This window comes from Lolium rigidum, chromosome 1 (assembly GCF_022539505.1).
Source record: "Lolium rigidum isolate FL_2022 chromosome 1, APGP_CSIRO_Lrig_0.1, whole genome shotgun sequence".
NCBI classification, from domain to species: domain Eukaryota; kingdom Viridiplantae; phylum Streptophyta; class Magnoliopsida; order Poales; family Poaceae; genus Lolium; species Lolium rigidum.
In genome coordinates, this window is record NC_061508.1 from 88,794,047 (window position 1) to 88,858,482 (window position 64,436).

Genomic DNA, 64,436 nt, shown 5'->3' on the forward strand with positions numbered 1-64,436 from the left:
ATGGCCCGAGGGTAAGCCTCCCTTTTTCTTAATTTTCTTTTCTGTTTTTATTTCTCCTTTTGTATATTTTCTATTTTAGCTCATATTTGAATACCATTCTATTTGCGGATATTTGTATTATGCTAATCCATTCAAGATTTAGTATACTGACTATTGTTTCATTATTCAATTTGAATTCACATTTTATGTTAGATTATTTGCATATTTGTGAATTTATTCAAAATAGCAATTAGACATGAGTTGATATTTTCACTTGTTTTGAATTTCCTATTCCATTTAGAAATATAGGAGTTGCCACCTCCTCTCAAGGTATTTTTGAATTTGTTATTATGCCTTAGTTGCTATTTGAAAAAATTATTCACTTACATGTGAGTTTCATGTGAGCAACATTTTATTAAGGTTTTGTAGGTTTTATTATAACCATACCTCAAAGGTGGCACTAGGATTATATTTAATAACACCTTGAATTACTTAGAGTAGGTATTACTGCATTTATGGGTTGGTCTTAATTAAGTAGTTGATCTCCACCATGGTTCTAAACAAATGGTTTAGCACTAGGTTATTCTTGAGTTCCATAATGAAGCATGAGCTTTAATTAGTGATTAATTATAGGGTTCTCATCATGTTCACCTAATGGCAACTGGTTTGAATCTCAATTAGGGTTTAGGTTTTATTTGTGATCACCCAAGTGATACACAAACTAGGATTGAGATTTAATTCTGGATTGTAGAGATGAGATGACACCATATTGTATGTGCTAGGGGTTAATCTCCCCTAACCATGATAAGGTGGTTACTTGCTTAATATTTCATGTGCTTCTCTAATTACTAAGGATTTGGAATTGGTTTTATCTTCTACCAATTCACTTCTATTAGTATTCTCAATTCTACCATACAAGTAACTATATTAGTTATAGTTCTTTTTATAGTTAACTTTGGTCATATGAGGGTATGGTTTCTCACCAAATAAAGTATAGTGTTTAACTCTAAGGTTCTCTTGGGTTCCTTAATTTAGGAAATACAGATATGGTAGGATTCTACTTGTGAGCACCAAGTGGTTCATAAGTAAGGTTGGGATATAAGCCTAGGATTGCTTACTATTGATCTCCCTATAATTTAATATGGTGAATGATATCTACTGATCATATAAGTGTTAGCATTTGGATTATACTCCTATTTCTCCAAAGCAGGGTCATGGATTAGGCATGATCCACTTGTTCTTAATATCCTTACCTCAAGTTCTTAGGGTTTATGATCATTACCCAATTTATAATGATCAAGGTTTGGCTTGCTAAGGTATCTTTGATGAATTTGGTTTCTCACTCCCAAGATCAAGTGTTGTCTTGATCAACTAGATATAGACTTTCTTTTATAGTTTCTTGAATGGGCATGGTTATGGTTGTCTCAATTATCTTGAGTATAACACCATAGCTTGTGCTCTCTTATGTAAGAATGGATTATTCTAGGTTATGGTGTGCTTCTAATACTATTTAAGTAGCTAGGCTAAAGATTCAATTGTCTAACTTAATTGAATTAGTTTCCTCCTTACTTTATCAATTCATGGATATCATCTTATTCCATGTGATATTAGGTTATCTCACCACTCCAAGGGAAATGGTTTACAACCTAATATTTTAGTTCAAAGATTGTCCTTGAGTCTTAAATAGGTAAAGCTAAGAGTGGTATTAATGGTCTCACTCTTTTGGGAATGACTTGAATAACACTCTAGGGTTCCTCTTGAAGATGATGATTTGAGTACTTGGATGTATATCCAAGGTTTAGCTCAAGGTTTGTTATTGCTTCTCTAATAAATACTATAGAACTCTCACCTCTCAAGGTTGGATGTGTAATAACTTGAAATGTAGAAGAATATATACTTCTTGAGTGGATCTTCTTGTTATAATTCCAAAGTTGAAGTGAAATGAATACCATGAGGTTCATGGTAGGATTAAGGATTAGTTTAAGACATGGACAAGATAGATTAGGAATAGTTACTCCTAATTATTGTTACTTGAGTTCCAATTAAATGGATGTTCATATGTTGTGGCAAGGATTATCATATTATAATCTTTTATAAGATCAAGCAATTGATCATTGAGTAAAGTGTTGTTGTGTTGATTATTAGTTTCATTTGATCTAACCCCTTAGATCAAATTATCTCTACCCAAAACAATGTTTTAACAAAGTCACATTGAGGTTTATAGCGCTTGACTTGATGAGCTACTTCAATTCCACCAAGGTAAAGTGAAACTTCGATTCATTGTGATTGTTTTACTTTAAAGCGCGAAAATTTCCCAGATTTTCTATGCATGAATGCAATGCACACATCTGTTTCCTCTATTTTTGTAACCCCATTACCTGGGATATTACAGTCTCTACCCCTTAAACTAAACTTCGTCCTCGAAGTTTGAACTCTCTCACGTTTCGGAGTGTGGATCTGACTTGTGCAGACTAAATCTTTTCTTGAACTCCATGGTGATCTTACTGGATATAATTGAATACATCCCTTGTCCAGATTCTTCCTGGAATCCATTAGTGTTTGACATCAAACAACTATTACTTCCTTTACTTCCATGATTTCCTCCAATATTATAAGCTTGTTTCCTTTCTCATTGAATATTCAATGATTGGGACTTCTTCTTGTCCTGACAGTCTTAATTGAGGACTAATTGGATAACAATCTCCTATTTGATAAAATAGGTCTTTGTTTTTCCCCTTACTACCAAAATTTCAGTAATGGTACTTAATGGGTCCTAACTATGGAATTGGTCGTGATGGTTTATTTCCCTAAGAATGGATTAGACTCATTTAATCCATCCAATCATGGCTTATTATTGATACCTATAACTATTTTGGTTTATTTAGGTTCCATGAAAGGAATCATTCTATTAGTCTTTGGTATTAGTATGTTCAATCTTCTTCGGTCTTTGGCCCTTTTGAACTGTATTTGGTCTATGGTATTTCCTTCATCCAAGTTCATTAATCTTAGTTTACTTGAGCTTCCGTGCTTCTGAGTAAATATTACTCACTTTCTCAAGTTATAGTCCACATCTTACTTCCTCGAGGTATGAACCTCGGCTTCTGGTCTGACATCCTTCTGAAAGTAATGTTCAACAATCTTATGAAAATAAGATCGAACTTCCTCTCAGTTCAGACCTTCTGTTTCTATCTAACATAAAGTATTGAGTCATTGTACATCCAACTCAATCTTTACTCTACCCCTTAGAGTTTACTTATGTTCTTTGACTCCTTTTTATTCCAACCATTGGATTGATGGTTAGAATATTAGTCTAGGTGTAGCTTGTGGTTTGTATTCATCTAAGGTCTTGTGAAGAATCCTTGTGGTGTGTCCACTCGAATTGTGGACATCCAATGTGAATCCTTTGTCTAAATGTTTATAGGTCATTGTTATTTAGTTAACAAAATTTTATTTGTGCACAACTTCTTGTTACAAATAATTAAATCGAGGACTATTTGTAATACCAACTGATACCAGCTGTGGTTATTATACCAAGCGTGGCTATTTGATATCTAAAACTGGATTCTATTATAGGTTCCGATCAATTGAACGAGATATCTTACGCTTTATCTCGCAGATATTGATCCTATATCAATTGTGGTCTTCGATATCAACTATGGTCTTCTTATATCTGCTATGTGTTCATAGGTCATCTTCCTTCATTCAGGGTTTATTTTGCAAGAAAACCACTAGCTGACACCATGAATATAGTATCCTAAGTGATTTCCCATGCATTCCCTCTTCTATGTTGACTAAGGATCTGCTTGAGCTTCACCATAATCACCAGCTTTCTCACATTCATGCTTCTTATGTACTAAAGTACTCCTCTGTTGAGGTAAAGCATGAGTTTAGGTTGTACTTCATTCAGAGTATTGTGGTTGCTTCCCACAAATTTACTCCTTTCTTCTGGTGGACCTTCATCTTGTCCTCAAAATATACAGAATTCGTCACTTCCTCACACGTTTACCATTACCCTCTAGATCTATAGCACCAAGTAAGGACTTGATATAGCAACATGCATTTGCATATCAAAGTCAAACTTCATGTATGGATCTAGTCAAACAATGAAAATTCCAATAAAATCCAAGAAGATTCAGCTTTGTGCTTATAGTACATACCATCATAAGCCTGAATATAATAGTTGAGTAAGACATCTCTAAACATCAGGCTCTGATGTGTAGTATAAAACACCACATAATATAGGTTTATATCGTGATACTTAGCACGAATATAGGGAATTCTACTATTTGTCTCAACCTTTACCTTAATTGCACATTTGCAATGAGATAAACTTGAAACAGAGTGGTCTAGGATAGTTGTGGTTAACCTAATTTTCTTTGGAAATACTAACTTAGCTTCCATTTTGTTGAGGACTACTTCAATGATATGTCTAGTTCTAACATCACTATTCTAGACACATAACTATTGGAATATAGCTCTTATACCTCCAAGTTATTGTATCGTAAGGCTATGGACCTAATGTTCTTGACACAGTTCCCATGGTTTTTGGAACATAATTCTTGCACTATTGTTTAGCACTTGGCTTCTTATTGTACTTCTCCAAAATACTTATAATGTTCTATTCCATCACATAATGACTCTCAGGTGAATCATATATGATTAACAACTCTACCATGTAAGTAATCATATTATTCCTAAAGCTCTTCCTTACTTCCCATGGTTGACTCATCATGGTCTATACTACCTCATATAATTTATATTTTTTTTTTACTTACTATGAGTTGTTTCACATGTCTAGATAATTTTACACTTACTCATTACTTATCTGGGTCTACATTTTCTATTAGGATATCATTATTATCTCCATCACTTGATATTACTCCTATTACAGGTCTGGATAACTTTTACTTAATCATAACATATGTTGGTACACATCTTCCAATAGGATAGCTTCCTTATGGTTGTATCCTCTCTTTGGACTACCATGTATTGTATACCAACTGTGATCTACTCATAATTATTTTAGGGTCTTAAGAGTATGCTACATACTTGAGATTAGCTAGCTAACATTACTTAGGAAATATAGGTAAGAAAGGTTGACTCAAGTGTGTCAGGATTATTCTCAAGTGAATACCCATCTCAAGTCATACAAATATTTGGTTTACCTAAGACAACTCCCTATAGACACTACCAATCCTATAGGTCTCCTTTAAAGGGTTTTAATCCTAAGGTCAAAGCATTTGCTCTGATACCAAGCTGTGGTGACCCGGCATACCACCGCATGGTGTAGTATGCAAGTCCGATATAACACCAATGAAACACCGTTCCACTAGTATTATATCGCTCGAGTGGTACAACAGAAACATATGCGGGTCCAAGGCATGTCTATAGAGTTACAACATCGACTCTGTTACATAAGATCATCACAGCCTCCTACTTTACAATGAGGTAAAACTGCAAATAAACTCCAGAAGAACGACTCGTAGTCTAGCCTTATCACGAACTCTATTTGAAGAGTATTTAACTAGCTACAGAGGCTATGAATAGATTCTAGCTAAATAGGAGCTAAGTTTAGGAAGCTAATTCCTTTCTATTGCTAATCTAGGTTTTCTCCATGGTAGTTGTGGTGTTTGACTCTTTCGGCAGGTTCCTGTTCCCTTGAAGTATTTGTAGACTCCTCGGTCTTCGAGTTGCACGGTAGATCCTCCTTCAATGCCTTCATATCTAAGCAGGGGATTTAAGAGTGGGATGAGTACGAGCGTACTCAACAAGTTCATTATAGGAAAGAGGTGTTTAATGCACTAGCTACGGCATTAGACCAGAAAGTCTAATACCAATGCAGGTTTTCATAACCATTTCTTCAAGAGGTTGCTTTTATTCAGAAGAACTATGTCCGTCAGCCTTCACCGGTTTACTAGAACTTCATGGAGCTCCTTTCCGGCCGCGTTCGCAGTTCCATATCCGGAACAGGGAGTGACGGAGTCACGGTTCTTTACACTCTGCAGAGGTGTGTTGCTTTACCCATAAGAGATCTTAACCTTGGTGCCAACCAGGAATGACCCGTCCACACTTCCTATGGTGTGAGGCCCGGTATAAGGTCTAGCCAATCATGTTCCTCCGCTACCTCGAACACCCACCCGTTGTTGCATGCCCCGACCCACGGGTCCTCGTCGGTCCCATTATTCCCGTAATTTCAGGGTGGACCCCGACCACGACAACGGTTTGGGACTCGTTAACCAAACTCCTTCGCCGGTAGCCGCAACCCATCATAGACCACATTACCGTGGGGAATTAGAAGGGATCCCCACCCACCAATTGTTCCGCAAGCGACAACGTGTCTATGGTAAGCAACGGCTATACCGTGGGGAATTAGAAGGGGCTCCCCACCCACCAATTGCTCCGCAAGATACAACCGTCTACGGTAAGCGAATCCGTTGATGAACGAGAGGTGGAAACACTTTTGACTACTCCGTCCCACTCCGGATCTTATGGTTAACACGGGTATTACGGCACAAGAATCACTTGGCGACATTTGTTGTTTAATCCTAGATGGATATTAACCCTTGCAATGGAACCTCCACCATATCAACACAATCCATGGTTCCATTGCCCACCACATAGTCATATTCATAGTTATGAAAATAGTGGTTTTGTTTTTTATGCAATAGTGATAAATATAGTACTTTGCAAGTAATTTGGTAAAAAATACTCAAGTGACATGAGCAAGTGATGAACTTGCCTTTCTTGACTGCAAGATTATGCAGGCAAGGTCTTCGATACGTAGAACTCCAAATTCTGAAATAGCATCATCGTCCGGTAAGGACGATGTTTAAAAGATTGGCAAGTATGCAATAATGCATAAGTATGAGATGCAATCGCTCTAAACGTGACCTAACCCCGATGATTTAGGTTTAGTGAGTGGTAATGATTAGTTCAGGGTGTGTTGCACTTTTAGAGTGATTTACAAACAAGGTTCTTATTCAGGTTTGTGTTGCTTTAGAATCATAAGCAAGTGGTAAAATGCATAGTAACAATCATACACACTAAGGAATAGTAGTGGTATAATAAGTAAAGAATAGTTATCAAGTTTAAGTCCTATAGTGCATGGTTGATGATTACTTATTATATAATTCAAAAGAATAACTTTTGAAGAACATGTTCTATACTAAAGAACAAGTATGATATCTAGGTTTGTGGGGTTCTATGGTTTTCTATGATTCTAATTGGTTTCTGGAGTAAGTAGTAGATGGAGCACAACAATGTTGGATTCATCAATACCCAGAGCTGGTAAGGCTGAGTTAAGCCTAGGCATCCTAAGCAATTCATTATACAAGGTTGTTGTCAAGGTTGATTTATTTTGCTAATGATAGCTGGCTAGGGTTTATAGGTCCTTATAAGCAGGGTTGGTGATGATTCCTTATTTTCTTCAAAAGAATAACTTTTGAAGAACATACTTCTTAAATAATAAGAGGTATATCAATTAAGGTTGAGGTTACTCTCTATTCCCTTCAAAAGAATAACTTTTGAAGAACATACTTCTTATGTAATAAGAAGTATTACAATTAAGGTTGAGGTTTTGTTTTATTAGCTATTGGATCTCTAAGTAGAGAATGGCTGGTTCCTAAATGGGATGGTTCATAAGTATCTCACACTAGTAGGGTTTAGTGGAACAGGGTTATGTAATGTAAAATAATTGGTATGGTTACTATTAGAGTTCATCACAATGGTGTGATGCTAATCATGGATAGTTAAAGATGGTGGTCTTGGGAATAGGAACTAGAGTTTTACACTTGATTGATCCTACTAGATCAACAAGTTTTATTTAGATGAGAGCATATCAATTAACTAGTGATAGGATTCTTACATTTTATGTGATCATGACAATTCTTTAGTTGCTATTATGGTTCTTTGTTTGAAAGTAAGGTATCATGATCAAATGTTCTAACCTAAGGTTTAGGTTAGAAGCAATTTAGGGTTGACATGTAATAATGGAACTAGGGTGTGATGCATAATTGAATTAGGGTCTTAGGGTTCCACATAAAATTATGAGGTTATCACTTGGGTTTATAATGGAACTAGGGTTTCCTAATTACCCTATAGGTCTATGATTAATAACTTCATGTTAAAGTTGAAGTTATTAATAACTTTGAAATAAAATAATATTGGATTTGTCCTTTTATTATTTTTTAAAGAACTAATAATTAAGGTAATTATTAATTAGGCTTTAAATCCTCCTAATAAGGATTTAATAAATTAATAGAAAAGGAAAATTTATTTTAATGATTTCCTTAATTACTTACTGGTTTTTATTTATTTTATGAAGTTTTCCTAATTATTGAATTTTATTTGAATTTAGAATTAAATAAAAATGCTTAATTAACAAGTATTAAATAATTGAATTTTTATTAAAAATAAAAATTTCATATTATATTTTTATTGGATAGATTTTATTTTTAGGATCATTTTGATATCTCATATGTATTTTTCCGAATTATGATACATTTTCCTAATTATTTGCAAAGTTTCAGCAATTATTGGATTTGAAATAAATCAAAAGAAATACTAAATGTACCCGGCCAGACTACCTGCAGGGACACTGACTTGTGGGCCTGAGCCACGTCAGCTGCCACATGGTGCCGATGTGGCAACCATGGGCTCTGCCGGCGGCCAGTGATCGACGGCGCCGGCGCTAGAGTGTTACCGCGGGGCTGCGCGGGGTTGCGTTGGAACGAGGACGTCGAGGTGAACCTCAAGGTGGTGGCGCCGCTCCGGTATGGTCACCGGAGCGTGCTCGGCGGCGAGAGGCGGCGGCAGTGCTCACGGGATAACCATGCGACGGCACTACGGCAAGTAATCAAGCGAGCTATGCAGGCTATGCGGGTCAGTGGCTCACCAGGAGCACGATGCGCGTGACGGCGAGGCTTGCCGGGGCCTGTGTTGCCGGAATCGTCCGCTCCCGTCGTCGGAGAAGACGATCACGACGGTGGCGCTACGGTCCGATCGGGGTCGATTCCTCGGGCTGGTGGAGCAAGTCGAGTACGGCGGACGCGATGGCATCCACGGCGAAGCTCGGGGAAGCCTCCATCGGCGGCGATGGTCGATGGCTGTACGGGCTAGGGTTTGGAATTGGGGAAAATTGGACAGCGACGGAGAAGAAGACGTCTAGGGTTCGTCCAGAACTTTTATACGGCGCCTGGGCGCGTGCCTCGTCACACCGTCGAGGAAGGAGGAGGCGCCAGCGCGAGGAGAAGAGCTCCACGGCGTCGTGCTGTCCTCCAGCACACGGTGAAGATGAGGACGACGCCCCTCCTCTGTTATTTTGGCGAAAGGGTATCTTGGGCTGGCGTTGGGCTGGTGTTTGGGCCGTTGTGCTGGGCTGTGCTGCAGGCTGCTGCTGGGCTGGTATGGCCCGAGGGTAAGCCTCCCCTTTTTCTTAATTTTCTTTTCTGTTTTTATTTCTCCTTTTGTATATTTTCTATTTTAGCTCATATTTGAATACCATTCTATTTGCAGATATTTGTATTATGCTAATCCATTCAAGATTTAGTATACTGACTATTGTTTCATTATTCAATTTGAATTCACATTTTATGTTAGATTATTTGCATATTTGTGAATTTATTCAAAATAGCAATTAGACATGAGTTGATATTTTCACTTGTTTTGAATTTCCTATTCCATTTAGAAATATAGGAGTTGCCACCTCCTCTCAAGGTATTTTTGAATTTGTTATTATGCCTTAGTTGCTATTTGAAAAAATTATTCACTTACATGTGAGTTTCATGTGAGCAACATTTTATTAAGGTTTTGTAGGTTTTATTATAACCATACCTCAAAGGTGGCACTAGGATTATATTTAATAACACCTTGAATTACTTAGAGTAGGTATTACTGCATTTATGGGTTGGTCTTAATTAAGTAGTTGATCTCCACCATGGTTCTAAACAAATGGTTTAGCACTAGGTTATTCTTGAGTTCCATAATGAAGCATGAGCTTTAATTAGTGATTAATTATAGGGTTCTCATCATGTTCACCTAATGGCAACTGGTTTGAATCTCAATTAGGGTTTAGGTTTTATTTGTGATCACCCAAGTGATACACAAACTAGGATTGAGATTTAATTCTGGATTGTAGAGATGAGATGACACCATATTGTATGTGCTAGGGGTTAATCTCCCTAACCATGATAAGGTGGTTACTTGCTTAATATTTCATGTGCTTCTCTAATTACTAAGGATTTGGAATTGGTTTTATCTTCTACCAATTCACTTCTATTAGTATTCTCAATTCTACCATACAAGTAACTATATTAGTTATAGTTCTTTTTATAGTTAACTTTGGTCATATGAGGGTATGGTTTCTCACCAAATAAAGTATAGTGTTTAACTCTAAGGTTCTCTTGGGTTCCTTAATTTAGGAAATACAGATATGGTAGGATTCTACTTGTGAGCACCAAGTGGTTCATAAGTAAGGTTGGGATATAAGCCTAGGATTGCTTACTATTGATCTCCCTATAATTTAATATGGTGAATGATATCTACTGATCATATAAGTGTTAGCATTTGGATTATACTCCTATTTCTCCAAAGCGGGGTCATGGATTAGGCATGATCCACTTGTTCTTAATATCCTTACCTCAAGTTCTTAGGGTTTATGATCATTACCCAATTTATAATGATCAAGGTTTGGCTTGCTAAGGTATCTTTGATGAATTTGGTTTCTCACTCCCAAGATCAAGTGTTGTCTTGATCAACTAGATATAGACTTTCTTTTATAGTTTCTTGAATGGGCATGGTTATGGTTGTCTCAATTATCTTGAGTATAACACCATAGCTTGTGCTCTCTTATGTAAGAATGGATTATTCTAGGTTATGGTGTGCTTCTAATACTATTTAAGTAGCTAGGCTAAAGATTCAATTGTCTAACTTAATTGAATTAGTTTCCTCCTTACTTTATCAATTCATGGATATCATCTTATTCCATGTGATATTAGGTTATCTCACCACTCCAAGGGAAATGGTTTACAACCTAATATTTTAGTTCAAAGATTGTCCTTGAGTCTTAAATAGGTAAAGCTAAGAGTGGTATTAATGGTCTCACTCTTTTGGGAATGACTTGAATAACACTCTAGGGTTCCTCTTGAAGATGATGATTTGAGTACTTGGATGTATATCCAAGGTTTAGCTCAAGGTTTGTTATTGCTTCTCTAATAAATACTATAGAACTCTCACCTCTCAAGGTTGGATGTGTAATAACTTGAAATGTAGAAGAATATATACTTCTTGAGTGGATCTTCTTGTTATAATTCCAAAGTTGAAGTGAAATGAATACCATGAGGTTCATGGTAGGATTAAGGATTAGTTTAAGACATGGACAAGATAGATTAGGAATAGTTACTCCTAATTATTGTTACTTGAGTTCCAATTAAATGGATGTTCATATGTTGTGGCAAGGATTATCATATTATAATCTTTTATAAGATCAAGCAATTGATCATTGAGTAAAGTGTTGTTGTGTTGATTATTAGTTTCATTTGATCTAACCCCTTAGATCAAATTATCTCTACCCAAAACAATGTTTTAACAAAGTCACATTGAGGTTTATAGCGCTTGACTTGATGAGCTACTTCAATTCCACCAAGGTAAAGTGAAACTTCGATTCATTGTGACTGTTTTACTTTAAAGCGCGAAAATTCCCCAGATTTTCTATGCATGAATGCAATGCACACATCTGTTTCCTCTATTTTTGTAACCCCATTACCTGGGATATTACAGAGGTGCAGCAACATGTGTAGCATTAGCATTACTAGTGGTGGTAATAGTCCAAACTTTAGCTATATTCTTCTCTTTAGCTAGTTTTTCATTTTCTTCTCTATCCCACCTAGCACGCAGTTCAGCCATTAATCTTATATTCTCATTAATTCTAACTTGGATGGCATTTGCTGTAGTAGTAATTTTATCATCTAAATCCTCAGGTTTAGCAGCCATTTTATTAATTAAAGAAGATTGTGATGCGGACATGTATGAAATTCGGTTCTCGGCATTAGCAAGTTTAGTTTGCAACCCCGAGATCTCCCTATTCAGATTTTCAAGTTGATTCCCTATATTCTTCAACAAGGTAGATTGCTCATTCAATGTTTTAGTAAACAACTTATTTTGCTCATATTGTGATTGCATAAAGCTCTTAGTGGATCTTTCAATTTCTAATATCTTCTCTTCATTAGGTGAAACATATCTACCAAGAGAATTACCATTGGCAGGATATGGCCTAGAATCATTGTAATTGTTATTTTTAATGAAATTCATATCAACATATTCTTTTTGAGCAGCCAATGAAGCTAACGGAACATTATTAGGATCAATATTAGTCCTATCATTCACAAGCATAGACATAATAGCATCAACCTTATCACTCAAGGAAGAGGTTTCTTCGACAGAATTTACCTTCTTACCTTGTGGAGCTCTTTCCGTGTGCCATTCGAGTAGTTGATCATCATATTATCAAGAAGCTTTGTTGCTTCACCAAGAGTGATGGACATAAAGGTACCTCCAATGAGCTGAATCCAATAAATTCCGTGAATAAAAATTTAGTCCTGCATAGAAGGTTTGGATGATCATCCAAGTAGTCGATCCATGGGTTGGGCAATTTTTAACCGAGAGATTTCATTCTTTCCCAAGCTTGAGCAACATGTTCAGTATCTAATTGTTTAAAATTCATTATGCTACTCCTCAAAGATATAATTTTAGCAGGGGGATAATATCTACCAATAAAAGCATCCTTGCATTTAGTCCATGAATCAATACTATTCTTAGGCAGAGATAGCAACCAATCTTTAGCTCTTCCTCTTAATGAGAAAGGGAACAATTTTAGTTTAATAATATCACCATCTACATCTTTATACTTTTGCATTTCGCATAGTTCAACAAAATTATTAAGATGGGCAGCAGCATCATCAGAACTAATTCCAGAAAATTGATTGTTCATGACAAGATTCAGTAAAGCGAGGTTTAATTTCAAAGAATTCTCGCTGTAGTAGCAGGTGGAGCAATAGGTGTGCATAAGAAATCATTATTATTTGTGGTTGTGAAGTCACACAACTTAGTATTTTCAGCGTTGGCCATTTTAGCAACGATAAATAAAGCAAACTAGATAAAGTAAATGCAAGTAAACTAATTTTTTTGTGTTTTTGATATAGCAAACAAGATAGCAAATAAAGTAAAACTAGCAACTAATTTTTTTGTATTTTGATATAATGCAGCAAACAAAGTAGTAAATAAAATAAAGCAAGACAAAAACAAAGTAAAGAGATTGAGAAGTGGAGACTCCCCTTGCAGCGTGTCTTGATCTCCCCGGCAACAGCGCCAGAAAATATGCTGGCGTGTAGTTGACGTGGGAGTTAGAAATCTTTGTGGTGTAACTTTTCTTCGTCCCCGGCAACGGCGCCAGAAAATATGCTTGATGGCGTGTATTTCACACGTTCGTTGGGCAACCCCAAGAGGAAGGTATGATGAGCACAGCAGCAAGTTTTCCCTCAGAAAGAAACCAAGGTTTATCGAACCAGGAGGAGCCAAGAAGCACGTTGAAGGTTGATGGCGGCGGGATGTAGTGCGGCGCAACACCAGAGATTCCGGCGCCAACGTGGAACCTGCACAACACAACCAAACTACTTTGCCCCAACGAAACAAGTGAGGTTGTCAATCTCACCGGCTTGCTGTAACAAAGGATTAACCGTATTGTGTGGAAGATGATTGTTTGCAGAGAAAACAGTAAAAACAAGTATTGCGAGTAGATTGTATTTCGAGTAAAGAGAATTGGACCGGGGTCCACGAGTTCACTAGAGGTGTCTCTCCCATAAGACGAACAGCATGTTGGGTGAACAAATTACAGTTGGGCAATTGACAAATAAAGAGAGCATGACAATGCACATACATATCATGATGAGTATAGTGAGATTTAATTGGGCATTACGACAAAGTACATAGACCGCCATCCAACTGCATCTATGCCTAAAAAGTCCACCTTCGGGTTATCATCCGAACCCCTCCAGGTATTAAGTTGCAAACAACAGACAATTGCATTAAGTATGGTGCGTAATGTAATCAACAACTACATCCTTAGACATAGCATCAATGTTTTATCCCTAGTGGCAACGAGCACAACACAACCTTAGAACTTTCTCATCATCTGTCCCGGTGTCAATGCGGGCATGAACCCACTATCGAGCATAAGTACTCCCTCTTGGAGTTAAAAGCATCTACTTGGCCAGAGCATCTACTAATAACGGAGAGCATGCAAGATCATAAACAACACATAAGCATAACTTTGATAATCAACATAACAAGTATTCTCTATTCATCGGATCCCAACAAACGCAACATATAGAATTACATATAGATGATCTTGATCATGATAGGCAGCTCACAAGATCCGACAATGATAGCACAATGGGGAGAAGACAACCATCTAGCTACTGCTATGGACCCATAGTCCAGGGGTAGACTACTCACACATCACACCGGAGGCGACCATGGCGGCGTAGAGTCCTCCGGGAGATGAATCCCCTCTCCCGGCGAGGGTGCCGGAGGCGATCTCCGGGATCCCCCGAGATGGGATCGGCGGCGACGGCGTCTCGGTAATGTTTTCCGTATCGTGGCTCTCGGTGCGGGGGTTTCGTCACGGAGGCTATTTGTAGGCGGAAGGGCAAGTCAAAAGGCGGCACGGGGGGCCCACACCACAGGCCGGCGCGGCCAAGGGGGGGGGCCGCGCCGCCCTAGGGTTTGGCTCCCCCGTGGCCCCTCTTCGTCTCGTCTTCGGTCTTCTGGAAGCTTCGTGAGAAAATAGGCCTCTGGGCTTTTATTTCGTCCAATTCCGAGAATATTTCTTTACTAGGATTTATGAAACCAAAAACAGCAGAAAACGAGCAATCGGCACTTCGGCATCTTGTTAATAGGTTAGTTCCAGAAAATGCACGAATATGATATAAAGTGTGCATAAAACATGTAGATAACATCAATAATGTGGCATGGAACACAAGAAATTATCGATACGTTGGAGACGTATCAGTTATCGACTGCTGAAATGAAAACAAGAGCAAAACTTTTCAGTTTCGACTTCTACTATTATCTCAAGAAATAACATTTTGTTCTTCTTACTGTCAATTACACCCAAACAAGTCTAACATTTCCCCTTTTTTTGAATGATAGATGCATGCAGGCAGGAGGTACTTCGTTCGACAAGTTGAAGTCAAAGAATTTAGAGATTGGTGCCACCTGTGTCATCTTTTTAAAATTTTCCACTATGTTTGCTACCCTGGTTCATATGGACACAAGTTACATACTAGATGTTTCCCTTTTATATATGATGCATCACTACTATATGTGGTTCAGTTTTTTCATCATGCTGAAATTACCATGCCTGAATGCTAGGAATACTATGATGTATCTTGGTGCAATTACAATGCAGTTACCATCTGCTAGAGCCGAGTTCTAGTTCTGGATCTAGTTGATATAAAGTACCAGATGGTATCAAAAACAAATCAAAAGTTCCCTTTGAGGGGAAAAAGGCCAGAGTTTTTTCTGTTCATATGCAGGTGTAGAGAGAAACTAAAAAAAGGAACTACCAGATGGTGTAGCTACAAGATTTTTTGAGCAGCAGATGGAACTGGAAGAAGCAGATTCAAAAGAAGATGGAACTAGATCCAGAACTAGAACCAGATGGAACTCAGCACTCCAGATGATTCAACAGATGACAAACCTTTTGCAAACTATGCTTTTCGTTGGGATCCCACCAGATGTTGTTGGTCCACATGGAGGAGCAGCTACATCAGTTGTCTTCTGCAGAAACAAAGAACTGGGAGGTAGGATGTATTTTGGGGGGGGGGTGAGTTCTTTTCCTGGGGGCAGCAATGGCGGCTGCGTTGAGGATGGGAGGAGGGGAAGAAGATGATGGTGGTGATCTAGGGCAAAAGAAGCTCGGTTTTTGTTTTCTTGCTGGGAGGACCAGCAAAATCACGAGAACGAGGCCGTTTGTTCCCGCGTGTGAGTTACTGAGGGGCCCACATTCTGAATCGGGGAAGATTCGGTCCCCCTTTTCCTTGCTGTTTACAGCTTGTCGGGACTGAACTCGATTTTCCTTAAAACGAGGTTTACCTCAGTGTAATCATTCCCATCTAATTGGGCATCAGTTAAACTAGCGGGATCTGCCAGAACGGCCCATCGGTGTCAGTGCCGCAAATTGTTGCTGGCGTTCTTTAGGTCCCGAGAAACGATGCGATGGACCTCACCTCTTTTTTTCTCCTATACAGTCCTAGTCCGAAACTAACACAACACAACCCCAACCCCAATATCGTGGTTGCTTCTAAACACGTATACGTACATCTTACATCTGTGAGTCTATAATATAGTTTTACTATTTGTTCACGGAGTTTTTTTTTTGAAACAGTAATCATATATATAAAACCGCCAGCAAGCCGCCTCATTAAAAACCTTCCTGTTCCCTTTGGTACCCTGGTAAGGAAAAGAGTGCGTCTGGAACTTGCTAGACCCAAAGTTACACAATTGTTACATCGTTGATCATGCTGCTAAGAAGAAAACTAGGGGGGTCATCATCCCAAATACAAGAAGCTTTAGTGTCAAAACCAAACCTAGCAAGCTCATGAGCAACAGTATTGGTTGGCCTAGGGCAATGTTTAAACGAAACTTCTCCAATAGAAGTTGCCAGGTCCACACAATCAGCAAGTATAGCCGTTTCTTCGCTCCACCATCTATCACCGTGGTTGCAAGCATTAACCGTCTCCATAGAATCAGACTCGGCCTGGATACGATTACACCCAAGTCTGTCTGCAAGAATAAGGCCCTCTTTCATGGCCAACGCTTCAGCCATGGACGCTGTCATCACATGAGGTAGGAAAGTTACAGATGCTGCAATGAACCTTCCCTGATAGTCACGAAGAATAGCCCCAATTGCACCTGTACCAGATTCAGCTATAAAACTAGCATCAACGTTCAGCTTTAGAAAGCGGGGTTCAGGTTTTGTCCACCTTTCCTGCCCGACATTCGAAGATTTTGAGGGTTTAGCAAAATTTGCAGCCATTGATAGGATTGAGAATTTGCAGTTAAACGAAGGGACCTCTTCACCATGTGTTCGTCGCCTTCTAAGCCACCACAGGTACCAACATGAAATACCGATGACCTCCTTGAGACCAAAATAAAAATCGTGAAAAGGAGTGTCTTCGCCCGTGAGAATAAATTCAAGAATTGCAGAACCAGAACGATCAATAATAATAGCTTCTTGAATAATCTCAGAAATACCCAATGACACCCAAAGTTCCGTTGCCGCCAGGTAGACGAAGAGAAGGTGTAGGACATCCTCAGGACCAGTATTGCAAATCGGACAGCCACCCTCAGTACCAATATGATGATTGACCAAAATACTTTTAAGAGGGAGAATACCATGCAAGGCCCAGCAGAGAAATATTTTTGATTTGCTTGGGATTTTCATCTGCCAAAGACATTTCCAAACCGGATTCACTGCCGACCTGCCTGGGAGCGCAAGTTGCCCAGTCGATGGACCGAACTGGTGTTTCCATTGGAGATAGTAACCTGACCGCACAGTGTACATCCCATGTTTTGTATGACCCCAGGCGATGAAATCCTCAAAACCCTGGTTATTAAGGGGAATTTGCAATATCCGTTGCTTGTCAACAGGTTCAAAGAGCTCATCTAGTAGCCTCTCATCCCACCTGCCCGAGATAGGACAGATAAGTTCATTGACCTTTGTATATACAACACCCCTCCTCGCTGAGAAGATCTTCTTTGAAGGACTGTTCGGGATCCAGGGGTCATTCCATATATTTATGTGCTCCCCATTGCCTACACACCATATATATCCTCGCTTAAAAGTAGTTACTCCCGCTACAATACTTTGCCACGTAAAAGAGGAGCCAGCTTTAGGGCCAGCTTTAAGAATATCACCCTTAGGATAGTATTTAACTCGTAATACACGCGCACATAGAGATTCATGATCCTTTATCAATCTCCACACTTGTTTACCAAGCATAGCAAGGTTGAAAGAGTGAAAATCACGAAACCCCATGCCGCCTTCTTTTTTAGGATAGCATAATTTCCACCACGCATACCGGTGCATCTTGTTACTATTTTCATCGTCTCCCACCAGAACTTGGAGATCGCATCCATCATACTTTTGCACACATTTTTGGTATCAAGAACACTGACATGGCATACACCGAAATAGCTTGGGCCACTGATTTTAACAGAATTTCTTTTCCCCAATAGACAAGAGCTTCTCCTTCCACCCATTAATTCTCTGGATAATTCTTTCAACAAAATGCATAAAGTTATCACTTCGATTAGCTCCCACAATGGCTGGGAGACCCAAATATTTATCTGATAGTGCTTCTGTATCAATATGCAAAGTCTCACAAATTTCAGCTCTCACAAGGACATTGGTATTTGGAGAGAAAAAGATACTTGACTTGGGTAAACTCACTAACTGTCCTGAATTGGCACAGTAATCATCCAACACCCGTTGCAAGGAAGTTGCATTATTCATATCAGCTTTCATGAGGATTAGGGAATCGTCAGCAAAAAGGAGATGTGAGACTGATGGTGCATTTCTGCACAACCTTACCCCATCGATACCATGATGTCTACGGGTGCTTCTATTCTTGTAGACAGTGTTGGGCCTCCAAGAGCAGAGGTTTGTAGAACAGCAGCAAGTTTCCCTTAAGTGGATCACCCAAGGTTTATCGAACTCAGGGAGGAAGAGGTCAAAGATATCCCTCTCATGCAACCCTGCAACCACAAAGCAAGAAGTCTCTTGTGTCCCCAACACACCTAATAGGTGCACTAGTTCGGCGAAGAGATAGTGAAATACAGGTGGTATGAATAAATATAAGCAGTAGCAACGGCGCCAGAAAAGTGCTTGCTGGCGTGTGGTTGATGGTGGTAATATTGGAGGAAGTACAGATGCAGTAGAACAGTAAACAAGCAGCGATAGCAGTATTTAGGAACAAGGCCTAGGGATCATACTTTCACTAGTGGACACTCTCAACATTGATCACATAACAGAATAAATAAATAGATGCTAGACTCTACACTCTCTTGTTGGATGATGAACACCACTAACCGTGTAGGATTACACGAACCCTCAATGCCGGAGTTAACAAGCTCCACAATATTCGATATTCATGTTTAAATAACCTCGCAGTGCATGACGGATCAACATAACCAAACCAAGTACTAACATAGCATGCACACCTGTCACCTTCACACTACGAAAGGAGGCATAGATCACATCAATACCATCATAGCAATAGTTAACTTCATAATCTACAAGAGATCACAATCATAGCCTACGCCAAGTACTACACGATGCACACACTCGTCACCATTACACCGTGCGGGAGGAATAAACTACTTTAATAACATCACTAGAGTAGCACACGGATAAATTGTGATACAAAATACATTGCAATCATAAAGAGATATAAATAAGCACTTCACTATGCCATTCATAACGAGTGAATAAGTATTCTGTGAAATATAGCCTAAGAGACCAACACGGTGCACACACTGTCACCTTTACACACGTGGGACAAGGAGTCTCCGAAGATCACATAAGTAAAACCCACTTGACTAGCATAATGACATCTAGATTACAAGCATCATCATATGAATCTCAATCATGTAAGGCAACTCATGAGATTATTGTATTGAAGTACATAGGAGAGAGATTAACCACATAGCTACCGGTACAACCCCGAGCCTCGATGGAGAACTACTCCCTCCTCATGGGAGACATCAGTGTTGATGAAGATGGCGGTGGTGTCGATGGAGGAGCCTTCCGGGGGCACTTCCCCGTCCCGGCGGCGTGCCGGAACGAGACTCCTGTCCCCCGGATCTTGGCTTCGCGATGGCGGCGGCTCCGGAAGATTTTCTCCGGTTTCGTCGAACGTAATAGGGTTTTGCGACGGAGACCTTAAGTAGGCGGAAGGGCAGCCTCGGAGGGGCCTGGTGGGCCCACACACTAGGGGCGCGGCCCCTCTCCGGCCGCGCCAGGGTGTTGTGTGGGGCCCCCAGGGCTTCCCTCTGGCGGCTCTCGGGTGTTCTGGAAGCTTCGTCCAAAAATAGGATGCTCGGCATTGATTTCGTCCGATTCCGAGAATATTTCCTTACTAGGATTTCTGAAACCAAAAACAGCAGAAAACAGGAACTGGCCCTTCGGCATCTCGTCAATAGGTTAGTTCCGGAAAACGCATAATAATGACATATAATGTGTATAAAACATGTAGATATCATCAATAATGTGGCATGGAACATAAGAAATTATCGATACGTCGGAGACGTATCGGCATCCCCAAGCTTAGTTCTCGCTCGTCCCGAGCGAGGTAAACGATAACAAAGATAATTTCTGGAGTGACATGCCATCATAACCTTGATCATACTATTGTAAGCATATGTAATGAATGCAGCGATCAAAACAATGGTAATGACATGAGTAAACAATTAAATCATAAAGCAAAGACTTTTCATGAATAGTACTTAAAGACAAGCATCAATAAGTCTTGCATAAGAGTTAACTCATAAAGCAATAAATCAAAGTAAAGGTATTGAAGCAACACAAAGGAAGATTAAGTTTCAGCGGTTGCTTTCAACTTATAACATGTATATCTCATGGATATTGTCAACATAGAGTAATATAACAAGTGCAATATGTAAGTATGTAGGAATCAATGCACAGTTCACACAAGTGTTTGCTTCTTGAGGTGGAGAGAAATAGGTGAACTGACTCAACATAAAAGTAAAAGAAAGGTCCTTCGCAGAGGAAAGCATTGATTGCTATATTTGTGCTAGAGCTTTGGTTTTGAAAACATAAAGAGAGCATAAAAGTAAAATTTTGAGAGGTGTTTGTTGTTGTCAACGAATGGTAGTGGGCACTCTAACCCCCTTGCCAGACAAACCTTCAAAGAGCGGCTCCCATGAATTATTTTTATTTTTGGGTGGCACTCCTTCCAACCTTTCTTTCACAAACCATGGCTAACCGAATCCTCGGGTGCACTCGCCAACAATCTCATACCATGAAGGAGTGCCTTTTTATTTTAGTTTTATTATGATGACACTCCTCCCCACCTTTGCTTTCTCAAGCCATGGCTAACCGAATCCTTCGGGTGCCGTCCAACAATCACATACCATGGAGGAGTGTCTATTTAGGTTAATTAATTTGGGACTGGGAACCCCATTGCCAGCTCTTTTTGCAAAATTATTGGATAAGCGGATGAAGCCACTAGTCCATTGGTGAAAGTTGCCCAACAAGAATGAAAGATAAACACCACATACTTCCTCATGAGCTATAAAACATTGACACAAATCAGAGGTGATAAATTTTGAATTATTTAAAGGTAGCACTCAAGCAATTTACTTTGGAATGGCGGAGAAATACCATGTAGTAGGTAGGTATGGTGGACACAAATGGCATAGTGGTTGGCTCAAGGATTTTGGATGCATGATAAGTATTCCCTCTCGATACAAGGCTTAGGCTAGCAAGGTTATTTGAAACAAACACAAGGATGAACCGGTGCAGCAAAACTCACATAAAAGACATATTGTAAACATTATAAGACTCTACACCGTCTTCCTTGTTGTTCAAACTCTTTACTAGAAATTATCTAGACCTTAGGGAGACCAATTATGCAAACCAAATTTTAGCAAGCTCTATGTATTTCTTCATTAATAGGTGCAAAGTATATGATGCAAGAGCTTAAACATGAGCACAACAATTGCCAAGTATCAAATTATTCAAGACATTCTACCAATTACTACATGTAGCATTTTCCGTTTCCAACCATATAACAATTAACGAAGCAGTTTCAACCTTCGCCATGAACATTAAAAGATAAGAACACGAGTGTTCATACGAACCAGCGAAGCGTGTCTCTCTCCCACACAAGCATTTATTCAAACAAAAACAAAAACAAAAACAAACAGACGCTCCAAGCAAAGTACATAAGTTGTGACTGAATAAAAATATAGTTTCAAGAGACGAAACCTGATAAGTTGTCGATGAAGAAGGGGATGCCTTGGGCATCCCCAAGCTTAGATGCTTGAGTCTTCTTGAAATATGCAGGGATGAACCATGGGGGCATCCCCAAGCTTAGACTCTTCACTCTTCTTGATCATACTATATCATCCTCCTCTCTTGACCCTTGAAAACTTCCTCCACACCAAACTCGAAACAAACTCTTTAGAGGGTTAGTGCATAATAAAAAATTCACATATTCAGAGGTGATACAATCATTCTTAACACTTCTGGACATTTCTCAAAGCTACTGGAAGGTAATGGAACAAAGAAATCCATCCAACACAGCGAAAGAGGCAATGCGAAATAAAAGGCAGAATCTGTCAAAACAGAACAGTCCGTAAAGACGAATTTTATTGAGGCACCAGACTTGCTCAAATGAAAATGCTCAAACTGAATGAAAGTTGCGTACATATCTGAGGATCACTCACGTAAATTGGCATAATTTTCTGAGTTACCTACAGAGAATTAGGCCCAGATTCGTGACAACAAGAAATCTGTTTCTGCGCAGTAATCCAAATCTAGTATGAACCTTACTATCAAAGACTTACTTGGCACAACAATGCAACAAAACTAAGATAAGGAGAGGTTGCTACAGTAGTAACAACTTCCAAGACTCAAATACAAAATAAAAGTACTGTAACAAAATAAACACATGGGTTATCTCCCAATAAGTTCTTTCTTTATAGCCATTAAGATGGGCTCAGCAGTTTTAATGATGCACTCGCAAGAAATAGTAGTTGAAGCAAAAGAGAGCATCAAAAAGCAAATTCAAAACAAATTTAAGTCTAACATGCTTCCTATGCATAGGAGTCTTGTAAATAAACAAGTTCATGAAGAGCAAAGTAACAAGCATAGAAAGATAGAACAAGTTTAGCTTCAAAAATTTCAGCACATAGAGAGGCATTTTAGTAACATGAAAATTTCTACAACCATATTTTCCTCTCTCATAATAACTTTCAGTAGCATCATGATCAAACTCAACAATATAACTATCACATAGAGCATTCTTATCATGAGTCTCATGCATAAAATTATTACTACTCCCAACACAAGCATAATCAATTTTATTAGTAATAGTGGGAGCAAATTCAACAAAGTAGCTATCATTATTATTTTCATCATCAAATATAGGAGGCATAGTATCATCAAAGTAAATTTTCTCCTCAATGCTTGGGGGACTAAAAAGATCATGCTCATCAGAACCAGCTTCCCCAAGCTTAGAACTTTCTATATCATTAGCAACAATGGTATTCAAAGTGTTCATACTAATATGTTCCATGGGTTTTTTAATTTTCGCATCAAACCATCCATGTCTTAAATCAGGAAATAGAATAAGAAGCTCATTGTTGTCCATTATGCCAAACTAGTGTAAACAAGAAACAAAAAGATGCAATTGCAGGATCTAAAGGAAATAGCTTCGAGCACACACACAATGGCGCCGTGAAAAGTACTTTACCCGGGACCCGAGTATAAGTGCCTTTTACCTTTCCTCCCCGACAACGGCGCCGGAAAAGTGCTTGATGTCTACGGGTGCTTCTATTCTTGTAGACAGTGTTGGGCCTCCAAGAGCAGAGGTTTGTAGAACAGCAGCAAGTTTCCCTTAAGTGGATCACCCAAGGTTTATCGAACTCGGGGAGGAAGAGGTCAAAGATATCCCTCTCATGCAACCCTGCAACCACAAAGCAAGAAGTCTCTTGTGTCCCCAACACACCTAATTGGTGCACTAGTTCGGCGAAGAGATAGTGAAATACATGTGGTATGAATAAATATAAGCAGTAGCAACGGCGCCAGAAAAGTGCTTGCTGGCGTGTGGTTAATGGTGGTAATATTGCAGGAAGTACAGATGCGATAGAACGATAGAACAAGGAGCGATAGCGATATTTAGGAACAAGGCCTAGGGATCATACTTTCACTAGTGGACACTCTCAATATTGATCACATAACAGAATAAATAAATAGATGCTAGACTCTACACTCTCTTGTTGGATGATGAACACCACTAACCGTGTAGGATTACACGAACCCTCAATGCCGGAGTTAACAAGCTCCACAATATTCGATATTCATGTTTAAATAACCTTAGAGTGCATGACAGATCAACATAACCAAACCAAGTACTAACATAGCATGCACACTGTCACCTTCACACTACGAAAGGAGGCATAGATCACATCAATACCATCATAGCAATAGTTAACTTCATAATCTACAAGAGATCACAATCATAGCCTACTGATACGTCTCCGACGTATCGATAATTTCTTATGTTCTATGCCATATTATTGATGATACCTACATGTTTTATGCACACTTTATGTCATATTCGTGCATTTTCTGGAACTAACCTATTAACAAGATGCCGAAGTGCCAGTTCTCGTTTTCTGCTGTTTTTGGTTTCAGAAATCCTAGTAACGAAATATTCTCGGAATTGGACGAAACGAAGACCCGGGGTCCTATTTTTCCACGGAGCTTCCGGAAGACCGAAGAACACACGAAGTGGGGCCACGAGGTGGCCAAGCTATAGGGCGGCGCGGCCCAAGCCCCGGCCGCGCCGACCTATAGTGTGGGCCCCTCGTTAGCCCCCGACTCTGCCCTTCCGCCTACTTAAAGCCTCCGTCGCGAAACCCCCGATGCGAAAAACCACGATACGGAAAACCTTACCGAGACGCCGCCGCCGCCGATCCCATCTCGGGGATTCGGAGATCTCCTCCGGCACCCTGCCGGAGAGGGGATTCATCTCCCGGAGGACTCTACACCGCCATGGTCGCCTCCGGAGTGATGAGTGAGTAGTTCACCCCTGGACTATGGGTCCATAGCGGTAGCTAGATGGTTGTCTTCTCCTCATTGTGCTTCATTGTTGGATCTTGTGAGCTGCCTAACATGATCAAGATCATCTATCTGTAATTCTATATGTTGTGTTTGTCGGGATCCGATGGATAGAGAATACCATGTCATGTTAATTATCATGTTATTATACATGTGTTGTTTATGATCTTGCATGCTCTCCGTTTCTAGTAGAGGCTCTGGCCAAGTTTTTACTTTTAACTCCAAGAGGGAGTACTTATGCTCGATAGTGGGTTCATGCCCGCATTGACACCTGGGGAGTGACGAAACCCCTAAGGTTGTGTTGTCTTGTTGCCACTAGGGATAAACATTGGCGCTATGTCCGAGGATGTAGTTGTTGATTACATTACGCACCATACTTAATGCAATTGTCTGTTGCTTTGCAACTTAATACTGGAGGGGTTCGGATGATAACCTGAAAGTGGACTTTTTAGGCATAGATGCAGTTGGATGGCGGTCTATGTACTTTGTCGTAATGCCCAATTAAATCTCACTATACTTATCATGTCATGTATGTGCATTGTTATGCCCTCTCTATTTGTCAATTGCCCGACTGTAATTTGTTCACCCAACATGCTTTTATCTTATGGGAGAGACACCTCTAGTGAACTGTGGACCCCGGTCCATTCTCTTAATACTTGAAATACAAATCTGCCGCAATACTTGTTTTACTCGTTTTCTCTCGCAAACAATCATCTTCCACACAATACGGTTAATCCTTTGTTACAGCAAGCCGGTGAGATTGACAACCTCACTCGTTTCGTTGGGGCAAAGTACTTTGGTTGTGTTGTGCAGGTTCCACGTTGGCGCCGAAATCTCCGGTGTTGCGCCGCACTACATCCCGCCGCCATCAACCTTCAACGTGCTTCTTGGCTCCTCCTGGTTCGATAAACCTTGGTTTCTTTCTGAGGGAAAACTTGTTGCTGTGCGCATCATACCTTCCTCTTGGGGTCTCCCAACGAACGTGTGAAATACACGCCATCAAGCATATTTTCTGGCGCCGTTGCCGGGGAGATCAAGACACGCTGCAAGGGGAGTCTCCACTTCTCAATCTCTTTACTTTGTTTTTGTCTTGCTTAATTTTATTTACTACTTTGTTTGCTGCACTTATATCAAAACACAAAAAATTAGTTGCTAGTTTTACTTTATTTACTGTCTTGTTTGCTATATCGAAAACACAAAAAAATTAGTTTACTTGCATTTACTTTATCTAGTTTGCTTTATTTACTATTGCTAAAATGGCCAACCCTGAAAATACTAAGTTGTGCGACTTCACTAGCACAAATAATAATGATTTCTTATGCACACCTATTGCTCCACCTGCTACTACGGCAGAATTCTTTGAAATTAAACCTGCTTTACTTAATCTTGTCATGAGAGAGCAATTTTCTGGTGTTAGTTCTGATGATGCTGCTGCCCATCTCAATAATTTTGTTGAATTGTGTGAAATGCAAAAATATAAAGATGTAGATGGTGACACTATAAAATTAAAATTGTTTCCTTTCTCATTAAGAGGAAGAGCTAAAGATTGGTTGCTATCTCTGCCTAAGAATAGTATTGATTCATGGACTAAATGCAAGGATGCTTTTATTGGTAGATATTATCCCCCTGCTAAAATTATATCTTTGAGGAGTAGCATAATGAATTTTAAACAATTGGATAATGAACATGTTTCTCAAGCTTGGGAAAGAATGAAATCTCTCGATTAAAAATTGCCCAACCCATGGACCGACTACTTGGATGATCATCCAAACCTTCTATGCAGGACTAAATTTTTCTTCGCGGAATTTATTGGATTCAGCTGCTGGAGGTACCTTTATGTCCATCACTCTTGGTGAAGCAACAAAGCTCCTTGATAATATGATGGTTAATTACTCTGAATGGCACACGGAAAGAGCTCCACAAGGTAAGAAGGTAAATTCTCGTCGAAGAATCCTCTTCCTTGAATGATAAAGTTGATGCTATTATGTCTATGCTTGAGAATGATAGGACTAATGTTGATCCTAATAATGTTCCATTAGCTTCATTGGTTGCCCAAGAAGAACATGTTGATGTAAACTTCATTAAAAATAATAATTTCAACAACAATGCTTATCGGAACAATTCTAGTAATAACTATAGGCCATATCCTTATAATAATGGTAACGGTTATGCTAATTCTTATGGGAATTCTTACAACAATAATAGGAATACACCCCCTGGACTTGAAGCCATGCTTAAAGAATTTATTAGTACACAAAGCTGCCTTTAACAAATCTGTTGAGGAAAAGCTCAATAAAATTGATATTCTTGTTTCTAGAGTTGATAGTCTTGCCTCTCGATGTTGATCTTTTGAAATCGAAAGTTATGCCTAATAGGGATATTGAAAATAAAATTGTTACTACAGCAAATGCCATCCAAGTTAGAATTAATGAGAATATAAGATTAATGGCTGAACTGCGAGCTAGGTGGGATAGAGAAGAAAATGAAAAACTAGCTAAAAAAGAAAATGTAGCTAAAGTTTGGACTATTACCACCACTAGCAATGCTAATGATTCATATGTTGCTGCACCTCCTACTATCCATGATAAAATAATTGGTGTTGGCAATGCTTCTACTCCTAGTGCAAGGCGCGCAAAATTACCTGAAACTGCTGAAACTACTTGTGATAAAACTGCTGAAATTTTTTCCAACCTTGGGGATGATAATCCCATTGCTTTAGATTGTAATGATTTAGATTTTGATGATTGCCACATCTCTGAAGTTATAAAGTTCTTGCAAAAACTTGCTAAAAGTCCCAATGCTAGCGCTATAAATTTGGCTTTCACAAAACATATTACAAATGCTCTCATAAAAGCTAGAGAAGAGAAACTAAAACTTGAAACTTCTATTCCTAGAAAGCTAGAGGATGGTTGGGAGCCCATCATTAAAATGAGAGTCAAAGATTTTGATTGTAATGCCTTATGTGATCTTGGTGCAAGTATTTCTGTTATGCCTAAAAAAGTCTATGATATGCTTGACTTGCCACCATTGAAGAATTGTTATTTGGATGTTAATCTCGCTGATAATGCTAAAAAGAAACCTTTGGGGAAAGTTGATAATGTTCATATTATGGGTTAACAATAACCTTGTCCCTGTTGATTTTGTTGTCTTGGATATTGAATGCAATGCATCTTGCCCCATTATATTGGGAAGACCTTTTCTTCGAACTGTTGGTGCTACTATTGATATGAAGGAAGGTAATATTAAATATCAATTTTCTCTCAAGAAAGGTATGGAACACTTCCCTAGAAAGAGAATGAAGGTACCTTATGATTCTATCATTAGAACAAATTATGATGTTGATGCTTCGTCTCTTGATGTTACTTGATACACACTTTCTGCGCCTAGCTGAAAGGCGTTAAAGAAAAGCGCTTATGGGAGACAACCCATGTTTTTACTCCAGTACTTTATTTTATATTTGTGTCTTGGAAGTTGTTTACTACTGTAGCAACCTCTCCTTATCTTAGTTTTATGTTTTGTTGTGCCAAGTAAAGTCTTTGATAGAAAAGTAAGTACTAGATTTGGATTACTGCGCAGTTCCAGATTTCTTTGCTCGTCACGAATCTGGGTCTATCTCCCTGTAGGTAGCTCAGAAAATTACACCAATTTACGAGCATGATCCTCAGATATGTACGCAACTTTCATTCAATTTGAGCATTTTCGTTTGAGCAAGTCTGGTGGCCTAATAAAATCCATCTTTACGGATCTGTTCTGTTTTGACAGATTCTGTCTTTTATTTCGCATTGCCTCTTTTGCTATGTTGGATGAATTTATTTGATCCACTAATGTCCAGTAGCTTTATGCAATGTCCAGAAGTGTTAAGAATGATTGTGTCACCTCTGAACATGTGAATTTTTATTATGCACTAACCCTCTAATGAGTTGTTTCGAGTTTGGTGTGGAGGAAGTTTTCAAGGATCAAGAGAGGAGTATGATGCAATATGATCAAGGAGAGTGAAAGCTCTAAGCTTGGGGATGCCCCGGTGGTTCACCCCTGCATATATTAAGAAGACTCAAGCGTCTAAGCTTGGGGATGCCCAAGGCATCCCCTTCTTCATCGACAACATTATCAGGTTCCTCCCCTGAAACTATATTTTTATTCGGCCACATCTTATGTACTTTGCTTGGAGCGTCGGTTTGTTTTTGTTTTTTGTTTTTATTGAATAAAATGGATCCTAGCATTCACTTTATGGGAGAGAGACACGCTCCACTGTTGCATATGGACAAATATGTCCTTAGGCTCTACTCATAGTATTCATGGCGAAGTTTCATCTTCGTTAAATTGTTATATGGTTGGAATTGGAAAATGATACATGTAGTAACTCTAAAATGTCTTGGATAATTTGATACTTGGCAATTGTTGTGCTCATGTTTAAGCTCTTGCATCATATACTTTGCACCCATTAATGAAGAAATACTTAGAGCTTGTTAATTTGGTTTGCATATTTGGTTTCTCTAGAGTCTAGATAACATCTAGTATTGAGTTTTGAACAACAAGGACGACGGTATGGAGTCTTATAATGTTTACCATATGTCTTTTATGTGAGTTTTGCTGTACCGTTCATCCTTGTGTTTGTTTCAAATAACCTTGCTAGCCTAAACCTTGTATCGAGAGGGAATACTTCTCATGCATCCAAAATACTTAGCCAACCACTATGCCATTTGTGTCCACCATACCTACCTACTACATGGTATTTATCCGCCATTCCAAAGTAAATTGCCTGAGTGCTACCTTTAAAATTCCATCATTCACCTTTGCAATATATAGCTCATGGGACAAATAGCTTAAAAACTATTGTAGTATTGAATATGTACTTATGCACTTTATCTCTTATTAAGTTGCTTGTTGAGCGATAACCATGTTTCGGGGACGCCATCAACTATTCTTTGTTGGATATCATGTGAGTTGCTATGCATGTCCGTCTTGTCCGAAGCAAGAGAGATCTACCACCTTCATGGTTGGAGCATGCATATTGTTAGAGAAGAACTTTGGGCCGCTAACTAAAGCCATGATTCATGGTGGAAGTTTCAGTTTGGACATATATCCTCAATCTCATATGAGAATAATAATTGTTGCCACATGCTTATGCATTAAAGAGGAGTCCATTATCTGTTGTCCATGTTGTCCCGGTATGGATGTCTAAGTTGAGAATAATCAAAAGCGAGAAATCCAAAATGCGAGCTTTCTCCTTAGACCTTCGTACAGGCGACATGGAGGTACCCCATTGTGACACTTGGTCAAAACATGTGCATTGCAAAGATCTCGGTAGTCCAAGTTAATTAGGACAAGGTGCGGGCACTATTAGTATACTATGCATGAGACTTGCAACTTGTAAGATATAACTTTCATAACTCATATGCTTTATTACTACCGTTGACAAAATTGTTTCATGTTTTCAAAATAAAAGCTCTAGCACAAATATAGCAATCGATGCTTTCCTCTTTGAAGGACCATTCTCTTTACTTTTATGTTGAGTCAGTTCACCTATTTCTCTCCACCTCAAGAAGCAAACACTTGTGTGAACCGTGCATTGATTCCTACATACTTGCATATTGTACTTGTTATATTACTCTATGTTGACAATTATCCATGAGATATACATGTTACAAGTTGAAAGCAACCGCTGAAACTTAATCTTCCTTTGTGTTGCTTCAATACCTTTACTTTGATTTATTACTTTATGAGTTAACTCTTATGCAAGACTTATTAATACTTGTCTTGAAGTACTATTCATGAAAAGTCTTTGCTATATGATTCACTTGTTTTCTCATGTCATCACCATTGTTTTGATCGCTGCATCCACTACATATGTTTACAAATAGTATGATCAAGGTTATGATGGCATATCACTTCAGAAATTATCTTTGTTATCGTTTTACTCGCTCGGGACGAGCGGAACTAAGCTTGGGGATGCTTGATACGTCTCCGACGTATCGATAATTTCTTATGTTCTATGCCATATTATTGATGATACCTACATGTTTTATGCACACTTTATGTCATATTCGTGCATTTTCTCGGAACTAACCTATTAACAAGATGCCGAAGTGCCGGTTCTCGTTTTCTCGCTGTTTTTGGTTTCGAAATCCTAGTAACGAAATATTCTCGGAATTGGACGAAACGAAGACCCGGGGTCCTATTTTTCCACGGAGCTTCCGGAAGACCGAAGAACACACGAAGTGGGGCCACGAGGTGGCCAAGCTATAGGGCGGCGCGGCCCAAGCCCTGGCCGCGCCGACCTATAGTGTGGGCCCCTCGTTAGCCCCCCGACTCTGCCCTTCCGCCTACTTAAAGCCTCCGTCGCGAAACCCCTGATGCGAAAAACCACGATACGGAAAACCTGGAGATCCCATCTCGGGGGATTCTGGAGATCTCCTCCGGCACCCTGCCGGAGAGGGGATTCATCTCCCGGAGGACTCTACACCGCCATGGTCGCCTCCGGAGTGATGAGTGAGTAGTTCACCCCTGGACTATGGGTCCATAGCAGTAGCTAGATGGTTGTCTTCTCCTCATTGTGCTTCATTGTTGGATCTTGTGAGCTGCCTAACATGATCAAGATCATCTATCCGTAATTCTATATGTTGTGTTTGTCGGGATCCGATGGATAGAGAATACCATGTCATGTTAATTATCAAGTTATTATACATGTGTTGTTTATGATCTTGCATGCTCTCCGTTTCTAGTAGAGGCTCGGCCAAGTTTTTACTTTTAACTCCAAGAGGGAGTACTTATGCTCGATAGTGGGTTCATGCCCGCATTGACACCTGGGGAGTGACGAAACCCCTAAGGTTGTGTTGTGCTGTTGCCACTAGGGATAAAACATTGGCGCTATGTCCGAGGATGTAGTTGTTGATTACATTACGCATCATACTTAATGCAATTGTCTGTTGCTTTGCAACTTAATACTGGAGGGGGTTCGGATGATAACCTGAAAGTGGACTTTTTAGGCATAGATGCAGTTGGATGGCGGTCTATGTACTTTGTCGTAATGCCCAATTAAATCTCACTATAATTATCATGTCATGTATGTGCATTGTTATGCCCTCTCTATTTGTCAATTGCCCGACTGTAATTTGTTCACCCAACATGCTTTTATCTTATGGGAGAGACACCTCTAGTGAACTCGTGAACCCCGGTCCATTCTTTTAATACTGAAATACAAATCTGCCGCAATACTAGTTTCTATCGTTTTCTCTGCAAACAATCATCTTCCACACAATACGGTTAATCCTTTGTTACAGCAAGCCGGTGAGATTGACAACCTCACTGTTTCGTTGGGGCAAAGTACTTTGGTTGTGTTGTGCAGGTTCCACGTTGGCGCCGAATCTCCGGTGTTGCGCCGCACTACATCCCGCCGCCATCAACCTTCAACGTGCTTCTTGGCTCCTCCTGGTTCGATAAACCTAGGTTTCTTTCTGAGGGAAAACTTGCTGCTGTGCGCATCATACCTTCCTCTTGGGGTTGCCCAACGAACGTGTGAAATACACGCCATCACCTACGCCAAGTACTACACGATGCACACACTGTCACCATTACACCGTGCAGGAGGAATAAACTACTTTAATAACATCACTAGAGTAGCACACAGATAAATTGTGATACAAAACACATTGCAATCATAAAGAGATATAAATAAGCACTTCACCATGCCATTCATAACAGTGAATAAGTATTCCGTGAAATATAGCCTAAGAGACCCACACGGTGCACACTCGTCACCTTTACACACGTGGGACAAGGAGTCTCCCGGAGATCACATAAGTAAAACCCACTTGACTAGCATAATGACATCTAGATTACAAGCATCATCATATGAATCTCAATCATATAAGGCAGCTCATGAGATTATTGTATTGAAGTACATAGGAGAGAGATTAACCACATAGCTACCGGTACAGCCCCGAGCCTCGATGGAGAACTACTCCCTCCTCATGGGAGACAGCAGCGTTGATGAAGATGGCGGTGGTGTCGATGGAGGAGCCTTCGGGGGCACTTCCCCGTCCCGGCGGCGTGCCGGGAACAAAGACTCCTGTCCCCCGGATCTTGGCTTCGCGATGGCGGCGGCTCTGGATGGTTTTCTCTGGTTTCGTCGAACGTGATAGGGTTTTTGCGACGGAGACCTTAAGTAGGCGGAAGGGCAGCCTCGGAGGGGGCCTGGTGGGCCCACACACTAGGGGGGCGCGGCCCCCCTCTGGCCGCGCCAGGGTGTTGTGTGGGGCCCCCAGGGCTTCCCTCTGGCGGCTCTCGGGTGTTCTGGAAGCTTCGTCCAAAAATAGGATGCTGGGCATTGATTTCGTCCGATTCCGAGAATATTTCCTTACTAGGATTTCTGGAACCAAAAACAACAGAAAACAGGAACTGGCCCTTCGGCATCTCGTCAATAGGTTAGTTCCGGAAAACGCATAATAATGACATATAATATGTATAAAACATGTAGATATCATCAATAATGTGGCATGAAACATAAGAAATTATCGATACGTCGGAGACGTATCATACCACCAACTTCTTCTTCATGCAACAGAAGGCTAGATAATCCCGCCGCACATAACAGAAACAAATAGGGAGAGAGAGGATCACCCTGACGGAGACCCCTAGTAGGAATAAACATGTCAGTTTCTTCAGAATTGAATCTAACTTGATATCTCACTGGCCTTACACACGCCATTATAATAGAGATCCACCTTTCAGCAAACCCCAATTTCCGCATCATATTTTCAAGAAAAACCCATTCAACTCTATCATATGCTTTGTGCATGTCAAGTTTGACAGCGCAAGAACCATTGCTTCCCGCTCTTTTGTTTTTTATGGAGTGAAGAATACTCTCATAGGTCACCAGCACACTATCCGTAATAAGGCGTCCAGGGACAAACGCACTTTGCATTGGTGAAATAACATAAGGAAAGATTCCTTTAAGCCGAAGAGCTAACATCTTCGAGATTATTTTGTATATCACATTGCATAAACTTATTGGCCTAAATTGAGTTACCAACTCACGATCATCAATTTTTGGGATAAGCACCACAGTAGTATCATTCCAACATTCCGGTATCACACCTGTGTTTAAAGCCTGAAGAACTTCCTGTGAAATCTCCCAACCACAGATATCCCAAAATTTCTTGTAAAACACTACATGCAGCCCGTCCGGCCCTGGAGCCTTAAAATCTCCGATACTGAAAACTGTTTTCTTCACATCATCGACAGTAAATGGTTCCAGCAACATATCATTCATAGCTTGATCAACAAGTGGGATAACTTTTTCCAAGAGCGCAGGGTCTGTTTCCTGGACTTCCGAAGTGAAGAGATTAGCAAAATAATGAAGAATAAGAGGTTTGAGCGAATTTGTACCTTCCACCCAGATATTATTGTCATCCTTAAGTTTTTTTAATAAGATTCATCTTTCGACGAGCAGACGCAAAATTATGGAAAAAGGAAGTATTCCTATCCCCTTCTTGTAACCAATTCGCCCTAGAATGTTGAGCCCAATAAACCTCCTCCTGTTCAAGTAAGAGCTCAATTAAATTTGCCATCTCCTTTGCCTTCACATCATTCTCGTCAGACATATCCCCATTCATCGCCCCTTGCAGCTCACGTTGAGCTTTCCTAAGATGTTTCTTGGGTTCTTTTAAAACAGTAGCATCCCACTCATGAATAGCTGCATGCATATGCCCTAGCTTGCTGAGCACACCACCAGGAGCAGACGCAGCTGCCTCCCATGCATGCAATACCACCTCACGGAAGCCTTTTTCACGTAGCCATTTGTCCTCAAATCTTCGTGGGCCTGGTTGTTGCCGAGACTGAAAATCGTGGTATTCCGTGTCAAGAAGAATCGGTCTGTGATCAGATCGGATATAACCCAAGTGTTGAATAGCTTCTCCAGGGTGAATCAACATCCACGCTCCATCCGACACAACACGGTCTAGCCTTTCACGAATCCTTCCACGTTTCCACGTAAATTTCTCACCCAAGAAGCCCATATCTTCAAGCTCGCAATCAGTAAGTGCATTTTCGAACGCTTGCATGTATCTCAGGGGTCGAGGATTACCCCCTTCTTTTTCATGAGAAAATAGGATCTCATTAAAATCACCGAGAATAACCCAGGGAAGGTTAGAGTTATTCTTTAGTTCTCTAATTTTATCCCAAGTTTTATACTTATCCTCCCAACGAGACTCTCCATACAGCCATGTTAATCTCCAGATTTTATTAGGCCCTTAAGTGACCTGAACATCTATATATTTAGGCGCTGAAAAAATTGTTGGATTATGATCTCTTTTTTCCACATAAGTATGACACCTCCACTTCTACCATCGCTAGGATTTACACTCTTAACATCCATTTGAAGTCTCCTTCGCAAACAATCAGCCGGATTATCATCCAAGTGTGTCTCCGAAAAAAACAACATATCAGGATCATAACGCCTTCGGAGATCCGAAAGCTCTCGAACTGCCGGGTCGTTCCCTAAACCCTGGCAGTTCAGACTTAAAATTTTCATTGCGACCGGACATGGTCCTCAAAAGACCCCGCCGATCTGAGTGAAGGGGAGTCAGCTCCATCCTTCTTTGTTCTCTTAGAACGAGTATTCTCTTTCCCATCTTCCACATTAGGATTAGTGGTCATTCCATCAGTGATCAATGGCATACCCCCATCAGATTTTCCATCGGTCAAGTTCCCCTCATCTTGCAATGTCTCTTGCTCATTCATATGTAATGTTCTTTTGGCAGCTGGATTAGTGAGATCACGTCTATCTACCTCCATCTCATGTCCCTTTCTTGGACTAGTTGCAGTATCCATCATATTCGGATCACCAGAGCTAGCATCATTCAGTTTCTGCGCATTATGCCTCCAAGGAACCAGAGAGCGATCGCGGACAAAAGGATCCGTGTGACCTCTTCCATAACCATCAGAAACACGACCACCACGGCCACCAGCTCTCCCACCTCCACGAGCTACACCTAGACCACGGCCACGCCATGTATCCCAATCAGCTTTTAAAAAATCACCCCACTTCAGCTTGTCTTCCTCATGCTCGCCTGATCCACATTCCAGATGAGAGTGACGAAAAAACCCACACGCAGCACAAAACTTAGGAATTTTTTCATACATGATATGGTAGAATTCTCTTTGCTTGTCCCGAGATATAGTAACCACACGAGCCAAAATCTTTCTCACATCCAACTTCACTCTGACTCAGACAAAATTGCCCATGCCATTCACATCGGTCTCCACTTTACTAACTTTCCCCACCTTCTTTTCAGTAAGATTTTTTATTAAAGCTTCTTTCCTATACTCCACAGGTAGCTTATGAATTTGTATCCATGTATCAAAGTGATTCAGATCAATCGTGTCAGGGGACACTAGGCCATCATACTCCTCAATACAGACCACATTCTGTCTAAATAACCAAGGGCCACCCTCAGTAATTTTTAACCAATCACCAAGGCAGAAACATTGAACAGTAAACATAGTTCCCTCTAGATGATGGAATTCCAAATTTTGCGCAGGTGACCGTGCGTTCCTCATGTGTTGTTCAAAAGTAATAGGACTAAACTGATTTGCCAAGTGAACTTTCAATAGAGCCATCCACTTCATACCTTGTTTAGGGGCAGATTCCTCTTCTTCAAAAACCAGGTCATCGAGTTCATCCTCGTCCAGACCTAGGCGCTGCAGCAGATCGCCAATTGCTGCATCCTTTTTGCTTCCCGATCCTCCCGCCAGATTGGTTGAATTCGCAGTACTCACCATGTTGACTTGGGCCAGAATATCGTGATCGCCTCGACCAGAGAAGACGAAGCCCCAGCCGCAACTCAATGGAGGCACGCGGGAAACGACAGAAACACCTTATCCCACGAACGAGATAGCCTCGCAGACCTCCGAACTCCTCCTCCTCCGATCCGGGTTGGCGACGTAGTCACAGAAACCCTAGTCGCCCTGGAGCGCTAGGTCGAAACCTACGATGTAGTGAATAGCAAACACAATTTACTATTTGTTCACGGAGTTATCGGCCGATTCGGATGCTGTGTTCGACTCCCTCTACAGTTGTTCTGTTCTATATACGAGTATATAGTTTAGCACGGTTTGACACCATAACAACAATCTTCTCGCAAAAGAGAAAAAAAAAATCAGCAACTTATAGTCGACGTTGATTAGTCATGTTTCCGATATGTCCACCGCCGCCGCCATCTTTCCATGGACGTGTGCATCCGTCGGCGCCATCTTTCCATGGTCGTGTGCTTCCGCCGGCGCCTTTTTCCCAGGCCGTCCAAGTGCCGCCGCCGCACGCCGACGTCCCGGTGCAACCCGTGTGGGCTTGGAACTTCGACCAACAGTCCACCATCCTCCGCAGCTTCGCCGCGGACGCCCGCTTCGTTGCTGTCAACGTGCAGTACCCGGGCGTCGTCCACCTCCCCGGCAAGGACCACAACGCACTCACCGCGGAGCAGCGCTACGCCCTCCTCAAGGCTAATGTAGACACCCTTAAGCCGCTCCAGGTAGGGATCGCTGTCCGCGACCGCCACGGCATGAGCCGCGCCTGGGAGTTCAACCTCCGCGAATTCCGCCGCCTCGCCGACCCGCACGACGTGAAATCCATCGCCTACCTCGCCGGCCGCGGCCTCGACGTCGACAAGCTCGCACAACACGGCGTCGACGCCCTAAGCCTCGGCGCCATACTGGTGAGCTCCGGCCTGATCGGCCCCGAGAGCGGCCTGTCGTGGATCACATACACCGGCGCGTACCACGTCGCGTACCTGCTCAAGATCGTCACCGGCGGTGACCCGCTTCCGCCCGACATGGACAAGTTCGTCGGCGCTGTGCGTCAGTTCCTCGGCGAGCAGGTCTACGATGTCGCGAGGATGGCGGCCGACTGCCCGGCGTTGCCGGTGGGGTTAGAGCGCATCTCCGCCCACCTTGGCCTCCATCGCCATCGGGCGAGCCCGTGGCTGGCCGCTGCCGCCGGCCTGCGCGCGCTGCTGGTGTTCAGGAAATTGGAGCAAGGACAGTTCGAGGGCAACGTGGAGAGGTACAAAGGTCTGCTTCAAGGCATGTAATACTTAGTTCGTTCGACGTTCCATCGGACACGTGGGTTACAGGGTTGAGACTTTCCCATTGGGATTCAGGCAAGATTATTGATCGAGCCCGCCCGCCGCGTTGGACTTGCATCAATGAGCATCTTGATCTAGTATTTCAAGTCTGAAGATTTGGCACTACGTACAGGTCTACTTTCGCTAAGTGGTTTGGCCTGCCATGTCACATTAGCACCCTGATTACAGTGCACAAGCTACGGATTATTTTTGCCTTTTCTTCTAAAAGGCTGTCATACAAGACGAACATGTAACCGGAGTCACATAGGAAATTCAAGATGTTTGTTCAGATGGTAATTTTTTGGCTATGTGCACATATTCTTCTATTTATACACATTGCGACACACGGTTTATTTTTCATACTCTCCTCCTTTATTTCTCATTAAAGCTATGAAATTTTGCGTACGATGGAGCTGCTGAATACAAAGATAATGAAATTGCTGCTCTGCTGTGGAGTGATGTTTTGGCTCATGGAGCATATGCTCCCTTTATTTTGAAATGTATCTTAAACACATTTTAAAATGTTCAAAAATATCATTTTTTCGCGAAACATGCCAAACACACATATATTATGGAGTTGTACGTATATGTAGAATTTTTTACTAATTTTTTTTGACAGTTCAAAATATGTTCGTTTGGTAAAGGGAGCATATGCACCTGGGAGCCAAATTGAATTTCCGCTGCTTAGTTTTGGTTTTCATATGATAAATATCATTTATCCCCTCTGGGATTCAACTTTCACGTGTTGGCATAATGCATTCAACCATGATATTAGCAGTGTTACTTTCACATCAAATGATATTTCATACTTCCTCCATATATATCTTTCAACTTTTTAGCAAACCATTAGATTGGTGTGAAACCTAAGCTCTTTTGGATCAGGTGATATATTCACAGGATGGGCATTAGACTGGTCATAATTGTGGCCTTTTGAACGAGACTTCTTTCAAGCATGAAAAGGCGATGTCCCAATCCTCCATTATACTCTAATTTTCCGCTGTTACTTCTAGTTTTCCTGTAAAATTATCTGTAAACTTTGACATTCTATATGGGACTCTTTGGTACTTCCTTCGTTCATAAAAGTATGTCTGTGGTACACATCAAATAAACTAGTACGCACATGAATGGAGTAGAATTCAAGGGTATTGACATTGAAAATTTAAATTTACTTGTTCGCTGCAAATTGCCCGCAGTTCACAAGTGTAACATGGAAAAGCACACAAAAAAAATGTAACATGACAAAACACATGTACTTGTTCGTCATAGTGCAACCCTGTATACTTACCTGCCAAATGTTTACTCGATCGTCGCAGTATAATGGAACCACTAGGACCTCTCCACATCAATTTTGGCTCCTGAGCCGTCCGATCGACCCTGACGGACCAAAACGTGCTCAGCGATCCGAACGGCCATCTCCTCCCCGAACATGTGTCCATTCCCGTTAAAGGCTTTTTTCTGATCCTTTAGACCCATATTCGTTTTAGGGCTGCTACTCCCAAAATTAAGTTAGGCCCCGGCTCAATACATGGGCCCCAAAACGGTATAAGGGCCTATACACTTTGGGCTTCAAACAGACCGGTCGACGGAAAAAAAAAACTATCTTCTCCCCCTCGCGTGCGGTGCCTCTTCTCCTCCACCTCCAAATCCTCCTCCGCGTGCCCGTCGTTCTTCCTCCGCGTGCGACAGGTAGTACCACAGCAGGATGAACAAATTACCAATTTCACGATCTAGCGGTTTTTTAGTTCTATTTCAGTCGGATTTGTAGATTATCGTTGACCAAATATTTACTTCTCCGGCTACGGCGCCGGCCAACTTTGCATCCCGTTCAGGCCGTCAAGTGGGCGCCTATCGCTGAAATCGGAAAAAAGGGCACCAGTAGGGCAAGATGCCATGGTGGCAGCGGCCGTAGGGCAAGATGCCATGGTGGCAGCGGCCGCCGCGGCGGATTATAAGTGCGATTAATGGCGCAGCAAGCGACAGGGGGCGGCGAATAATGGCCTGGAAGGCTGGAAGCTCGACCGACCCTCCGTAACCGTCCAAAATTTATGTAGTACGTTACTTCCCTGATCTCCTCGCCTACTCGCCTAGAATTTCGCTATATAGTTTTGTCCTCTGCATTTGCTTCATCTCTCCCATCTGGTGAACTTCTCTGCTCCGTTCGCAACCATGGTCCTTGCGTGGGATTGGTTCCCTTATCGAACTTGTTGATCTTCCTCGTTTTCATTCCGTCCGAGCTGCTTATCCACAAAACTTAGTTCTATTTTTTCCTCTTAAGGTGTCATGTTCGTTGCAGGTTGTAGGTAGGAAATGCTCTATTTGGAATCGGGCGAGCGTGCTGGTGTGTTTGGCTTGTGTTTGTGAGTCTGTCTTCCAATCAGGGTCTGGGCTGCCTGGTTTCCATACACATACTGGTTTCTTTTGGAGCTTTCATTGACATCTACTTATAGTCCCATGCTCTCCGGCCGATTTTTTTTACCAGATTTCAATTTTATATTTTGCTTACTGGATTTTCTTAAGTTACTTCAGACAACTTTTATGCTTGAGTGGATTGACTAATGCAGTACTGACCTTTACAGGTAAGCTCATGCTCTCATGGAAGTTCTAATGTGGCTCAAGTGTTAGAATAGGATTGGGAAAAGTTGTTGTAGAATTTTTTCTGGAATGTTCATTGAATTTTAAAGTATCTATGAATGATATCAGACTTCCATTGTTTGCCAGTAATCGAGGAGATTTGAATCGATTGGCAATGGCCTATGGCTATCCTGACTATGTCTCAGAGCCCATGAAATATTGCAGCTCAAACGTGTTACATTCTATCCTCTTTCATCTCATGCTTTTCATATGTGTACCATAATTACACACGTTATTTTTACATATGGTGATGAAGCATTTTGTTCTTGGCTCTGTTGTGCCTTTCACTGCTAGGTACGTAGCTACTTTGCAGGAAGTTTGGTCCATGGACATGTTTTCAGTTTTCATGTCTGTCATTTCCTTGGTATTCTAAATGGGATGGCTTGCGTTGCAAGGGATACAAACATTGAATGGCTTGCATCCGCTCTCAATGAAGTGTTGGTGTGGTTCTAGGGTAGGTTATGCCTTTTCCCCTTTGCTTTATGTTCCTTGATTTTTGTCATATGTTTTCATTGTGTGTTCTTCTCTGATGATATGGCTTCTTGCCTTCTTCTGACTGCTATATTTTCAAATGTGTATTATTGATGCTTAACAGCTTAACAGCATATGGTTCATAGTTTCCTTCAGTTAGATCGAAGAGATTGATAATTATTTGAAGTTGCAGACACAAAGAAGATTGTCGACTGTACCTTCCTATCTTGATATATTTATTTCTATCATATGATCAGACAAGATACATATCACTATTTCTATCATGTTGAGTACAGTTTTAAAATCTTCATTTTCATATTTCGCAGATTATGGAGGCTGGAAAGCTGTCCCGTTCATATCTTGAGTTTAACTTCTTCCTACTTTAGATTAACTTATAAGGGTCATTGTGTTCATGGACACCATACCGTATGGTATCTAGCGCCGACTTGCTCCTGGCGATGCCTTGGAGCAATAATTGCCTTCTCAACCATAGTTAGAGTAAAATTCTTCCATGTCATTTGGCAAATTAAGAATACCAACAGACTGTGACCTTGCAGCTTTCTAGAGGTGACACAGGAGCTACAACACTAGAGCTTGTGCAACCATCTTTGATGGCAACTACAGCTCATGGCTTCATGGGTGCTTCACCAGTAGCAAAACCTTCTCATCCATTAGTGTTGTTGAAAGATCGTGACCTTTTCCAGCTTTCCATACGGCATCACACACATATTTTTTTCCTCCTTTTAAGATCTCTCATTCGAGTAATAGTGATTGCTAGCTTCTTGGTTCTCTTATAATTTTTTGAATTGTTACATCTCACTCAAGTCCAATATTTTGTATTTTCCTGTCTTGAGAAATTGTAGCTAACGATGTATGTACTTGAGAAGGCTGAGCTGCAACTGATAGTCAAAGCTCTATAAGATAGGCTGATAACAAATAATATTATGCTTCCTTCACTTTACTTGCTTCGTATTTAGTAGCCTTACGAGCTCTATATTATTCTCGTTCTCAATTTTATTCCGGTAAAAATATTGTCCTTGCTTATGCAGGCTGAAGTAATTGCAGCAGATTATTGTGAATCATTAACAGCCAGACTTGCCGGCAAAAAGGTAGGATCCTTCACAAAAGTATCTCCTACTGGCCAGGTATGCGGCGCACCAAATTACTGCCCATAATACATTCAGATGTTCAAGATATATGTAAAGTACGATAGACATTTTATCAATAATACTACAATGAGGATAGTTTGCTACGTCTTGCACACACTGGCCAAGGATGCATTGCACTCTGAAGAAATCGTGTTAGGATCAACCATACCCCTAACTCCAATTGATTTTCAATGTGGATGAACTACAAAAGAAGGTAAGAGCTAGGAACACTTACCGTCTCCAGTTAACTCTATATTTGGCATGGTATTTTATTCTATACAGGCCTGGACAATAGTATGAAATATAAGACCGTTCTTCTCCAATTCTAACTTCACCGACAATAGATTCGTCCGGGAGGAAGGCAGTGGGATCATCATGCATTCAGACACACGAGGGATAGTGATAGATGGATAACAAGGGACATTTTGTTGCGTTGCAAGCCATTTTGCAAGCCACAAAAATAGCAGCTTATGTGTGCTCAGTTGTTTGACTATAATGCCGAGACAGTGAAAGTCTACTTCTTAATAGGGTTTCTGATGGTTTATAATGCCTCTGTAATGTAATTCTTAAGTGTTTCGAAGAATTCTATGTACTTGAAGGATCCTCCTTGTATGTGTTTATCGAAGTAAAAAATTCTTTATTATGCAGGAGAAGCAAGTTTTAATTTTAAGGAATGCATTGGCCACACTGAGAATGGTTATTGTCATAGTATGACTTTGCAGTTAAAATATTTGGGGATTGTATGTTTAAATTTCTATCCATAACTATACATCATGCTTTCTTCACACTATTAATCTTCCTGAAGATGCACGGGTGCGGCAACGCGCACTTTTATGGTCTAGTTATCCATGTATCCAACTGGCCCTGCTCATGGTGAAGTCATCGTCGGAGATCATGGCGGTCTGTCACTCTAAGCGCCCCCCTACACATGGAATCAGCATACAAGGCTTAAATGATGGGATCAGTTTTGCGCTCCTTCAACGATATTGTTTGGAAGGTCTGGGCTCCTCCCAAATCCGGCCGCATGCACACGCCCCTAACTCTGACCGCACTACGGGAGCATTGCCGTACGCCGACGGTCAGGCGATGTGCCGACGGCCAAATGTCGGGGCCGTCGGCGCAGCATCCGGAGCGCGGCGATAAGGATGGCCGTCGATGTTAAATTAGCCGTCGGTACAGGCTGGAGGTGTCGACGGCCACCGTCGGCACAGTTCTGGTCGTCGGCACAGGACCAGTCTAGCCGTCGGCACAATTTTTTTTTCTTTTTTTCTACTACAGACCTGTGCCGACGGTTATACCGTCGGCATAGCTTTTTTCTATTTCTCCACGGCAGTCTTCAAAAAAGCATAACTAAATCATTCTAATTGAGAAAAATAAGTATAATATATCAAATTTTGCAGAAAAACAAGATCTATCGTAGAAAAATATCAAAAATGGAATATTTCAAATACCTAAACAAATTGTCTTAGAAATGAGCTATAATGTTCAAGGTTTCATGGCTTTCACACACGCCAAAAATGAAAAAATGGTCGTTCGTGGGTAGGATTAGAAATCCGCGTTTGGGGTATTGCTTACCATCCAAGGGCTCACACACATGCCAAATATGACCTTGTTCCGACAAACTATGTCATGCCGAGGCTGTTTCCCACCTTATTTTCCCTGAAATCTATAGAACTTCGGACGTAATAGCCCTTTTCGTAAAGAGTTTTTCAAAATAATTGTCATATCCCAGTTTTGACAAACGGAATAGTTACTATGATATATAAAATGACGCCACGCGGCTCCGTGGGATTTTTTGACTTCGTTCAAATAGCCATCTGGCCAAAACAGGCCCCAGGACATGCGATATCGCCGTACTGGGCGTGCGGGTGCACCCATTCGCGAAAAAACTAAACGGACACAAATTAGCACATATAATGATCCGTCATAGAACTAAAAATATTTTTTCCGGAATTTCTGGAGTGTCGAATAGTTGAGCTCTAGTTCAAATCCGGTCAGTTTCCAGCGGATTCGGCGGGACACTGCCGGAAGCCGCATGGGTTCCAAAAAGCTAATGCGTGCACATGTCATGTGATAGGTGGTGCGTAGGTGGTCTACTATCAGCACACGGAAGTTTCACGTCATTCTAAAATGCGCCTCATGTAGCTGCTTCATAAATAAAAACCGTTTGGACACGCTAAAAATAATAAGATTGTCGCATGTGGGTCGGATTAGAATTCCGCACCCGGGGTCTTGCTTCTCATCCTAGGGCCCACACACGTGCCAAATATGACCTTGTTTCGGCAAATTATGCCATACCGAGGCAGTTTCCCACCTCATTTCCCCTAAAATCTATAGAACTCCGGACGTGATAGCCCTTCTCGTGAAGGATTTTTCAAAATAATTGTCGTATCCCAGTTTTGACAAACGGAATAGTTACTATGACATATAAAATGACGCCGCACGACTCCACCGCATGACTCCGTGAGATTTTTTGACTTCTTTCAAATTGCCATATGGCTAAAACAAGGCCCCCGGGACATGCGGTATCGCCGTACCGGGTGTGCGGGTGCACCCATTCGCGAACAAATTAAACGGACAAAAATTAGCACATATAATAATGCATCGTAGAACTAAAAACATTTTTTCCGGAATTTCTGGAGCGACAGATAGTTGAGGCCTAGTTCATATCGGTCAGTTTCTAGCGCATTCGGCAGGACACCGCTGGAAGCCGCATGGGTTTCCAAAAAGCTAACGCGTGCACATGCCATGTGATAGGTGGTGCGTAGGTGATCTACTATCATCGCACGGAGATTTGACGTCATACTAAAATGCGCCCCATGTAGCTGCTTCACAAATAAAAACCGTTTAGGCACGCTAAAAATGAAAAGATGGTCGCCCGTGGGTCGGATTAGAAATCCACACCCGGGGTCTTGCTTCCCATCCTAGGGCCCACACACGTGCCAAATATGATCTCGTTTCGGTAAACTATGCCATGCCGAGGTCGTTCCCCACCTTATTTCCCCTAAAATCCATAGAACTCCGGACGGTATAGCCCATTTCGTGAAGGGTTTTTCAAAATAATTGCCGTATCCCAGTTTTGACAAACGAAATAGTTAATATGATATATAAAATGATGCTGTGCGGCTCCGTGATTTTTTTGACTTCGTTCAAATTGCCATCTGGTCAAAACAGGGCCCCCGGGACATGCGGTATCGCCGTACCGGGTGTGCGGGTGTACCCATTCGCGAACAAACTAAACAGACAAAAATTAGCACATATAATGATGCATCGTAGAACTAAAAACATTTTTTCCGGAATTTCTGGAGCGATGGATAGTTGACCCCTAGTTCAAATACGGTCAGTTTCTAGCGGATTCGGCATGACACCGCCGGAAGCCGTATGGGTTCCCAAAAAGCTAACATGTGCACATGTTATGTGATAGGTTGTATGTAGGTGGTCTACTATCATCGCACGGAGGTTTCACGTCATACTAAAATGCATCACATGTAGCTGCTTCGCAAATAAAATCCGTTTAGGCACGCTAAAATTGAAAAGATGGTCGCCCGTGGGTCGGATTAGAAATCCGTGTCCGGGGTCTTGCTTCCCATCCTAGGGTGCACACACGTGCCAAATATGACCTTATTTCGGCAAACTATGCCATGCCGAGGCCATTTCCCACCTCATTTCCGATAAAGTCAATCATATTTAAACTATAGGTACTTGATCTAATGCTCATGATTTTTGGGTAAATTAACTTTGTAGGTTCAAAATATGATATGAATGTCATATTTGTATTCCTCTCATTTTTCTGATCAATTTAGACATATTATTTGCCAAATTCGCATTTACTGATATTAATTATTCCATATTAAATAAACAGGACAAAAAATAAAATCATTTAATTGTTTTTCAAATTCTATATTATTATTATTTATATATATTCAGTGTTGTTTACTTAATTAATTGTTTAGAATTAAAAAATATAGAGGTGTGGCATCACGGTCAAATGGTTAATATGATTGATATGGTAGTATTAACAACAAGATGTCATTTATTTTATAGAAACTCATCCGAAGGGAACCAAGAAGTTATGCATGCTAGGGCGGGAGTAGTGTGAGGATGGGTGACTAACTGGGAAGTTTGACTACAAGTGCAATTTCACCTAAGATTAGGTGTACTAAGTATGATTGTGAAAGATTAACAAGTAAAAAAGAATAAGAAGAAAATTGGGAAAATAAAAAAAATTCAAAACACATAATTTGAATATTTTTTTCAATTTTTTTTTGAAAATTTTGAAATACTATGCCGACGGTGATTGGACAGTCCCCGACCAGAACTATGCCGACGACGCTACGCTGACGGTCACCGTTGGCACAACCTGTGCTGATGGCCTTCCTTGCTGTGCCGACGACTGGCGGCCGTCGGCAGACTGCAGCTCTCCCGTAGTGCCGCCCCTCCATCCGCTAAGAGCATTATCGCCGAGCAAGGACCCGGCCTACCCAAACCCAGACAGGCCCGAAGGGCCCAGATCTGGGCCAGGCGGGCACCGCCCCGAGCCACCGTGTCGCCCCGCAGCTAAGCAGCCACGCCACCGCCTTGTCGCCACTCGCCGTCGCATCGCCTAGAACGACGCGCCGCTGCCGAAGCCCCTGCCGACCTGGGTGCACTGCCACCTGCCGAGGAGGCGGGAACTTCACGAGCCTGCTTGAGCTCGGCTGGGCCAGGTGGGCCTAGTTTGTTCAGGTCGAAGTGTGTCTAGTCGGTTTCCTCAGCTGGCGGTGGAAGCGGTTCCCTCCCACGTGGTTGCTGACGTGCTGCCCCTCGCTCCTGGTTGCTGACATGCTGCCCTTCGCGCCAGCTGGTTGGCCCTTCTTGTTCTTGCTGACCCCGTTTTGTTGTCCGCGGTGAGACAACGACGGTGGTTGTAAGGCCATGGTGGCGTGTGGTGGTGGGCATTAAGTGTGGTGGCGAGGTTGCGAGGGTCGGGATAAACCTTGTTGGTTTTGCCGACACCGACACGGTGATGTCCGCGGGCACCACCTTTCCTTCTTGAAGGACATTGGGTAAACCTTGTTCCCTTGTCCTTGCACGTACCGGAGGAACCCTAGGATCAGTCCACGAAGCAGCATCGTTGTCATTGCATCCCTTCTTGAAGGTGTTTCTTGCCACGCGGGGATTTAGAGTGCTAGGAGCATGGTGGGAATTCTCCGGCAAGCGCAGTGGTTGCGAGGCATATCCGTTTTCTCGATCCGACTTTTTCGACATTAGTTTATCTTTTCTTTCTTTTGTGTTATCTTTTTGGCGTATTGATGGCGTGCAGTCGACACATCCGTTGGGAACCCCAAGAGGAAGGTGTGATGCACACAGCAGTAAGTTTCCCTCAGTAAGAAACCAAGGTTATCGAACCAGTAGGAGTCAAGGAACACGTGAAGGTTGTTGGTGGCGGAGTGTAGTGCGGCGCAACACCAGGGCTTCCGGCGCCAACGTGGAACCTGCACAACACAATCAAAGTACTTTTCCCCAACGTAACGAGTGAGGTTGTCAATCTCACCGGCTTGCTGTAAACAAAGGATTAGATGTATAGTGTGGATGATGATGTTTGTTTGCGAAGAACAAGTAAAGAACAATTGCGATGAGATTGTATTTCAGATGTAAAGAATTGGACCGGGGTCCACAGTTCACTAGTGGTGTCTCTCCCATAAGATAAACGGATGTTGGGTGAACAAATTACAGTTGGGCAATTGACAAATAAAGAAGGCATAACAATGCACATACATATATCATGGTGAGTACTATGAGATTTAATCAGGGCATTACGACAAAGTACATAGACCGCTATCCAGCATGCATCTATGCCTAAAAAGTCCACCTTCGAGGTTATCATCCGAACCCCTTCCGGTATTAAGTTGCAAACAACGAGACAATTGCATTAAGTATGGTGCATAATGTAATCAACACAAATATCCTTAGACAAAGCATCGATGTTTTATCCCTAGTGGCAACAGCACATCCACAACCTTAGAGGTTGCTCGTCACTCCCAGATTCAATGGAGGCATGAACCCACTATCGAGCATAAATACTCCCTCTTGGAGTTACAAGTATCAACTTGGCCGGAGCCTCTACTAGCAACGGAGAGCATGCAAGAACATAAACAACATATATGATAGATTGATAATCAACTTGACATAGTATTCAATATTCATCGGATCCCAACAAACAGAACATGTAGCATTACAAATAGATGATCTTGATCATGATAGGCAGCTCACAAGATCTAACATGATAGCACAATGAGGAGAAGACAACCATCTAGCTACTGCTATGGACCCATAGTCCAGGGGTGAACTACTCACACATCGATCCGGAGGCGATCATGGTGATGAAGAGACCTCCGGGAGATGATTCCCCTCTCCGGCAGGGTGCCGGAGGCGATCTCCTGAATCCCCCGAGATGGGATTGGCGGTGGCTGATGGCGTGTATTTCACACGTTCGTTGGGCAACCCCAAGAGGAAGGTATGATGCGCACAGCAGCAAGTTTTCCCTCAGAAAGAAACCAAGGTTTATCGAACCAGGAGGAGCCAAGAAGCACGTTGAAGGTTGATGGCGGCGGGATGTAGTGCGGCGCAACACCAGGGATTTCGGCGCCAACGTGGAACCTGCACAACACAACCAAAGTACTTTGCCCCAACGAAACACTGAGGTTGTCAATCTCACCGGCTTGCTGTAACAAAGGATTAACCGAATTGTGTGGAAGATGATTGTTTGCAAGAAAACAGTAAAAACAAGTATTGCAGCAGATTTGTATTTCAGTATTAAAGAATGGACCGGGGTCCACAGTTCACTAGAGGTGTCTCTCCCATAAGATAAAAGCATGTTGGGTGAACAAATTACAGTCGGGCAATTGACAAATAGAGAGAGCATAACAATGCACATACATGTCATGATAAGTATAGTGAGATTTAATTGGGCATTACGACAAAGTACATAGACCGCCATCCAACCGCATCTATGCCTAAAAAGTCCACCTTCAGGTTATCGTCCGAACCCCTTCCAGTATTAAGTTGCAAAGCAACGGACAATTGCATTAAGTATGGTGCGTAATGTAATCGACAACTACATCCTCGGACATAGCGCCAATGTTTTATCCCTAGTGGCAACAAGCACAACACAACCTTAGAACTTTTCGTCACTCTGTCCCAGTGTCAATGCCAGGCATGAACCCACTATCGAGCATAAATACTCCCTCTTAGAGTTAAAAGCAAAAACTTGGCCAGAGCCTCTACTAGTAACGGAGAGCATGCAAGATCATAAACAACACATATGTAATAACTTGATAATTAACATAACATGGTATTCTCTATCCATCGGATCCCGACAAACACAACATAGAGTATTACGGATAGATGATCTTGATCATGTTAGGCAGCTCACAAGATCCAACAATGAAGCACAATGAGGAGAAGACAACCATCTAGCTACCGCTATGGACCCATAGTCCAGGGGTGAACTACTCACTCATCACTCCGGAGGCGACCATGGCGGTGTAGAGTCCTCCGGGAGATGAATCCCCTCTCCGGCAGGGTGCCGGAGGAGATCTCCGAATCCCCCGAGATGGGATCGGCGGCGGCGGCGTCTCGGTAAGGTTTTCCGTATCGTGGTTTTTCGCATCGGGGGTTTCGCGACGGAGGCTTTAAGTAGGCGGAAGGGCGAGTCGGGGGCCGACGAGGGGCCCACACCACGGGCGGCGCGGGCCCCCTTGGCCGCGCCGCCTTGTGGTTTGGCCACCTCGTGGCCCCACTTCGTATGCTCTTCGGTCTTCCGGAAGGTTCGTGGCGAAATAGGCCCCTGGGTCTTTGTTTCGTCCAATTCCGAGAATATTTCGTTACTAGGATTTCGAAACCAAAAACAGCGTAAAACGAGAACCGGCACTTCGGCATCTTGTTAATAGGTTAGTTCCAGAAAATGCACGAATATGACATAAAGTGTGCATAAAACATGTAGGTATCATCAATAATATGGCATAGAACATAAGAAATTATCGATACGTCGGAGACGTATCAAGCATCCCCAAGCTTAGTTTCTGCTCGTCCCGAGCAGGTAAAACGATAACAAAGATAATTTCTGAAGTGACATGCCATCATTACCTTGATCATACTATTTGTAAACATATGTAGTGGATGCAGCGATCAAAACAATGGTAATGACATGAGTAAACAAGTGAATCATAAAGCAAAGACTTTTCATGAATAGTACTTCAAGACAAGCATCAATAAGTCTTGCATAAGAGTTAACTCATAAAGCAATAAATCAAAGTAAAGGTATTGAAGCAACACAAAGGAAGATTAAGTTTCAGCGGTTGCTTTCAACTTGTAACATGTATATCTCATGGATAATTGTCAACATAGAGTAATATAACAAGTACAATATGCAAGTATGTAGGAATCAATGCACAGTTCACACAAGTGTTTGCTTCTTGAGGTGGAGAGAGATAGTGAACTGACTCAACATAAAAGTAAAAAGAATGGTCCTTCAAAGAGGAAAGCATCGATTGCTATATTTGTGCTAGAGCTTTTATTTTGAAAACATGAAACAATTTTGTCAACGGTAGTAATAAAGCATATGAGTTATGTACATTATATCTTACAAGTTGCAAGTCTCATGCATAGTATACTAATAGTGCCCGCACCTTGTCCTAATTAGCTTGGACTACCGGATCTTTGCAATGCACATGTTTTAACCAAGTGTCACAATGGGGTACCTCCATGCCGCTCGTACAAAGGTCTAAGGAGAAAGCTCGCATTTTGGATTTCTCGCTTTTGATTATTCTCAACTTAGACATCCATACCGGGACAACATGGACAACAGATAATGGACTCCTCTTTAATGCATAAGCATGTGGCAACAATTATTATTCTCATATGAGATTGAGGATATGTGTCCAAAACTGAAACTTCCACCATGAATCATGGCTTTAGTTAGCGGCCCAATGTTCTTCTCTAACAATATGCATGCTCCAACCATAAAGGTGGTAGATCTCTCTTACTTCGGACAAGACGGACATGCATAGCAACTCACATGATATTCAACAAAGAATAGTTGATGGCGTCCCCGAAGCATGGTTATCGCACAACAAGCAACTTAATAAGAGATAAAGTGCATAAGTACATATTCAATACCACAATAGTTTTTAAGCTATTTGTCCCATGAGCTATATATTGCAAAGGTGAATGATGGAATTTTAAAGGTAGCACTCAAGCAATTTACTTTGGAATGGCGGATAAATACCATGTAGTAGGTAGGTACGGTGGACACAAATGGCATAGTGGTTGGCTCAAGTATTTTGGATGCATGAAAAGTATTCCCTCTCGATACAAGGTTTAGGCTAGCAAGGTTATTTGAAACAAACACAAGGATGAACGGTGCAGCAAAACTCACGTAAAAGACATATTGTAAACATTATAAGACTCCATACCGTCTTCCTTGTTGTTCAAAACTCAATACTAGATGTTATCTAGACTCTAGAGAAACCAAATATGTAAACCAAATTAGCAAGCTCTAAGTATTTCTTCATTAATGGGTGCAAAGTATATGATGCAAGAGCTTAAACATGAGCACAACAATTGCCAAGTATCAAATTATCCAAGACATTTTATAATTACTACATGTAGCATTTTCCAATTCCAACCATATAACAATTTAACGAAGAAGAAACTTCGCCATGAATACTATGAGTAGAGCCTAAGGACATATTTGTCCATATGCTACAGCGGAGCGTGTCTCTATCCTATAAAGTGAATGCTAGGATCCATTTTATTCAAACAAAACAAAAAACAAAAACAAACTGACGCTCCAAGCAAAGTACATAAGATGTGACGGAATAAAAATATAGTTTCAGGGGAGGAACCTGATAATGTTGTCGATGAAGAAGGGGATGCCTTGGGCATCCCCAAGCTTAGACGCTTGAGTCTTCTTAAAATATGCAGGGGTGAACCACCGGGGCATCCCCAAGCTTAGAGCTTTCACTCTCCTTGATCATATTGCATCATACTCCTCTCTTGATCCTTGAAAACTTCCTCCACACCAAACTCGAAACAACTCATTAGAGGGTTAGTGCATAATAAAAATTCACATGTTCAGAGGTGACACAATCATTCTTAACACTTCTGGACATTGCATAAAGCTACTGGACATTAATGGATCAAAGAAATTCATCCAACATAGCAAAAGAGGCAATGCAAAATAAAAGGCAGAATCTGTCAAAACAGAACAGTCCGTAAAGATGGATTTTATTAGGCCACCAGACTTGCTCAAATGAAAATGCTCAAATTGAATGAAAGTTGCGTACATATCTGAGGATCATGCACGTAAATTGGCTTAATTTTCTGAGCTACCTACAGGGAGGTAGACCCAGATTCGTGACAGCAAAGAAATCTGGAACTGCGCAGTAATCCAAATCTAGTACTTACTTTACTATCAAAGACTTTACTTGGCACAACAAAACTCAAAACTAAGATAAGGAGAGGTTGCTACAGTAGTAAACAACTTCCAAGACACAAATATAAAACAAAAATACTGTAGTAAAAACATGGGTTGTCTCCCATAAGCGCTTTTTTAACGCCTTTCAGCTAGGCGCGAAAGTGTAACTCAAGTGTTATCAAAGGGTGGTGCACCTACAGCGGGGTTTGGAGTTTTCTCAACCATGCATAGTATATTGGATACATAAGTTTCAGCGTCTCCTTTTCATTAGTCTTGGGCTTGCTACTCTCATCGAACAAATTTTCAAGAACAAGCCAAGCATAGTTATTTTCTAGTGCATCATTCATAGCTAGGAGTTTGCATGGTATTGGTGCTTTGATCTCCCCACCATCATTAGCATTATTAGTGTACCTTATTCTATCCATATCCATTTTTTCAAGGAGACCAACAAAATTAGTATGAGAACCAAGCATATTAAATTTAGCGAAGACCTTTCTAGCCTCTCTTGCTAGACCACCAAATTCTCTAAGAAGGGTTTCTAAAACAAAATCTTTCTTTTCCCCCTCTTCCATATCACCAAGTGTAAGAAACATGTGTTGGATTATAGGATTGAGATTAACAAATTTAGTTTCCAACAAGCGAACTAAAGCAAGCAGCAGCAATTTCATAAGTAGGAGCAAGTTCTACCAAGTGTCTATCTTCAAAATCTTCAACGGTACTAACATGGGTGAAAAATTCTTCTATATTGTTCCTCCCAATTATAGACCCTTGTCCTACCGGTATGTTCTTTGCGGTAAAATTAAAAGGAAACATGATGAAATAAGTAAAGTAAATGCAAGTAACTAATTTTTTTTGTGTTTTTGATATAGCAAACAAGATAGTAAATAAAGTAAAGCTAGCAACTAATTTTTTTGTGTTTTGATATAATGCAGCAAACAAAGTAGTAAATAAAATAAAGCAAGACAAAAACAAAGTAAAGAGATTGGGAAGTGGAGACTCCCCTTGCAGCGTGTCTTGATCTCCCCGGCAACGGCGCCGTAAAATATGCTTGATGGCGTGTATTTCACACGTTCGTTGGGCAACCCCAAGAGGAAGGTATGATGCGCACAGCAGCAAGTTTTCCCTCGGAAAGAAACCAAGGTTTATCGAACCAGGAGGAGCCAAGAAGCACGTTGAAGGTTGATGGCGGCGGGATGTAGTGCGGCGCAACACCAGGGATTCCGGCGCCAACGTGGAACCCGCACAACACAACCAAAGTACTTTGCCCCAACGAAACAAGTGAGGTTGTCAATCTCACCGGCTTGCTCGTAACAAAGGATTAACCGAATTGTGTGGAAGATGATTGTTTGCAAGAAAACAAGTAAAAACAAGTATTGCAGACAGATTTGTATTTCAAGTATTAAAGAATGGACCGGGGTCCACAGTTCACTAGAGGTGTCTCTCCCATAAGATAAAAGCATGTTGGGTGAACAAATTACGATCGGGCAATTGACAAATAGAGAGAGCATAACAATGCACATACATGTCATGATAAGTATAGTGAGATTTAATTGGGCATTACGACAAAGTACATAGACCGCCATCCAACCGCATCTATGCCTAAAAAGTCCACCTTCGAGTTATCGTCCGAACCCCTTCCAGTATTAAGTTGCAAAGCAACGGACAATTGCATTAAGTATGGTGCGTAATGTAATCGACAACTACATCCTCGGACATAGCGCCAATGTTTTATCCCTAGTGGCAACAAGCACAACACAACCTTAGAACTTTCTCGTCATCGTCCTGGTGTCAATGCGGGCATGAACCCACTATCGAGCATAAATACTCCCTCTTGGAGTTAAAAGCAAAAACTTGGCCGAGCCTCTACTAGTAACGGAGAGCATGCAAGATCATAAACAACACATATGTAATAACTTGATAATTAACATAACATGGTATTCTCTATCCATCGGATCCCGACAAACACAACATAGAGTATTACGGATAGATGATCTTGATCATGTTAGGCAGCTCACAAGATCCAACAATGAAGCACAATGAGGAGAAGACAACCATCTAGCTACTGCTATGGACCCATAGTCCAGGGGTGAACTACTCACTCATCACTCCGGAGGCGACCATGGCGGTGTAGAGTCCTCCGGGAGATGAATCCCCTCTCCGGCAGGGTGCCGAGGAGATCTCCGTAATCCCCCGAGATGGGATCGGCGGCGGCGGCGTCTCGGTAAGGTTTTCCGTATCGTGGTTTTTCGCATCGGGGGTTTCGCGACGGAGGCTTTAAGTAGGCGGAAGGGCAGAGTCGGGGGCCGACGAGGGGCCCACACCACGGGCGGCGCGGGCCCCCTTGGCCGCGCCGCCTAGTGGTTTGGCCACCTCGTGGCCCCACTTCGTATGCTCTTCGGTCTTCCGGAAGGTTCGTGGCGAAATAGGCCCCTGGGTCTTTGTTTCGTCCAATTCGAGAATATTTCGTTACTAGGATTTCGAAACCAAAAACAGCAGAAAACGAGAACCGGCACTTCGGCATCTTGTTAATAGGTTAGTTCCAGAAAATGCACGAATATGACATAAAGTGTGCATAAAACATGTAGGTATCATCAATAATATGGCATAGAACATAAGAAATTATCTATACGTCGGAGACGTATCAGTGGCGGCGTCTCTGGAAGGTTTTCCGTATTGTGGCTCTTGGTACTGGGGTATTCGCGACGAAGGCTTTAAGTAGGCGGAAGGGCAGAGTCGGGGGGCTGACAGGGGCCCCACACGCTAGGGCCGCGTGGCCAGGGCCTGGGCCGCGCCGCCCTAGTGTGGCGTCGCCTCGTGGCCCCACTTCGTATCTCCCTCGGTCTTCTGGAAGCTTCGTGGAAAAATAAGACCCTGGGCGTTGATTTCGTCCAATTCCGAGAATATTTCCTTACTAGGATTTCTGAAACCAAAAATAGCAGAAAACAGAAACTGGCTCTTCGGCATCTCGTCAATAGGTTAGTGCCGGAAAATGCATAATAATGACATATAATGTGTATAAAACATGTGAGTATCATCATAAAAGTAGCATGGAACATAAGAAATTATAGATACGTTTGAGACGTATCAAGCATCCCCAAGCTTAGTTCCTACTCGCCCTCGAGTAGGTAAATGATAACAAAGATAATTTCTGAAGTGACATGCTATTATAATCTTGATCAATACTATTGTAAATCATATGAGATGAATGCAGCGATTCGAAGCAATGGTGAAGACAATGAGTAAACAAATGAATCATATAGCAAAGACTTTTCATGAATAGTACTTTCAAGACAAGCATCAATAAGACTTGCATAAGAGTTACTCATAAAGCAATAAATTCAAAGTAAAGGCATTGAAGCAACACAAAGGAAGATATAAGTTTCAGCGGTTGCTTTCAACTTCAACATATATATCTCATGGATAATTGTCAACACAAAGTAATATAACAAGTGCAATAGGTAAACATGTAAGAATCAATGCACATAGTTCACACAAGTGTTTGCTTCTGGGATAGAGAGAATAGGTGAACTGACTCAACAATAAAGTAAAAGATTGGCTCTTCGCAGAGGGAAGCATGGATTACTATATTTGTGCTAGAGCTTTTCATTTTGAAAACAAGAAACAATTTTGTCAACGGTAGTAATAAATCATATGTGTTATGTATAAGATATCCTATAAGTTGCAAGCCTCATGCATAGTATAACAATAGTGCTCGCACCTTGTCCTAATTAGCTTGGATTAACATGGATTATCATTGCATAGCATATGTTTCAACCAAGTGTCACAAAGGGGTACCTCTATGCCGCCTGTACAAAGGTCTAAGGAGAAAGCTCGCATTGGATTTCTCGCTTTTGATTATTCTCAACTTAGACATCCATACCGGGACAACATAGACAACGGATAATGGACTCCTCTTTAATGCATAAGCATTCAACAACAGTTAAAATTCTCATAAGAGATTGAGGATTGATTGTCCAAACTGAAACTTCCACCATGGATCATGGCTTTAGTTAGCGGCCCAATGTTCTTCTCTAACAATATGCATACTCACTAGTGGAGAAGAGGCCTTTGGTCCCAAGCAAATGTCCCAGTGCTGAACCAAACCGGGTCCAATGGTGGCATTGGTCCCGGTTCGTTTCTGCCCAGGACGACCCCACACGCTGGAGCTTGTCCGGTAGTGGCCTTTGGACCCGGTTTGTAATACAAACCGGGACTAAAGGGTCCACGGCAGGGCTCGGCAGGCCGTGTCAGGCGTGGGAAACCTTTAGTCCCGGTTGTATTACAAACCGGGTCCAAAGCCCCACCCTCTGGACCCGGTTTGTGTTACAAACCGGGACAAGGTCCCCAATCTGGCTATATTACCTTGCCCGGCCCAAGTGTTAGCCACACTTGGCCATTTTTTCACTTTCTTCACAAGAGGGGTGTATTGCTCTCCTCTCTTCTTCACATGCACAAGAGGTGTTTGATGAAATGCTTAAGAGGATTTGCCACTTGATTTTTTATTCTTCATCGAGGTTAACAACTTTATCATTTTCATCCGTAATTGATAAAATGCATGTGTATATATACATCGTGATGTTCGTAATGATTTTGATCGGCTAAATTATATCATGCGGATGAATCGGCAATGGATGTACATTGACCGACGGTTTGACGAGTTCACTTCGGGACTGGATAATTTTATGGCCGTGGCGGAGGCAAACAAACATGGTGGCTTCATGTATTGTCCATGTGTGAACTGCAAGAATACCGTAAATTACGCTCACTCGAGTCTCATTCACAGCCACCTTCTGCGATCCGGTTTCATGCCCAATTACTATTGTTGGACCAAGCACGGAGAAAGAGGGGTTATGATGGAAGACAATGAAGAAGAGGAAGAGGATGATGACGGTTATCCCAATTTCCCGAATACGATGATACCTGCAGAAGGCAATGAAGACAATGAAGTAGAAGATAAAGAGGCACCAGATGAGCCCGCCGATGATGATCTTGGTCGGGCCATTGCCGATGCAAGGAGAGAATGTGAAACGAAAAGGAAAGGTTGGCCTTCGACAAGATGATAGAAGATCACAACAAATTGTTATACCCAACTTGCGAAGATGGCCATAAAAAGCTAGGCAGCACGCTGGAATTGTTGCAATGGAAGGCGAGAGAACGGTGTCACCGACTCAGGATTTGGAAAGTTGTCGACAATAATTAAGAGGAAGCTTCCAAGGGGTAACGAATTGCCCGCCGGTACGTACGAAGCGAAGAAGATTGTCTCGCCCTCTAGGATTAGATGTGCAAAAGATACATGCATGCATTAATGACCGCATCCTCTACCGCGGTGAGTACGAGAATTTGGATGCATGTCCGGTGTGCACTGCATTGCGGTATAAGATCGACGAGATGACCCTGGTGATGTTGAGGGCGAGCGCCCCAAGAAGAGGGTTCTCGCCAAGGTTATGTGGTATGCTCCTATAATACCACGGCTGAAACGCTTGTTCAGGAATAAAGAGCACGCTAGGTTGTTGCGATGGCACAAAGAAGACCGTAAGAAAGACGTGATGTTGAGGCACCCTGTCGATGGATCCCAATGGAGAAAAATCGATAGAGTTCCCAAACTTTGCACAGGATGCAAGGAACTTAAGGTTTGGTCTAAGTACGGATGGCATGAATCCTTTTGGAGAGCAGAGTCTGCAGCCATAGCACCTGGCTCGTGACTCTTTGTATATATAACCTTCCTCCTTGGTTGTGCATGAAGCGGAAGTTTATTATGATGCCGGTGCTCATACAAGGCCCGAAGCAACCCGGGAACGACATTGATGTGTACCTGAAGCCATTAGTCGAAGAACTTCTACAGTCTGTGGTCCCTAGCGGGTGTACGTGTGTGGGACGAGCACAAGCGGGAGGAATTTGACCTAAGAGCGATGCTTTTCGTAACCATCAATGACTGGCCTACTCTTGGTAACATTTCGGGACGAGTCAAACAAGGGATACAATGCATGCACACACCTGTTTACATGAGCTCGAAGGTGATTATTTGGAAAAAGGTCGGAAGGTCGTGTACACAGGGCATCGTCGATTTCTTAGGATTACCCATCCCGTAAGAAAGAAAGGCAAGCATTACGACGGTGAGGCTGATCACCGGAGGAAGCCCCCCATCGTGATGGTGTTGATATATTTGGTATGGTCAAGGATCTAGATGTAATATTTGGAAAGGGTCCTGGCGGACGGTCTGTTTCGAATGACGCTGCCGGACACGCGCCCATGTGGAAGAAGAAATCTATTTTTTGGGAGCTAGAATATTGGAAAGTCTTAGAAGTCCGCTCTTCAATCGATGTGATGCACGTGACGAAGAATCTTTGCGTGAACCTGCTAGGCTTTACGGGCGTGTACGGGAAGACAAAAGATACACCGAAGCACGGGAGGACCGAGCAACGTTGGAAAGACCCCAAAAATCTGCATGAGAGAGTTAAAGGACGTCATTTATCCAGCTACGCTCTTACAAAAGCGAGAGAAGGAAATATTTTTTGAATGTCTTAGCGAGTATCAAGGTCCCGTCCGGCTTCTCCTCCAATATAAAGGGAATAATAAATATGGAGAAGAAAACATTCCGGAACCCGAAGTCTCATGACCGTCACGTGATAATGACACGGTTGCTTCCGATTGCATTGAGGGGGCTTCTACCGGAAAATGTTCGATTGCCCATTGTGAAGCTATGTGCATTCCTCAATGCAATTTCTCGAAGGTAATAAACCCGGAAATTCTACCGAGGTTGCGGAATGATGTGGTCCAATGTCTCGTTAGTTTTGAGCTGGTGTTCCCACCATCCTTCTTCAATATTATGACACATCTCCTCGTTCACACCGGTCGATGAGATTTCCATTCTCGGTCATGTGTTTCTACACAATATGTTCCCCTTCGAGAGGTTCATGGGAGTCTTGAAGAAATATGTTCATAACCGTGCTAGGCCGAAGGAAGCATCTCCAAGGGCTATGGAACAGAGGAGGTCATCGAATTCGTGTTGACTTTATTCACGACCTTAAGCCGATTGGTGTTCCTGAATCGCGGCATGAAGGGAGACTAACTGGAAAAGGCACGCTAGGAAGGAAATCAATGATATGTAGGGACGGGATTTCTTTGACTCAAGCACACTACACGGTTCTACAAAGTTCCACCATGGTGGCTCCGTATATCGGTGAGCACAAGAACTTTCTACGCTCCCGAACCCGGGGCGGTCGAACGATTGGATTAGACGTGAACACATGTCGACTTTCGGCGGTTGGTTGCAAAAACATCTCCTGAATAACGAAGATATTGAAGATCAGCTTGTACTTGCTGGCCCGGACACCATCTTCGACTCGTAGTGACTTTCCAAGGGTACGAGATAAATGGGAATACATTTTACACGATCGCCCAAGATAAAAAGAGCACCAACCAAAACAGTGGTGTCCGCTTTGATGCAATAATGAATGAAGGCCCAAATGACACATATTATGGTTACATAGAGGATATGCGGGAACTTGAGTATGGACCTTCTTTTAAGGTCCCTTTGTTTAGGTGCAAATGGGTCAACAAAACAGGAGGCGGGGTTCGGGTAGACAAGTTGTATGGAATGACAACGAGTGGATCTCAACAATCTTGGGTATAGAGACGAACCATTCGTCCTAGCCAAGGATGTGGCCCAGGTTTTCTATGTGAAGGATATGTCTAGCAAACCAAGAAAAAGGAAACATAAGGAAACAAATACATCAAACGATGAGCCAAAGCGCCACATAGTTCTTTACGGAAAAAGAAACATCGTGGGAGTGGAGGACAAGACAGACATGTCGGAAGATTATAATAAGTTTGATGAAATTCCACCCTTCGAGTGAACATTGATCCAAGCATCAAGTTAAATGATGAAGATGCTCCATGGTTAAGGCCGAAGAAGATTAAATGATGAAGATGGTCCATGGCACAAATGAGTATCTCAACATGGCAATCAATTTCCCATTTATTTTTGTGTAATCATTTAACCGTATGTAAGATATGAAAAGTGGAGATGTGGTTGGCTTTTTGTACCATATATATAGAGGAGATGTAGTCGTTCACGGGTTTGCGGGGAAAAATTCCGAGGCGCGGTTTCCGAAGATGCCGTAGGGCATGTGCACCAACAACATCTTCGGAAACTGCGCCACGGGAGATTTCCCAACCCTTTCCCCAACACTATTAGAGGAGACGTAGTCGTTCAGGGGCTTGCAGGAAAAAATTCCGAGGAGCAACTTCCGAAGATGCCGTAGGGCGTGTGCACCAACGACATCTTCGAGAAGTTGCGCCACGGGAGATTTCCCAACCCTTTCCCCAACACCGTTAGAGGAGATGTAGTCGTTCACGGGCTTGCGGGGAAAAAATTCCGAGGCGCAGCTTCCGAAGATGCCGTAGGGCGTGTGCACCAACAACATCTTCGAGAAGCTGCGCCACGGAGATTTTCCAATCCATGGGAATGAATCTCTGCTTGGCTTGTTGATCCGCTTGGCAAGCCGTATCGATGCTCCTTTTATAGGCACAGCACCGCTTCTACTCGACGGGCGTCGTGCGCTACATGCTTTATCTCATCGAGCGAGTGCGTCCACCCATGCGTTCTTATCCCGCCGACATCTTTAGTCCCGGTTGTACCCACCAGCCGGGACTAAAGGTTACCCACACGTCCTTATCCCACCGACAGTTTTGTTAGATGACAAAAAAGGATCTTTCGTCCCGGTTGTACCCACCAGCTCGGGACTAAAGGTTACCCACACGTCTTTATCCCACCGAGCAGTTTTGTTAGATGACAAAAAAAGGATCTTTCGTCCCGGTTGTACCCACCAGCCGGGACTAAAGGTTACCCACACGTCTTTATCCCACCGACACTTTTGTTAGATATGACAAAAAAATGATCTTTACTCCCGGTTGTACCCACCAGCCGGGACTAATGTTTTCGGTGCCACTGCGTTCCCGCCTATTTTTCTTCCCGCGCTTTTCCACCTGCGTTCCCGCCTATTTTTCTTCCCGCGCTTTCCACCGCTTCCCGCCTCTCGTCCTCCCGCCTAATTTTTTCACTATATATATATGTAGGCTTGGCCTCCATTTACATATCACATCTAGACTCATATCTCGCAAACCTCATCACTCCGTCCCATGGCTTCCATCGTATCTCTAACCCTCGGGAGGCGGAGGCGCTTTGCGCGTCGAACTACCCCCGCCCGCCGGGCTACCGTGTCCCGACCGGCTGGTTGCTGAGCGTCGGAGGCGTACCGGTCCCTCCTCGTCCCTCTAGGTGTGGCGCGCGAGATGGCCATCACGAACCACTACTACTTCGAGCTCACGCCGGAGCAGCGGAGGAATCCCCGATGGCATCCCGACTACTTCCCGACTTGGGAAAGCTTCTTCATCAATCGGCGTGAGAGGGCGCTTGCCGTGCACGAGGAGGGCGGCCCGCCTCCTTCGGACTTCAACGAGGCCGGCCGTCGGCTGTGGTGGTGCGGCCGGACTCTCCAGGGCATCATGGCCTACCGTGGCCCCCGCTCGCGCTACCCTCGGTCCCAGCCCACGCGTGCTCTCCCGTCGAGGTTCGACTACCGCGACCCCGATGCCGGCGACGATGATGACGGCGACTACGACGACTACGGTGGCGAGTACTATAGGGCTAGGCACGAGTATGACCGAATGACTAGAACAATCGAATCCGGTGATGTATCTTAATTAATTTTTAGTTGAGCTCAGTACTTTAATTCCATGTATGTGGCGGGAAACTTTTCTCCGAGGAGCTCTGTACTTTAATTTCAGTTCAATCGTAATAAATTTCAGTGTCAACCACTTTATTGAACAAAACCAACCGACATCGACTATATAAACTAAATTTAAACTAATAGAACCGACAACGACTTTATTGAAATTACAATAAAATAGATAAATTACTAGTCTAGTCTCTACTCGTCGTCGGAGGTTGTCTCCGTCCAAATGTCCTCCCACCGAGGGTCGTTTTCGGTCCAAGTTGTATTCGGGTTCTTGAGCTCGAAGGCGGCGACGGCCCGACGGTGGCGCCTGTCGGACCTGCGTTGTGCCCTAAGGTTAGCAAAGAACGCGTCGGTGTCGGCATCGTTGGGGAACTGCGCCCTCCACTGGCGCATCAACTGCTCGTCGCGCTCGGCGATGGCGATCCTGCGCTGCACCTGGCGGTGCCGGCGACGGTCCTCGTCGTCGACGAGGCACGGCGGCGGTGCGAGGAACTCCGCCTCCTCTAGCGATTCAACATCCGGGAAGTTCATGTCTCGCCCGCAGCCGCCGAAAGCGCCACGCCACCGCGTCGTAGGCGCGCGCCGCCAGCTCCGGCGTGTTGTACGTGCCGAGGGTGAGCGAAAGCCACCGGCGCGTATCTCGGCGGTGAACCTACCGCTCCGGACGCACTCGAACGCCACGGAAACCGGACGCCCTCGACGAGCGTGGAGGCATCCTCGGGAGATGAATGAGCGGAGGCGGTGGCGGCGTGTGGTTGCGCCCGCACTCGTCGCTCTATATAGCGCACGCGGGGCATGGCACGTGTAAGCCACTGCTACACACGTCGCACGCGGCGTCGGCGGGGCGAGGCACGTGGAAGCGGTGGCTACACGTCGCGCGACGGCGTCGGCGACGGTAAGCGACACGTGTGGCACGGCGGAGGGACACGTGGCACGGGGAAGGGACACGTGTGGCACGGCGGCGGTGGCCGGTACATGGCGGTGACGGTGGTGGCCGGCACGGCGGTGGCGGTGGCGGCGGTGGCCAGTACACGGCGGTGACGGTGGCCGAGTACACGGCGGTGGCGGTGGCGGCGGTGGCCAGTACACGGCGGTGGCGGTGGCCAGTACATGGCGGCGGCGGCGGTGGACACCTGTGGCACGGTGGTGGCCATTACACTACGGTGACGGTGGTGGCGGTGGCCAGTACACGGTGGTGGCGGTGGCCAGTACACGGCGGTGGCGGTGGCCAGTACACGGCGGTGACGGTGTCCAGTACACGGCGGTGGCGGCCGATACGGCGGTGGCGGTGGCGAATACGGCGGTGGCGGTGGCGGCGGTGGCAGTACACGGCGGTGGCGGTGGCCGGTACATGGCGGCGGCGGCGGTGGACACGTGTGGCACGGTGGTGGCAGTACAGCGCGGTGGCGGTGGTGGCGGTGGCCAATACGGCGGTGGCGGTGGCGGCGGTGGCCGGTACAGCGGTGGCGGTGGCCGTGCGGCGGTGGCGGTGGCCAGTACATGGCGGTGGCGGCCGTACACGGCGTTGGCGGTGGCTTGATACGCAGCGGTAGGCGGTGGCGGCGGTGGCCGGTACGGCGGTGGCGGTGGCGGTACAGCGGTGGCGGCCAGTACGGCGGATGGCGGTGGCAGTGCACGGCGGTGGCGGTGGCGGCGGTGGCCGGTACACGCGGTGGCGGTGGCCGGTACATGGCGGCGGCCGGTGGACACGTGTGGCGCGGTGGTGGCCAGTACACTGCGGTGACGGTGGTGGCGGTGGCCAGTACACGGCGGTGGCGGTGGCGGTGGCGGCGGTGGCCAGTACACGGCGGTGGCGGTGGCGGCGGTGGCCAGTACATGGTGGTGGCGGTGGCCAGTACACGGCGGTGGCGGTGGCGGCGGTGGCCAGTACACGGCGGTGGCGGTGGCGGCGGTGGCCAGTACATGGCGGCGGCGGCGGTGGACACGTGTGGCATGGCGGTGGCC

At 42.9% G+C, this 64,436-nt stretch overlaps 1 protein-coding gene across 1 annotated transcript; it reads left to right on the forward strand.

Annotated features, from left to right (window-relative positions):
* The first annotated feature begins 37,092 nt into the window (after nt 1-37,092).
* On the forward strand, nt 37,093-37,989 carry LOC124648807 (probable CCR4-associated factor 1 homolog 11). The gene has a single exon (XM_047188511.1). It carries the CDS (start codon nt 37,093-37,095, stop codon nt 37,987-37,989), a length of 897 nt encoding a protein of 298 aa, XP_047044467.1.
* Nucleotides 37,990-64,436: the final 26,447 nt, after the last annotated feature.

Coding starts and splice junctions, on each gene's coding strand:
- LOC124648807 (XM_047188511.1), top strand. CDS start 37,093: ATGTTTCCGATATGTCCACCGCCGCCGCCATCTTTCCATGGACGTGTG.